At 45.2% G+C, this 50,940-nt stretch overlaps 1 protein-coding gene across 1 annotated transcript; it reads right to left on the minus strand.

The window, feature by feature from the left end:
* Positions 1-696: 696 nt before the first annotated feature.
* Positions 697-30,515, minus strand: LOC122927727 (piRNA biogenesis protein EXD1-like). Its single transcript, XM_044279895.1, has 12 exons — positions 30,491-30,515; positions 26,999-27,150; positions 24,277-24,345; positions 22,529-22,601; positions 21,321-21,421; positions 20,187-20,248; positions 17,431-17,517; positions 14,614-14,718; positions 8,286-8,366; positions 6,614-6,757; positions 3,370-3,552; positions 697-1,487 (listed from the first exon to the last, which is right to left on the minus strand). The coding sequence occupies exons 1-12, from the start codon at positions 30,496-30,498 to the stop codon at positions 987-989; spliced, it is 1,566 nt and encodes a 521-aa protein (XP_044135830.1). The 5' UTR covers positions 30,499-30,515; the 3' UTR covers positions 697-986.
* Between the last annotated feature and the right edge of the window lie 20,425 nt (positions 30,516-50,940).

Consider the following 50,940-nt stretch of genomic DNA (forward strand, 5'->3'; position numbering starts at 1 on the left):
AATGCAGACCAGCTTAAACAATGCGGTCTCATTATGGTCCAGTGTGGCCCGTTCGGCCTTGCGGTCCTTGACCATGCCATGTGGTTGTTCTCTAAGGGATCTCCTTGTATAGAAAGGCATATTTGACTGTACGGCGATCTTGGCCAGTATACCCACCGCAAGAACATAGTAGTGCAGCCATCAAACTGAATGGGCTCTCAGAATAGTTTGCATGTTTTGGTGACCGTGACCCCAGAATTGCAGAAAGATTTAGCACTGCTGGATTTTTAGCGATTCGGGGGTCACAATAATGTGCGAATTGCGCTGCGGCTCCATTCAGTCTAGTGGTTGCACTGCTACATAGCAACCTTTGGTTGTGCAATGCGTGTCATCGGCAAGAATGCAGTGTAGCCCCAGCCTAAAAAGTGCACAATTGTAGCAGTAGTCCTAGCTGGACGGTAAAAGATTTTTATGTGGGTCAGATAAAGATGCTAGGTGTGATCATTTAGACCATTTACATCTCCAGTGACCCTTTAATGGAGTCTGCGTCATCCTTATGTGCTGCGATATGATTATGGAACAGGTTTATTAAAGGATCTAATAAATTCTAACAAAGCACAACGAAAAAAAACACAACATTATAAGAGTAAAACATTGCACAGCTGAATACAAACCAGACATCGTCAATTGTTCTTCATACAACCCGTTAGATACTTTTATACACCCTTATAATCCTACTTTCAGCAGCACCGCAACCTTCTCGCAGCTTTTTCTAGAGATCATGTGACGTCGCGTTCATCAGTCACATGGCCTAGGCGCAGCTCAGCCCCATAGAAGTACGGCACTGTGCTTAGTAAGCAGAGAGAAGGCTGCTGTGCTCACAGGTGTGCCTAGGTCTTCTCAAACATCTGATCAGCGGGAGTCCCGGGTGTTGGACCACCACAGATCAGATACTGATCACCTATCCTGAGGATAGGTCATCAGTTTTAAAATCTTGGAAAAACATTTTAAGAACACCACGTGTAGGTTGTCTTGGCCAAGAGCCGGGCAGCCGACATCCTAACACGAGACTGTGCAGTTGATCCATGTGAAGAAACCGGCACCTGTGCTTGTCTAGACACCTGTGGTCCTGGAAACCGTAGATAAAATGGATTGTGTGCAGCATAGCATACAGGATAATCTGGAGGACTCTGGCTAATGGCTCTGGTTTCACACGGGATAATCTGAGGTTCTTTATTAGGTCCCTCTGACTTGATCTCATTGACAGGCTTCATTCCTGCAGCCCACTGGTCTTTCTTCACGTCTACAGTAGAACGTTGAGGATCTTGGGACATCTGAATCTTCATATCTGATGCTACCTGGTCTTGTCCAGAGATTTTCAGATTGTTTCCAGGCTTTGCCAATAATCCGTTTTCATCTATGACGTAATCCTTTAGAGCCTTTTCTTTACGGATTCTTTGCAAGTCCTTGAGCTGTCTGAACTGTTGTGGGAGCTTGGTACCAGGGATCTGGAATGAAATAGTAACTTGAGATATTCTCATAAAAAAAAAAAAATATGAAAACACTTTCCACAAAATGTATTGAAAGTCTGGAAAGGACTGAAACCTGCAGGTATCCCAGTGCACTTGTGGCCACTTTCAAGGTGAGAGGCTATCCAAAACTTTCTTAAACATGGGAAAAAAATATGTTTATGCTATATGCAAATAGGGGCTTCAGTGCACGGAGGCAAGAGGCCTAGTCCTGCAGTGCTCACGCCCCTTGGTGCACTAAAGACCTTATTTGCTTAAAGAATAAGGGTACTTTCACACTAGCGTTATTCTTTTCCCGCATTGAGTTCCGTCCTAGGGGCTCTATACCGGAAAAGAACTGATCAGTTTTATCCCCATGCATTCTGAATGGAGAGCAATCCGTTCAGGATGCATCAGGATGTCTTCAGTTCAGTCTTTTTGCCTTTTTAGGACGGAGATAATACCGCAGCATGCTGCATTTTTATCTCCGTCCTAAATTCTGGAATACTTGCCGGAATGCCGGATCCGGCATTTTTTCCCATTGAAATGCATTAAATGCCGGATCCGGCCCCAAGTGTTCCGGCAAAACAGATCCGGCATTGCGGTCTGCGCATGCTCAGACCGCCAAAAAATGTGATAAGAAAATAAATGCCGGATTCGTTTTTCCGAATGACACCGGAGAGACGGATCCGGCATTCCAATGCATTTGTCATACGGATCAGGATCCTGATCCGTCTAACAAATGCCATCAGTTTGCATACGTTTTGACGGATCCGTCGCCGGAACTGCCTGCCGGAATCCTCTGCCGCAAGTGTGAAAGTACCCTAAGGGGGTCATTTAATAACCAGAAATACGCCTATATTAGGTTCTTTTGCGCCGCAATCTGCAACTTTTTTCTGCTCATGCCAGGTCTAAATAAGTCGTTGTGGCGTCAGCGGGGAAAAGGACGGACCTGCCGGTTGGTCTCGTTTACCATTTTCTATGTCTGGTTTAGGCGTAGAAAATGGTCTAAATGTAAGACAGCAAGGAAGCTGTCTTACATTTAGAAGTGGTGGTGGATCCGCTGAAGTTATGTAGAGGCCGGCGCCAGCTATAGGGATATTAAGACTGGCGTCTAAAACGCTGGTCTTAATACACTACCCCCTTAAAGTCTTTTTTCTTGTGATCGCCGTGTTCTCACAAGACAGGTATCATTGTAATCAGCAGGATCAACCCTACCATGCAGTATGCTTGGTTTAAGGCTGGGTTCACACTTGAGCGTTGCGCAAACGTGCGTTTTTGACGCGCATTTTTATGCGCGTTTTTGTAATAGTAAACGCGCGTTTGACGCGCGTTTGTGTGATTCACTACAGTGTCCTATGGCCACAAACGCCCCAAAAGTCGCTCATGTACTTTTTGGAGCGTCGGGCGTTTTACAGCGCGATCGTACGCGCTGTAAAACGCCCAAGTGCAAACCATTCCCATAGGGAATCATTGGTTTCTCCTTGTTGAGCGTTTTACAGCGCGTAGGAACGCGCTGTAAAACGCTCAGGTGTGAACCCAGCCTAATAGAGTTGAACCTGCTGCCAGGTGCTTTTTAATATGACCCCTCTGCGGCCTGCACCAACCACTCCATGGTCGCAGCCTAGCTCCACCCAAGACGCGTTCATTACACCTATCAAAATGTAGAAGTGCCGAGCAGGAAAAATAAGGGCAAACACATGATGAATGAAATGGCATCAGAAAAAATAAATCTAATTAATAAAAGGCACCAAACAGACCACAATCCTAACACATGGGGATAATAAATTCCACCCATAAGTCACCATAAAGGAGTGGTCCTCCATGACTTCCAATACAGATATACAGCTCTATATGTAAGTAATGGGACTAGCACTGTTACCTGCAACCAATTTGTGGCATCGTTGTGCTCATAGACTTTTAGATAAGCAGCCACAATGGATGTAAAGTCCGCCATCATTGAATTCGCCATAGTCAGATAAAGAGACAAGACATAGGATGCCTCCAGTGCTAAAGCTTTCTGCAGGGGTGAAGACATGGGGTGCAAAGACCAAAGCAGATTATCCTGTTCAAAGAAACACAAGTGCTGCATTAGTGCACATTAATGGTGGACGGCAGCATCCTTCTAGTCTCCAGGTAGTCCTCCATACCGCTGCATATTACGGTCACAGGTACCGGCCTGCTGCTGCTCTATTGTATTCAGCAGGCATCACCATAGGGCTCTAGTTCGGTTCAGTAGAACGGTGAACAAGCTGTGTCTAACCATCCTTTTCTACAGAAAATGTTGATGGCCTTGGATTAAAATGGTTATCCGACCCCGGAAATGCCCCCCCATATTCTGGGCTCCTCACACACAATGTACTTACCTGGCTCCCAGACACGCATGTCGCTTCTGAAACCCGCGCGACCGAAGCTGCTTCTCCCTGTGCACGGATGAAAACATCCGGCTTCAGGGGAGGGCTGCAGCCAGTGACGGGGACGAGCCTCCCTAGCATCACCCGCGATGCTAGGGAGGCTCTTCCCCGTCTGCTATTGGCTGTCATCCCCCCCCCATGCCGAAAGTTGTCATCCGTGCACAGGGAGTAGCAGCGGCGGCTGTGCAGGCTTCAGAAGCAATGCGGGTGTCAGGGAGCCACGTTAAGTACATTGTGTTTGAGGGGCCAGGACATATATGGGGGAGCATTTCAGGGGTCGGATAACCCCTTTAAATAACAGCATACAATGTCAATCAGCTGCTTCTAAGGCTAGCAGGATATTGTCATGTATTAAACGAGGCATGGACTCGCGGGGCAGGGATGTGATATTACCACTTTACAAAGCTTTGGTGCTGCCTCATCTGGACTATGCAGTTCAGTTCTGAGCACCAGTACATAGAAAGGATGCCCTGCAGCTGGAAAAAGTAGAGTGGAGAGCGACTAAACTGATAAGGGGTATGGAGGGTCTTAGTTATGAGGAAATATTTAAAGAATTAGATTTATTTAGTCTTGAGAAAAGACGTCTAAGGGGGGACATGATTAATCTATACAAATATATAAATGGGCAGTACAAAAAATACAAATAGTGAAAGAATGTTCCATGTAAAATGCCCTCAAAAGACAAGGGGGCACTGCCTCCGACTGGAGAAGAAGAGGTTTAATCTCCAGAGGTATCAAGGGTTCTTTACTGTAAGAACTGTGAAGCTGCGGAATAGACTTTCTCAGGACGTGGTCACAGCAGGAACAGTGGACAGTTTTAAAGAGGCTTCGTCACTGTCCAAAGAGACTCTGTAGTCTTTGGGAGAACTTTTCATAGCGGTCGGGGGCAAATGGGGAAGAGAAAAAAGGTGGGATGTGAATTTTAGAAAAAGGGAGTGAGTTCCAGACTTCTACTATCCATTTACATAAGGCCTCATGCACACGACCGTTGTTTTGGTCAATGCGGACGCGGACACATTCACTTCAATGGGGCCGCAAAAGATGCGGACAGCACTCTGTGTGCTGTCCGCATCCGTTGCTCCGTTCCGTAGCCCCGCAAAAAAAATATAACATGTCCTATTCTTGTCCGTTTTGCAAACAAGAATAGGCATTTCTACAATGGGCCGCCCGTTCCGTTCCGCAAATTGTGGAAGGCACACGGGCAGCTTTCGTTTTTTGCGGACCGCAAAAAACGGAACGGTCGTGTGCATGAGGCCTTAGATGAATAATTATGTAAATGGATAGTAGAAGTCTGGAACTCACTCCCTTTTTCTAAAATTCACATCCCACCATTTTTCTCTTCCCCATTTGCCCCCGACCGCTATGAAAAGTTCTCCCAAGGACTACAGAGTCTCTTTGGCCAGTGACGTAGCTATAGTGGTTAAGTGGTTAAGAGGTAGCAGTCGCATCTGGGTTAAGTGGTTAAGAGGTAGCAGTCGCATCTGGGCCTGTGGGAACAAAGATCCTTCTGGCATATAACAAGACACCAGTATTATAACAGTACCGCGGGTCCTGCTAGAGATTTTACATTGGGGAAAAATCAGCTGCCGCAGAACCTCATATTACACACCTCAGCTGCTGCAGTACCTCATAAGGGCTCCTTCACACTTGCGGCAGGACGGATCCGGCAGGCTGGTCTCCCTGTCGGATCCGTCCTTCCGCTGTTTCGCCGAGCCGCCTCTCCGTCCCCATTGACTATAATGGGGACGGGGACTGAGCTCCGGCGCAGCACGGCGAAGGCCGCCGGACTAAAAAGTCCTGCATGTCCGGAGCTCAGCCCCCGTCCCTATTATAGTCAATGGGGACGGAGCGGCGGTCCGGCGAAACAGCGGAAGGACGGATCCGACAGGGAGACCAGCCTGCCGGATCCGTCCTGCCGCAAGTGTGAAGGAGCCCTTATACACACCTCAGCTGCTGCCCAACCTCTTTGTCGTGCACTTTCTACTTTGCTGGAGTAAGATTGAGACAATTTTTTTGACTTTTCAAAAAGTCACAGTTGATAACGGTACTTTCACACTTGCAGCAGAGTGATTCCGTCGCCGGAACTGCCTGTCGGATCCGTCAAAACGTATGCCAACTGATGGCATTTGTAAGATTGATCAGGATCCTGATCCGTCTTACAAATGCATTGAAATGCCGGATCCGTCTTTCCGGTGTCATCCGGAAAAATGGATCCGGCATTTATTTTTATCTCCATTTTTTCGGTCTGCGCATGCAGCATTCCGGTATTTTGAATACATTTCTATGGAAAAAATGACGGATCCGGCATTCAGGCAAGTGTTCAGTTTTTTGGGCCGGAGATAAAACCGTAGCATGCTGCGGTTTTATCTTTTGCCTGATCAGTCAAAAAGACTGAACTGAAGACATCCTGATCAGATTGCTCTCCATTCAGAATGCATGGGGATAAAACAGATCAGTTCTTTTCCGTTATAGAGCCCCTGTGATGGAACTCTATGCCAGAAAAGAAAAACGCAAGTGTGAAAGTACCCTAACCAGTGCAGTGGACAAAAAAATGCAAAATGGCTCAAATGTTTGGTGCAAATAATTCCAGAAAATCGGAAATCCCTATTCTGAGACTTTTTGAATTCAGGAATGGAGAGCTTGATAAATCCCTCCACTCCAATACATACCCATGGGGACACAGATTTAATATACTGTGAATAGTGTATTTACCTTCATTATCTCTTGTGTCTTTGGCAGGAATGAAGTCTTAGAGGGGTCTAGATTTAGATACTTGGCCAAAGTGTCCACGAAGGAATTTGCACATTGTGGGAGAAAACCACCAGTGGTCATGTGGAACAGGAAGACGTCAGCCACCTAAGACATGGGTATATTCGTGATTAACAATATAACTATGGAGTGACCCTATATCAGGCATATAAGGTAGTTAAAGGCATAAAGAATATGTCATCAATATCTGATCAGTGGTGGTGTGACTGGTACCCCCTCTGATCACACTATGCCAAGCACTGCACCATATACTGCATAGCATTCATGCCAAGAAAGAGATTGAGGTGCTTACGTGAGCTTACGTGAGCGATGTGGAACCTTCAACCATCTGATCGGCAGGGGTGCTGAGGGTTGGATCCACCCGATCAGATATTAATGATCTATCCTGAGGATAGGACCTCAATATTTAAATCAGAAAACCCTTTAAGACAATGGGAGTCTTATCATGAAATTCTCATTGTTAGGTGACTGGCAAGATCCCAAAAGATTACGAAAGGACCATCAAAATTGACTTCAGAAAAGAGTAGTCACTTCCTGTTGATGGTCAACTTAGTGGAGAGTAGGTACTAGAAGCTAGACCCTCATCTTTAGAAATTTATGAGATGTATACCTACCTAACATGAAAGCAATATTTCTGCTCCATCTTAAAAGGGTTTTCTGAGATTTTTTAATTGATGGCCTATCCTCAGGATAGGTCACATCAGTATGAGATTGGCGGGGGTCCGACTCCCGCCACCTCTGCCGATCAGCTGTTTGAGGAAGCTGCAGCTCTCACCGGAGCTCTGGTAAGCGCAGGGGCCTCCTCACTGCTTACCAAGCACAGCTCCATCCATTGTATTGCGGTTGTCCTTGGTATTGTAGATCTGTCCAATTCCCTTGAAGGGGGCAGAGCTATGCCCAGGCCACATGACCGATGAATGTGATGTCACATGGCCTAGGAAGAGGCCTAAGCCCTCATGTAGCACCACGGACTCCTCATACAACTAGTCAGCAGGTGACCCCGCCGATCTGATATTGATGACCTATCCTGAGGATTGGCCAACAGTATCAAAATCCTGGAGAACCCCTTTACAGGGGCAGATTGGCCATAGACCTTACAGGGAAATTTCCTGGTGGGCCGATGCCCAGGGGGCTGCCCAAGCCCTCCTCTCTGCTGCTGGTGTTCCTGACTAGAGAACCGCACATGCCTTCCTGAATTCCACTGCTGTGGCCTCCACCTCACCTCCTATGCCCCCAGCTCCATATCTTAATCGGAGACAACTGGAGGAGGAGGATAATGAAAATGGCAGCTATTGATGGCCACCACAGATGGACAGCTTTTAGGGCAATATATTGTGCTGCACTGTGTTATGTGGTTCTGATGGGGCGGTATTTTGCACTTTGGTATTGCTGACCCCATCTACTTGTGTTACCCACCTTCTGTCAATTTGGACCCCGCTAAAACATGGGCCAATTTTAGTTTTGTTTTTTTCCAGGGCCACTTTAAGTTCCCAGTCCGCCCCTGCCCCTTTTACAGAGAGAACTTAACAATGTAAATGAATACTGAAACATGAAGAATATTATAAAGTTGTAGAACTTTTCACAGCAAAAATGATTTACAGAAAACCCCACTTGCCTGAGTGTCAAATACATTATTGAGTACAGTCCCATACTGGTGAAAGAGACAGTCTGATAATCTGCGGCAGTCATGAACAACCTGTCAGAAGACATTTCAACAAAGGTTCTAAGAAGAACAATGGCCACGTTACACAATAAAATAATCTGTAGCATTGTTATAAATATGCTCAAATCAGTTCATAAGCAATCAGACAGTATGTGCCGGCAGGAGGAGAAGTGCCACAGCACAGGAGGCTAGAAGGATCCCTGTCAGGGGACAGGGGGATCTGATGGGGGCACATTAATGTTCAAAAAGATGCATAAAGTATTTAAAAATATTATAAAAGATGCAACAATTGGGTAACAAGGGAAAATATATAAACAAACTAATAAATAAAGCAAAAAGACAAAAAACAATGAGAAGTCAATAGACTGGATTAAAAACATGAATGAGTTAATGAATGATGGGAAAAGGTGTCTAGATTTTTAATTGAACTAGTAGATGAATATAAAATGGATGAATGGTGATGTATAGAGATGAGTAGTGATGCATATTGATGTGTAGATATGAAATAGATGATAAATAATTATGGAAATCCAAGAATTGGTTGGGTTCTGGATTTTAGTAGTCAATGGACTGGATTAAAAGTATGAATGGGTTAATGAATGATGGGCAAAGGTGTTTAGATTTTTTATTGAACATAGTAGATGAATATAAATGGCTAGATGAATGAATGGTATACAGATCATGACTAGTGATGCATATTGATGTGTAGAAATGAAATAGATGATAAATAAATATGAGAATCCTTGTGACACAAGAATTGGTTGGGTTCTGGATTTTAGTACTGTGAGGTTAACTGTAAAGGGGAGGAATCAGGTGATCGGTTAGGAATAGATGGACGGGATATATAATGATGGATGGGATATATATTGACGCATGAGGATAGGTATGTTGGATAGGTTGTATGTGGATGGAATGGGGGTTTTAAGTGGCATGGGAAATGTATTCTTCTGAGGATAGAGAGCGTTTTTGAGACGGGAGGGGGGGATGTGTGATGGAAAAGTGGACCATCGCATCAGTGATGCAGGAAAAAAATGAGAGATAGGTCACAGGTTAATTTCAAATGCCTTGTTTAGGCCGTGCGGATTTAGACAGTTCAGTTTTTCGAATCCAAAACATTTCTTGTCTTCTTAAGGTCTGAATGATATTGTAACCATTGGTTTTGGCTTGCTCAATTGGGGTTATGGAGAATCCGAAGAAAGAACCTTGATGGTGGGTTGTGGCATGTCTAGATATACTGTGTTGTAGGAACTTCTTTTTGACATTGGATCTATGTTTGTTTAATCTATTGCGGAGGGTTTGGATGCTACGTCCTATATACTTTAGACTGCAGGGGCAGCTGATCAGATAGATGACGTTTGTTGAACCGCAGTCCAGATGGTCCTTAATCGGAAACGACTGGCCACTGTGGCCGTGGAAGGAGGTAGTGATATTGATGGACCTGCAGCAGAGGCATTTCATTTGGTTGCATCTATAACTGCCTGGTGTCCTTGTCTTAACCGGTGTCTTGCCCTGTTCCAAACATCCCTTCCGTTTACTGGGTGCAAGTAGATTTTTGAGGGTTTGGGCCCTCCTGAATGTGAGAGGTGGTGCCTTCGGTAAATTTTTGTTAAAAAAAAATGATAACTTTTCAGTATGTGCCAGTGTTTGGATAAGATATTTCTGATATCATTATGATTACTGTTGTAAGTGGTTATGAAATTCGTATTGAATTGTTTCATGGTATCGTCCTTTGTCGGATCACTGGTAGTTGGTTTTGATAAACAGTCTGCCTGTGTGAGGGTTTGAGCTCTGTTCCGGGCTGCATTGATAATCCTGGGGAGTAGCCCTTTTGCAGGAACCTTGTCTGTATAATTTTACTTTGTAAGATGTAGTCATTGTCACTGGAACAATTGCGTCTTATTCACTTAAATTGGCTGAAGGGAATATTGTTCTTCCACTTTTTGTGATGTTCACTGGAGAAGTCCAAATAGCTGTTGCAGTCGACTTTCTTGAAATAGGTTCTGGTGGTGACTCTACCGCTGTCAGCCATTAGTTCCAGATCCAGATATTCTGCTGTGGACTTGTTGTGTGTGCTTGAAAAGGTAATCCCCCAGTTGGTAGAGTTCAGATGTTCAATGAACTGGTTAATTAATGTTAAATCCCCATCCCATATGAAAATCAGGTCATCGATGTAGCGACGGTAGAATATAATGTTATTTGTCCAATACCTGGATTTGTAGATAAAGATGAACTCGAAAACCCCCATAAAAAATTTGCAAAGCTGAGCGCGAAACGCGTGCCCATAGCGGTACCCTTGGTCTGTAGATACATGGTGTCTTGATATTTGAAAATGTTATGGGTGAAGATGAAATGGATGCTTTTCAGAATAAAAGTTTTTTGATCCTGTGGCATTTGGTCGTCTTTGTCAAGAAACAATTCTGTGCATTTGATGCCCAGGTCGTGTTGAATATTTGAGTATAGAGACGTCACATCCAGGGTTAACCAGTAGTATGAGTCCTTCCAATTGGTGTTTGTAATAGTTGTATCAGGGTTGTGGAATCTTTGAGATGTGACGGTAGCTGGACAACATATTTCTGCAAAAAAATGTCGATGTAGTGGGACAGATTGCACGTGAGTGAGAAGATGCCTGAAATGATCGGCCGACCTGGATGATTAGTGACGTTTTTGTGAATCTTCGGTAAATGATAGAAAGTCGCAATAACTGGATTTGTGATGTAAATATATTAAAATTCCTTCTTGCTAAGGATATGAGATGCTGAGTCAGTAAGGGTTTTAAATGCTCGTTGGTGGTTTATAGGAGGATTTTCTTCCAGCCATTGGTATTATTCGGGAATCTAATAGTATGCGTAGTGCTTCTTCGATTTAATCATTTCTATTCTGAAGTACAATACCGCCTCCTTTGTCCGCATTGCGGATTACCAGGTCCGAATTTTCTTGTAGGTAGTTTGATGGCCATTTTTTCTTTAGCATTGAGATTATGGTTACTAATGGGTTTCTAATGGATGGTCCTAAAATCTTCCATTACGAGATCATAGAAGGTTTCGATAAAGTGGCCCTTATGGTGTAGGGGGTAGAAGCTTGAACGCGGTCTCAGTTCAGTATTGATGTATTGTACTTCATGAGGTGGTCTGGTATCTTTGGAGGGTGTCTCTTTCTTATTATTCGCTATTAGGTGGTTGTAACCATGGAAACGAGCAGTGTGTAATGTGATGGAAAAATGAATCCAGCCAGCAAAGGAGGCAATAGTTTACTTTACTTTTTTGGGCTTGTAGCCGTTTTCCCTCTCCTCACAATCAGGTCCTAGCACATAGGAGATTCTTGCTCCAGTTTGTAGATTCTGTTCTACGTTCTTCTTGACTATTCCTTCGATGGCCCTTTTCTCAAGGTATGGTTATTGTCCCTCCTTAAATTGTCCTTCCTTGATTGAATACTCTCAGTGTCTGTGGTCTGTGACTTGCAATCATTCTTCCTGACACTTCCAGTGGCCAGGGGTTTTAACTTGCCTTACAGTCAACTGCTATATCCAATTCAAGTTCTCCAAGGCTCAATTCTCAGGAATCAAATTTTTTCCAGCCTGCAGCTTCTCTAGCCTCCACTCTGACCCAGATTTCTCATTCATCAGCTTGGATTTCACAGGTTCCTCCCTTACATGCGGGTCATCCGTCATTGTGAGTAGTGTACATTCCTTTTCAGGGACCTTATTCTGGTCTTTATGCCCTTCAGGTGACCAACTGCTTGTTTGAATGCATCTTCCTGTTTTTTGGTTCTCCTCCAAGCCACTGCTATGTACCCCCTTTTCTCCCATGGGTTCTCTCCTCCTAGCCATCGCTATGGACCCCGTTTTCCCCAGGGGTTGTTCCTCCAAGCAGGATAGGATTCCCACTAATTCCAGCTCCTAGGGTGCTTCATCTTCTTCCACTGGGCCTGCAGAGAAGGAAGTCTTGCTCTCTCTTGCTATTCAATATCTCAATATGTCTAGCCCACCAGTGCCTCTTCCGTTTCCCCCTTTGCCCAGACGTCTTCTCCTGGACTCTCTCCTAGGTGTTTGCCATGGTCATAATTCTTTAGTCTGGGACAGTTCGGGGATTTTCTTGCCTGGTTGTTTTCCCAGTAGGGTTCCTTCCCATCCATGCTCTAGGGAATCGTCTTTCTTTTCTCTTGGTGGGTATTCCTCAGGGTCTCCTGTTAGCCCTTTTCCAGTGTGGTTATTCCTTTGGTTCAGGACCAATATTGCCCTTTTCTTGGCATTTTCTCTCCTAATTGGTTCTATGTCTCACCTCAATGGACCATCCTATTTTTCTTTTTTGTTCTGTTGTTTCTAGATCTTTTTTTTTTTTTTTGTTACAGCATACAGTTCTATCCTATCTGACTATACCATCTGCAGTCTGACAGCATTGACCTTCCTGGGAGTTATTGACTGCAGTTTTTCCAGTGGATGCCTTTCAGTAGTGCTCCTCATGGTGTTTCCACCATGGTGGACCCTGGTTCTAGCAGCCTTCTTCCCCCTGTTTCTCCAGTAGGCACTTGTTCTTTGCTGGGTTTGGGTTACCCTTATGTACATTTTCTTCCATCTGTACATCTCCCTCTTGTGTTTCTTCCTGTAGGTTTCCAGGTGGTTTGGACAACTGGCATTTTCTTTGACTAACCCTTTCTCGTTCAATTCAATGGGGACACAGATCCGCCCTCTATTTTTTTTTGTGTTCCTGTCCTGAGACTATTGTTCTATTTTCCTTTCTGGGTACAGGACATTTCGGTTCTTAGTTCTTGTTTTCTCTCTCCTACTAATGGAACAAGTAGACCAGCTTCCTTGTGGCAGCTGGGCGTCTACCCACAGTGCTGTGTCCCCCAATGACTTAAACGAGAAAGGGATTTTACCGTAAGTACAAAAATCTAATTTTAAGCATCGCCATGTTCTGACACCCATTTTTATATTTCCATCTATGGAGCTGTACATAGCCTCTTTTTTGCAGGACGAGTTGTAGTTTTCATTGGTACCATTCTGGAGTATGTATGATTTTTTGATAATTTATAAAAAAAAAAAAAATCGCTCACCACACCCAATAAATTTTTTCTTTTTACAGTTTAGCCATTTTCTGATGTGGCAATGCCAATTACATTTATTTTATTTACTGTTAATATGTAAAATAGGAATAGGGGTGGTGATTAGATTTTATTTTTATAATTTTTTTAAAACTTTTAGGTCTCATGCGCCTGGATGCAAAACAGACAAGAAAAGGACATGTTCTATAATTTTCACAATGGCTGCACGGATGCAGACAGCACACAGATGACGTGTTTGCTGTGCACAATTTTGGCGCTCCCATAGAAGAGAATGGGTGCGTTTGTAATTTGCACGAAATGCGGATTAGACGCAGCCCCAAAATACTGTCGTGTATATGAGGCCTTACTTTTATTTTTAGTCTCCTCTAGCGGGTTTAAACTTTCTATTAGAAAATTGTTAGGTTCCTATTAAACCCTGCCTTCAGAAGCTCCTACGACAATGAGGAAGGGCGGTCGTTTGGTGAGTGAGAACAGTTTGCTCCTGATAAATGATGACCACTCATATGCCATGGTAGCAACAACTGACAGTGGCATCTGAGAGGTTAAAAGCCTGTAATGGGTGTTGTCTCCGCAGGATGTCTGCTGTGCCCTGAACAGGCACCTTCTTTAGGCCCCTTTCACACGGGCGAGTTTTCCGCACGGGTGCAATGCGTGAGTTGAACGCATTGCACCCGCACTGAATCAGGACCCATTCATTTCTATGGGGCTGTTCATATGAGCGGTGATTTTTCCTGCATCACTTGTGCGTTGCGTGAAAATCACAGCATGCTCTATTTTGTGCGTTTTTCACGCAACGCAGGCCCTATAGAAGTGAATGGGGTTGCGTGAAAATCGCAAGCATCCGCAGGCAAGTGCGGATGCGGTGCGATTTTCACGCACGGTTGCCAGGAGTCTCACTGGCCAAACCATGTTATAAGGGAAAATAATACAATCTACAGAACACCGATCCCAAGCCCGAACTTCTGTGAAGAAGTTCGGGTTTGGGTACCAAACATGCCGATTTTTCTCACGCGCGTGCAAAACGCATTACAATGTTTTGCACTCGCGCTGAAAAATCGCGCATGTTTCCGCAACGCACCCGCACCTTTTCCCGCATCGCCCGTGTGAAAGAGGCCCTAAAGACCTCACATATATGGAGGATGTCTGGAAGTGGTTAGAAATGAGTTTAGTACACCTGAAGCCTATACCCAAATAAAAGAATCAATGCCGTCATACTTGCCTTCACAACTGATTTGTCCTCCAGTACAGCCTTCAGTCCCCATTTAAAGACACTTTCTCCAAGCACCGCTATATCAAAAAGGAAAACGTGGCTTTGGGTTGCCACCTAGAAGAGGAATTGGGAAAGAAAAAAGTGACAGGGCAATCTATTACCAAGCTGGTAAGGTATTACAAATCATGGAACGTCACAAGAAAAGTCTTAAAGGGGTTGTCTCCATTCTTTTTTCATGTAGAGAAAGTTAATACAAGGCACTTACTAAAGTATTGTGATTGTCCATGTTGCTTCCTTTGCTGGCTGGAATCATTTTTCCATCCCATTATACACTGCTCGTTTCCATGGTTACAGACCACCCTGCAATCCATCAGTGGTGGTCGTGCTTGCACACTATAGGCAAAAGCGTCAGCCTCTCTGGTGGCCGGGACCATGGGAGCGCACATAGGCTGACGCTTTATCCTATAGTGTGCAAGCATGACCACCACTGCTGATGGATTGCAGGGTGGTTGTAACCATGGAAACGAGCAGTGTGTAATGTGATGGAAAAATGAATCCAGCCAGCAAAGGAGGCAATATGGACGATCGCAATACATTAGTAAGTGCCTTGTATTAACTTCCTCTACACAATAAATGCCACTTACTGAAGTGAAACAACCCCTTTAAGTGAGGATACAGCAAAACACTGATGAGTAAACCAACCGACCACCAGGCACTGAAAGGGGTGTCTAGGATTAGAAAAACATGTCAGCGCCACATCTGTCCGTGGGTTGTTGTCACGGCTGAGGATGGGGAAAACCCTCAGCCGTGCGATGTCAGATGATTTTGGTCGCTGCTCGGCCAGGATGACAGAATTAGGGAGCAGGTCACCTCCTAACGCGTCCCTAACACTGACCCTGACTCCTAGCCGTATGAGCCAACCCTGATGGTGGGAGGGCTCATAGACCGGAACCTAATAGTCCCTGCTAGCCCTCAGGGTGGCCCTGAACTAGGAGCAGGGTAAGACGACCTGTTCCTCCTAGGCACGGAGGAACAGGAGTCTCACTGGCCAAGCTGCAAGGAAAAGGGGTACAAAAACAGACCTATGGATATGGCAGGTGAACTGCACTAGTTCCACCTACCTGCCACAGCCTTGCTGACTGGATCCCTGTGCTTACACGCTGATGTCCACACCATACTTAAATGGACACAGCCAACACACATACACACACAGGAACCCAGATCCATAGCTGCATTAAATAACTAAAGGAATACAACATCAACTTACGTATAAACATCTATGACCACAAGGGTGGCCCTCACTGGCAGATGGTATAAAGTAGGAGGATGACTCCAGCAGACCATGGCTGAAGTACCCCTCTGACTACTGCTCTCAGCAGAGGCTATATAGGCCCAAGTAGCCACACCCACACAGACACACCCAGTGTTCACACACACAGAAGGGATTTAACCCTTCCTACACCAGGCGTGAACAAACACCTATCACACAGCAGCTGTTACCGCCGGCAACAACATGCGTGGCAACTATGTCCTGGGAGCCAGCCAAAAGGCCGAGACACTGCCACCACATGTACACAAAGAACACGTTGCCGCAGACAACCGCAAGTGACGGAACAACACAGTGCACACACACATATAACACCCCATGCACACCAAACGGAAAAAAGGCACACCTATAAAGAGAGGTTGCCATGTGCAACCGCATGCACATAGCAGCAAGCAGCCTAGCACCAGCTCAGGCTGCTATACTGACAATAACAACATGTTGCCAGCGGCAACCACAAGTGAGGCAACATACTAGCGGCACTCACCTGTGGTTGAACAACAAAACCAGACCTCAGGCAACAGCATGCGGTACAGGAGTCACGACCATGACCATGGTCGTGACAGTTGTGTGTGGCATTGCAACCCCGCTCCATCATACACCTGTCTGACATTTTTTGGAAGAAAGCAGCCATGTTTTCTAAGCCTGGACAACTCCTTTAACTCCTTATTGTTCCCAAAATCACCAACAAATAACCCCTAGACCTTCGGGGATATTTACCCTCTTCTACGCTAAACCACCAGGTTTTAACCCTTTTTGTACTCTGAACCACTAGAGCTAGTGACATTAAAGGAATCATTGTCCAGGACTTATCTATTGATAGGATAGGTCCCCAATATGAGATTGTCGGGGCCCGACTTCCATCACTCCCGCCATTCAGGTGTCTTCACAAGCTCGGGCCCCAGAATCAGGCATTGTGTAGTGGCCATGACTGGTTACTCCAGCGATGCTCCCATTCACTATAGCTACATGTAAATCCAGTCTAAATGGCACATATCAATTTACATATATCATATAATCGGGGGTCCAAGTGCTGAGCCCCCCACAGATCACTAAAACAAGGAGATAGAAGCACTCACACAGCCATAAGGAGAGACAGCGCTCTGCCCCTCGTTTTAGGGATCAACAGGGGACTGAGCGTTTAACCCTCTCTGATCATAACCTTTAATATGTCACTATGACACGTCAAAAGATTTTTGAAAGTACAGCAACCATCCTGTGAGACACCAGCATAGGCCTCATGGACACAGCACAGGGGCTCCGCGCGCCACCACATGGCTAAATGTGGCCCTTTACTATGGAGTTTAGTTCCGTAAAATGGCATCTATGGCACGGCTTTTTTTTCTCTGTTGGATTCAAAAGGAATGTATAAAGTTAGAGGCATGCAGAGGTATAGCAAAAAAGTCTATGGGCGCCACTGTACTGCAGACCCTATCTCCGTCATTAAATAGGGGGTGGGCAAAACCCTTTAAATTAGAGACCCTCCATATAACTGGCTTTACCTGAAGAGAATACAGACTCCCCTGACGGCACACGTTGGATCCAGCAGAGGCCAAACCAATGACAGGCTGGCACTGAATATCCTCAATCTAATATGGGGGAAAAGAGAAGGGTTTTCAAGTGTTTATGTCATTACACAGTATATTATTACATCCCCTTCCAACTCTAAATTAGACAAAAATTTCCACCACGAAAAATAATTTCTGAATTGTTAATAGCTGCATAATACTAAATCCAGTTTTCTTTCATAAACTATGGAAAAAAAATGGGCTTAAAATAAATCCACAAATAGACAGAGAATCCCTATGCATACTTGGGTCGAGGAGAAATGTATTAAACAGGCGTCGCTGGAATATTCGTTTTATATCTCATACTAAAAACAGCCATAAGCAAAATAAACGCAGACCGGGTATGACGGCCTAAAACTTTATTACGCTTTCAGAAAATGTTTTGTCGCAAACAACCATTTTTATAACAGGGGGTGCCAATGACTGGTTTCCGAAATTGACAAAGACATTAAAGGGAATGTGTCAACAACTTTCATTTTCTGAGATTTAAAACCAGCTGGTAACACAGATCCTTTTTTCGAAACAGTTTTTATTTTCTGATTGCAGATTTTTTTTATTCTATGTCTTGAACAGGATTTTGGGGGCGGCCATCTTGCCGGAGCTGTTCTTAAAGGGATTCTGTCACCTCGTTTTCGGTTATAGAGCTGCGGACATGCACGGCTAGATCGCCGCATCTAGCTGCAATATACCTGTCCTATAGGGCTGTGTGCTTTTATTTAGTTTAAAAAATGATTTTAGAGATATGTAAATGAGCTTTGTAAGGTGCCCAAGGGGCTGTACGAACCTTCCTGGTGCCCAGCCACGCCGCCTGTGAAGGAGCCCAGCACCGCCTGTGAAGGAGCCCAGCACCGCCTGCGTCCTCCGAATCTCCTCCTTTCTTCACAGTTAGATTGCCGTAATCTCGCAATGCGCAGTTCCTTCCCTGAGGCTGATGCCAGCACAGGGAAGGAACACTATGCCGGCGCTGCGCATGCGCGAGCTCGCACATCACGAGATTACGGCAATCTAACTGTGAAGAAAGGAGGAGATTCGGAGGACGCAGGCGGTGCTGGGCTCCTTCACAGGGGGCATGGCTGGACACCAGGAAGGTTCGTACAGCCCCTTGGGCTCCTTACAAAGCTCATTTACATATCTCTAAAATCATTTTTTAAACACAATAAAAGCACACAGCCCTATAGGACAGGTATATTGCAGACATGCTAGTGGTGATCTAGCTATGCATGTCCGCAGCTCTATAGGCTAAAAAGAGGTGACAGAATCCCTTTAACAGCATTTATAAATAACCACCAACAATTTTAAAAAATTTGTATAACACAAAAACATGATTTAAAGGGACACTGTCACCTGGATTTCACTTACTGAGCTATTAACATCACCACACCAGTCTCCACGATTTATAATAAAATATACGAGTATCACTGCCCCGTGTCTTGTAATTTTTCTCTAAAATTGCTTTTATTAATATGCTCATTACCTCAATAAGGAGCCCAAGGGGCTGTCCCTCCGGCCGTTGGAGTCCAGCCGCGCCCATTATCTCGGAGCCCAGCACCGCCCCACTGCTAATTTATTCACTGCTCATCGCCGACGTAATGTGTTTGTTGCACCCGAAATCTTGCGCATTTCCGGGTCGAGCGAAGCTGGCGCACTTCGTTCTGTAAGGCCGATGCCAGGACACCGCGCGGGCGCTGACGTGAGTATCCACGACGTATGCGCGAGATTTCGGGTGCAACAAACACATTACGTCTGCGATGAGCAGTGAATAAATTAGCAGTGGGGCAGGGCTGGGCTCCGAGATAATGGGCGTGGCTGGGTTCCAACGGCCGGAGGGACAGCCCCTTGGGCTCCTTATTGAGGTAATTAGCATATTAATAAAAGCAATTTTATAGACAAATTACAAGACACAGGGCAGTAATACTAGTATATTTTAATGTAAATCGTGGAGACTGATGTGGTGAAATCCAGGTGACAGTGTCCCTTTAAACAATAGGTAATTTTCTGATACATTCCCTTTAAAGGGGTTACCCAAAAACATGCCTCTCCCAATGCCTGGGCCCCTCATATAGGTTATGCTTATCCCGCTCCCCGGGATCCGCGTCGCTCCTGATCCCCGCACAGGCGCCACTGCATCTCGGGTGACACCTAGGAGGCTCATCCCTATCACGGCCTGCTATTGGCTGCCCCCCCCCCCCCATTGCTGGATGTTTTGATCCGAGCGACAGGGAGAAGCAGCAGCAGCCATGCGGGGATCAGGAGCGATGCGGGGTAAGTATAACCTATATGAGGGGCCCTTGGGGGAATGTTTTATAGTTTGCATAACCCCTTTAAGTAGAGTCTAGTCCATGAACTGATGCTGGGCACACCATCTGCGGAGATCCAAAGACCGCCGCTGAGATTCCCTCCTGCAGATCTGTTTACTGGCAAGAAAGACATTCAACAAAGACAAGTACTGACTGAGGTTATATAAAGTTCCAGAATAATTTAGTACTTGCTTGGTTGGGTCCAGATGACGATTGGTAAGATTACGTGTGGTTATTACAGGCGTGCCACCTGGAAATTATGTTCGTGCTGGGAGAAGAACAAGTGGCTGCTAACAGACTGTAAATTATAATATTATTATAGGTAGGTCCAAACCAAATGGGACTGGGCGGAAGGTAGTGCTCGGCGGTTTCTATGTCTGGGTGGTTACTTACAGCGTTGCCAAACTTTGTCCGGAGCTGGTCAATGACTGTGAAATTAACCTCCAGTTTACTAACTGTAACAAAGAGAACGGATATGCAGCAGATCAAACACAATATGGCACCAGGAGACATAAATAAGTAGAAAAATCTACTCCTTTGAGGGGTCACACTGAAGCTGGGAAATGGGAATCCCCCTACCACAATATACTGGTCAATGTATACCAATATGATTCACTGGATTGGTGATGCATAGTCTATACATCCAAATACATGACTTTAAAGGGGTTTTCTACAATTTAAATATTGATGACCCTCAGGATAGGTTATCAACATCTGATCGGTGGGGGTCTGACTTCCGGCACCTCTGTCGAGCAGAATTTTACAGAGTCCACAACACTTGGGCGCTGACATCATGTCTGTTGGTCACATGGGCATGGTGAAGCTCAGTCCCATTCAAATGAATGGGACTGAGGTGCAATACCAAGCACAGCCACTATACTATGTACGGCGCTGTGCTTGGTATATTATGAAGACTCTGAGAGCTGTGGCCCCTTCAAATAACTGATAGATGGGGGTGCCAAGCGTCAAATCCCCACTGGTCAGATAAGCAGTGTGCTAAGTCTTCTTAAAGAGACCCATCCCTGTATGGAGACTTTTGGGCAATGATCTTTGGGAAAATAACATGCAAAGAGATATCTCCCAAGGAAGAGAACCATCTTGCTAGCGCCATTTTGTAGAAGTGGCTCCCTATGAGTCAAAATCCACTTTCTTAACAAGCCTTGGTATACAAAAACTGAAAATGTCCAAGCCAAATATCCATCTGTAGACGAGGGGCACGCAGCCCAAAATGAATATATTACAGAGTTTCTTGTGGTCACTTATACTATTGATTTATGCAAAGTTGTGTGAAATGTTAGTAAATCCTGGACAACCCATTAAAGGGGCTGTCTCACTTCAGCAAGTGGCATTTATCATGTACAAGGCCCTTACTAATGTATTGTGATTGTCCATATTGCTTTTTTTGTTGGCTGGATTCATTTATATCACTCTGCTCGGCTCCTTCCGCTCTATAACTTGCTGCCTGTAGCTATTTTTGCATTTTCATTGTGACAAGTTCCCTTGATTCCACCGGTATCTTCAAAATACCTGCAGCCTCTATAGCTTGGATATTATCAGTGTGAGAGACTGTCAGTCTTCGTTCTACATCCCGGGCCTCATCGACCATCTGCAATGGGGCAGCCTTGTCCCTAGAAGAACACGACACATATAACAACCATTGGAAGGAGTCAATGTCCTCCCCCCAGGACATACACTTAGCAGGAGGCAAAATGAAAATGTTATTTCTAGTCAATCCTACTGCAGGAGGACATTTGTTCCAGTTTTAGGTGCAGTTTCCAATAAAGGAGGCAACGCCAGTTTTCACTGGTAAATAGGCCTAATGTAAGCCTACCGCAGTAGACTCGAAAGTTTAATCCTAAACTTTCCTAGGTAGAAACAAAATGTAATAAAATTTCAGTAGCATACATTCATATAATGGTACAATTCCAACCAAATCCCACGAAAAGTCAGAAGATATCATCGCTGATGGCCTGTAAGCTTGAAGTCCAATCAAACACTAAAATGATGGGGCCTATGATCCCAAAAGCACATACAGGCCTCCTGCCCCTTCAGCTTAGAGATCTCCACACTGCCGCGCAATGGGACTGTCTGAGACAGCCGAGCGCCGTGCTCGCACTCACAACTCCTTGTAAAGGTCATCGATCTCAGAAAAGCTCTGCCGTTGGCTGTCTTTTAGATATCTCTAGGGGCCCAAGCTTCTGGGCCTCCACCGATGATATCCTTTGACATTTCTGAAGTTCGTCCTCAAGACCCCTATCAGTTCCCCCTGTGACAGACACAGCAAGACAGTGTATCACATGATCTCCCATTCATTTGGAGACCCATGTAATGCTACATCTTCCTTACAGCCACTGTTACAAGAGTAATCGGTACCCGCCCGCAGCTGATTAGTTACCCCATGGAAAGAGAACTGGAAGCCGTCTAAGTTAACCCTATAAGATACCTGCATTTCACGGATGACCCACTTAATTTAACTATATTACCTGAGGGCAGACACAGAATCCTCTCTAGTGAACGTCTGGTCAGTGCATACAGACTGTCACCTGATTTTGGAGTGTTTAGGAAGGGCTGCTGGCTGTGTCTTAACCAAATTCTCTATGCAAAATACACAGGCTTATTGTATGTGTTCAAAATATTATAAACAGTATATCTCTAAGATGAAACACAAAGAGGACAGATAAAATCAGACCAGCATTATGTGACGGCATGCACCACAGCTTCTTGACGCTCCTCACCTTTCTCTTGTGATGGGTTGGTCGCCTGACTCCAATTCGGGACAAACCTCCTCGTCCTTATTCTGCAAATCCACTGAAGCAGTGAAACAATGGCTGCTATATAAAATACTATCATAATGCAATACATACAGGGTTTATACTAATGGCTTTGGATCTGACGATAGCTCAGTGCTCATGAACTGGGACAATGCGTTATTCACTGAAGCCCCATTCACTTCTATGGGGCCAGGGCTGCGTGAAAAACGCTGAATATAGAACATGCTGTGATTTTCACGGAACGCAGAACTAATGCGTGAAAAAAATTGGAAATGAATGGGTCAGAATTCAGTGCGGGTCACGCATTGCACCCACGTGGAGAACTCACTTGTGTGAAAGGGGCCTTACTATTTCACCTGCTCATCCACTAAAGACATTTTATGGTAGTCTGTAGTCAGAGGTCTGTACGCCAACGACAAGTTGGGGCAATACACAGATAGCTGTCTGAAGCTTAGACTTCAGCTCCAAGGTGAATGTGAGCACTCTGCTCCATTTCTGAAACTGAACACGTGGCTTGTGGCCTCTTTCTTATGGGTCCTGGCTACACAACCCCACGGCACACAAGTGTCCACAATTCAGAAATCCTTGGGACTGCTCAGTCAGCAACACCTCTCAGACTGGCCTAATTGGGGTTATCAGCGGGGTACCACATAAATATGTTTATGAGTGGCCTTGTAGAGGACATAAAGTGGAATTTCATTATTGGCAGACGATACCGAGCTCTGTAAAGTAATAAACACAGAGGGGGATTATATAATATTACAGGGGGATTTTGGGACGTTTTAAGCTCGGGCAGGGAAATGAAAAATGAAGATTAATGTGGATAAATGTAAAGTTATACACTGGAGCTGAAACATAATGTAATGGCAAAACACTGGGAAAGACTTTGGTCATTGGTGGACAGTAAATTCAACTTTAGTGACCAATGCCAGTCAGCTCCTGCCAAAGCAAATAACATCATGGCATGCACCGAAAGAGGCTTAAATGCTCATGACAAAAACATAGTATTGCCTCTGTACAAATCATTGGTCTGACCACAAGTGGAATATCGTGTACGAGAAGAACAAAGTTGAACTAGAGTGGGTGCAGGGGAGGGCGACTAAGGCAATTAACGGGGTATTCCAGGATAGGTCAATATCTGATTACAGGGGTCTGACACCCCGCCGATCAGCTCTGACAAAGCAGCTCCAACATTGGAAGTTGTAATCGGAACTACACAGCTCGGTCCTCTGTGCTGTTCCCATTGAAATGAATGGAAGCAACACTGCTACATAGCTATTATGTGGCCCTACTTTAGGAACTGTCTGCCAAGAGCAATTCCATAGATCACTTGTGTAAGGCTGAGAACACAGGATTTTCTTGAGGTTATGTCCATGCTTTGTGGCTAGGACAGGGATAAGCAACCTCCGGCACTCCAGCTGCCTAGAAACTACAACTCCCAGAATGCTTCATTCACTTCTGTGGGAGTTAGAAGAACAGCTGAGCATGTTTGCATGCTGGGAGTTGTAGTTTTACAGCAGCTGGAGTGCCGAAGATGTTTGATCCCTGGGCTTGGATGTAAGAAGTTATAGCGTTCATGTAAAATCATTGTCCTAGTAGGTGCCAACCTTCCATGACTGGGGTAAATGGCAGCTGGACATGACTGAGGGTCCCGACAGTCTCTCTTGATGTATACCAATAATATCCCCCCCCCCCTGAATACAGAAAATTACCACTTAAGAGTTCAGACGCAAAAAACAGTTGAACTCCAGGCTTTGTAATATTCGTTGTCAAATCCGTAACTGCAAAACAGAGAAATACACATTAATGAATACATCAAAATCAGCAGGAAATATTCCTATATGTATTGGGGTTGTCCGGCTCAGATCAATGACAAATTATAAGATAAGTCATACTCACCTAACTGATCGCTCACTGTTCCTGCGCCAGCCTTTAAATGGCTATGTGCACAGAAAATTTAAAAAGTTAAAGGGGTTCTCTCACTTCAGCAAATACAATCATGTATCATGTAGAGAAAGTTAATACAAGGCACTTACTAATGTACTGTGATTGTCCATATTGCCTCCTTTGCTGGCTGGATTCATCTTTCATCATCACATTATACACTGCTCGTTTTCATGGTTACGAGTTACGACCACCCTGCAATCCATCAGCAGTGGTGGCCGTGCTTGCACACTACAGAAAAAAGCGCCAACCTTCCAGCCTATGTGAGCTGCCACGGTCCCGGCCACCAGAGAGGCCGACGCTTTTTCCTATAATGTGCAAGCGCGGCCACTGCTGCTAGATTGGAGGGTGGTCGTGACCATGGAACAATGGTAAAATGTGATGGAAAAATGGATCCAGCCAGCAAAGGAGGCAATATGGACAATCACAATACAATAGTAAGTGGCTTGTATTAACTTTCTCTACATGATAAATGCCACTTGCTGAAGTGACACAACCCCTTTAAGGCTCTCGGAAAGCGGTGAGTAAAAAACAAAAATTGCCTGGTCCCAGAGGGGTTTTCCTTTGTAGTCGGAACCGAGTGGCGGGGAGAAGGCTAAGTATGCTTCCCTCCACAGGTCCAGCTAGGACCCAAACTTTGCTCAAAAGGTGGAGCACCCCTTTAAGTGATGACTATAAGTTATGAACCTAGCCCTAACAAGGGTCCAGAAAGGAAGGAAACCCACTTTAAAAGAGAACAGTGAAGTAATCCTGGTAATAACACAAGTTACACAATGTGCTCCTCATGGGAACAAGGAATGGAAACGAAAGGCTTCCAAAGTAAATGTGGGCTGGGATTAGTGGAGGACGCTCACCAGCATCACATAATACACAGCGGAGAGTAGTCATCGGCCACACTAAAATAATCATCGCCTCCAAAAATGCCAAATTTAGCAGAAAAGTATTGCCAGGCAAAAGAGACAGAAAAAACCCAAAAGGATGTCCAAGTAGCCAAAGGAAGGGGATGGGAAATATTGGAAGCGGATGCGGTCTGGAGGAGTTCGTGTCATGGCAAGGACTTTGATTTACTGGGGATTTTCCTTTTCTCTTGATTTCTGTTTAGTCGTTACAGAAGAGCATGAATAACAATCCCCCAACACAATGTTACTGTCAGAACGACCTGATTATGTCCTCTTAGGCTTAACTACTGTCACCTTGAACAACCCCTTTAAGGCTGCTTTCACATATGCGCTTTGTATTCCTGTTATTCTGCTCCGTTATAGGACCGGAATAACGAAAATAACGGAAGTGCCGGATTCAGCAAATAGCTGAAGCAAACAGAGTCTAACAGACCCCATTGACTATAATGGGACCGGTTAGATTTCCGTTCAGGAGAATGTTTTGGAAGCGGAGAGAAAAGTCATGCATGCGAATCCGGCACTTCCGTTATTTTCCTTCTTCTGCTCCTATAACGGAAATACTAATTGCATATTTGAAAGTAGCCGGAAACAGTCATGCTGCCTCGTAGGGTTCATCATGGAGAATAAAATGAGCCCTCTACTGCTGCAATCTGATGTTTCGCTGCAGCAAATTGTTTACTTTAATATGCAAATGAGGTGATTGGAGCACTGAGGGGTTGGCCTAGCCACTTGGAGCACTGCTCCTCCTATCTGCCATGGCACTCTACCCTGATTGACAGGGCAGGCATCCCGGCTGTTCAGTGAGACTTAATTGGCGCATGTCCAGTTGATTTCAGGAGGCTCTACCCGCTGAGTGCTGCACTGCGCAAGCGCCGATGACATCAGCCTCCTCCTGGAACAGAAGACGCTCGGCTTCGCTGATCTAGAAGTGAAGCTGAAAGTCTTCTGTTCTGGGAGGAGACTAATATGATCGGTGCTTGCGCAGTGCAGATCTCAGCGGGTAGAGCCTCCTATATAAACTGTGCATGCACCAATGAAGTCTCCGGCGGAGGCGATATTTCTGTATCGCCGTTGAATAGTAATTTTACTGGAATTTTATTATACCCCGACAAAGGTCTTTGGAAGACCCCCAGCTGCCAAAGCTACTGACTAGCACCTTTACGATTGCACCGCATCTCAGGGGTGCTGATCCGAGAACAGAGGGAGTGCTTTCCCTTTGTCTAACCTTTTAGATGCCGCAGTCACTATGACCATGAAAATTGAGGAGTTAAAGGGTCGGGATCAGAGTCATCTCCAATCTGGGCCTCTGTGGTTGTCCGCTGTGTAACACTGTACGGAGCAAGCTCAGCTCCTGAGCCCACTCTATACACTTAGCTACCAATGATATAGATGTATGATCATTGGACACCAAGAGGTTAAAGACCCATAAAAGGCCACCCACATATTTCTATGGGGCCCTATTGTTCCTCCATATGCCTCTTATTGCCCCTTACATCTCCAACATACGGTGCCCCACTGAGCACTACATGGCGGCAGACGAAGTCCAGCCTCCTGCACGAGGCCATATTACAGCTACATTTTACCGACCTACCTTTACTCAGCATGACGGTCTGATCATGGTCAACAAGCACCAAGCTTCCTTCAAACCGGCCATATGTCATTGTCACGGTCACCCTCCTGCCAATGATCCTGCTCAAGAATCTGTAGTCCATCTGGCCCGCGTCGTGTGCACTCATCCACTTCCTGAAAATTAAGGAAAATTCTGAGCAGTTTCTTAAAGGATTACGGAAACATGGCTGCTTTCTGCATAAAACAGCGCCACACAACAAAACCGAACGGAACGCATCCTGATCAGTTTTGAACTGGGACAAAATGGAACAGTTTTGGCCCGGTTTTGATATACTCTGCCGGATCTCAAGACTGGAAACCAAAACCAAAAAAGCGTGAAACCGGCCTTAGAAGAAAAAAGCCCATCATTCCTCCATGTGTTTTTTCCTCTAACCTATGCATTGCTGACCTACTGTATATGAAACGTCTATATTTAAAAGGGTTTTCCAAAATGTTATAACTCATGACCTATCGTCTGGATCGTGGGGGTCCGACAACCGGGACCCCCACCGATCAGCTGTTTGAGAAGGCACCGATGCTCCTGTGAGCGCTGCAGACGTCTCCCTGCTCACCAAGCACAGCGCCATACATTGTATAGCGGATGTGCTTGGTATCGCGCTCAGTCCTATTCACTTCTATGGGGCTGAGCTGCACATAGGCCACGGAACACATGAGCGTGATGTCACTGTCCTAGGGAAAGCTGTGAGAAGGCTACGGCGCTCAAAAGAGATGATCGGCAGGGGTCCTGGATGTTGGACACCCACCGATCAGACACTGATGACCTATCCAGAGGATAGGTGATCAATTATAAAGTCTCGGAAAACCCCTTTAATCCCTTAAAGGGGTTGTCTCACTACAGAAAATGGAATTTATCATGTAGAGAAAGTTAACACAAGGCACTTACTAATGTATTGTGATTGTCCATATTGCTTTTCCATCACATTACACACTGATCATTTCTATGGTTACGACCACTCTGTAATCCAGCAGTGGTGGTCGTGCTTGCACACTATAGGAAAAAGCTCCAGCCTCTCTGGCTGCCGGGACTGTGGAAGTGAGCATAGGCACACGTGTGCAGCAGATACCATCCCGTCCACCTCATATCTGCGCTGCAGCGGAGGTCGTAACCCCTGGAAGCGAGCAGTGTAGAATGCGATGGAAAAATGGATCCAGCCAGCGAAGGAGGCAATATGGACAATCACATTACATTAGTGAGTGCCTTGTATTAACTGTCTCTACATAATAAATGGCACTTGCTGAAGTGACACAACCCCTTTAAGGACTGCACCAATCTGCGTTTTCGTTTTTAACTCCCCGCCTTCCAAGAGCCACAATGTTTTTAATTTACCTTTCACTTAGTCATGCGAGAGCTTGTTTTTTACGGGACAAGTGGTATTTTTTATGGCACCATTTAAATTACCATCATATTGTATCTTTGTTGGGTGAATTTGGAAAAAAAAGGAACACACAATCCTGCCAGGGTTTTGTTACTGCAGCTGAGAAAGACACGATGACCTTATTCTGCGAGTCGGTGCGATTACTGCGATACCAAATTTATATCATTTTTATGTTTTACTACTTTAAGAACAAGGGCTTGTTTTTAACAGGGGTTGCTGTAGTGTATTTTGGTACCATTTTGGGGCACATATGACTTTTTGATACCTTTTGTATTCAATTTATTTAGGGGAACAGGGAACCAAAAAATGTCGAATTGCGCATTTTATTAAATTTTTTCTGTTATGGCTCACACTCCACAGGAAAAATATTTTTAGATTTTAATAGTTCAGACATTTTTGGATGTAACAATACCAATTATGGTTATTTTTTTTACAATTTTTATGTGTTTTTTTAAAACTTTTTTATACGTTAAGTTATTTTACTTTTACACCTGCGGCTTCAATTCCGACAGGCTGTTCTGGCAGAGACCAGCCTGCCGGAATTCTCCAGATCCGACACTGTCGGAGCCCTTCGACCCCATTAAGTATAATGGGTCCGGCAGAGATCTGACAGCATTCCCGCAAAATTGCCGAGAATTGGCCGGACACAAACCGCTGCATGCTGTGGTCTGTGTCCGTCTGATTCCTGGCACTGGCGGCCAGATCGTAGTGCTGCCAGTGTGAAAGTAGCCTTACTATGACAGTCTGTGAGTCTTCACGAAAACTCACACTGTCATAGCAATCAATCAGAGCCTGGCAAATTCCCTACGGGGTCTCCGACTGGAGGACAGCAGGAGGCCCCTACCTTGTCTAACCGCTTAGTGTGCAGAACCGCTGCGCCAACCAACTGGTTTGACTTAGGGCTATTCCTAAGAGTATTATTTGTGCAGTCCCCTGGTTTTCACTCTTTAAGCCCGGTACAGGGATCTGGACTTTGCTGCAGAGAGCCACCAGGCCGCTACCTCTTGGAGTAGGCCCAGTTTAGTTGTGAAGCACACAGGGATAAATCTGTAAAAAAGGCCAAGGTTGGGGCAAGCAGAGTTCGTGCGAATCCAAAAATCAGTCCAAAGGTCAGGGCAGGGCAGACAGCTCCGGGTAAGTACGGAAATCAAGTTCATGTCAGGTAGCAGAGGGTCAGAATCCTGGAATCAGGCATAAGTCAGTACACAGGCAGACGGTTATATTACAGCAACTTAGGAACAGACTGCCGGAGTTCACCGTTATGGAGCATAGCGCTGCGCACCGCCGGATCCCTATTGACTACAATGGGATCTGAGGGGATCCAGCTGCTTTCTGGCATAAATATCTTAGCCTTAGGCTTCATGCACATGACCGTCTTTTTTCATCCGTGTGCTATTGACATTTGTTAGTGGATAACACACTGACCCATACATTTCTATGGGAACATGCACACATCTGTGTGGCCCTTCTGGAAATTACAGAACATGTCCTACTCTGGTCCATGCTGTGGTCCTTTCCATTGATGGCAATGAGATAAATGCAGTGTGCACATTAAAGAGGTTTTCTGACTCTTTCTGATGATCTATGTTCATCGCCCCAGTGACTCCAGACTGGTAATTGTACATAATGGTATACCAACCGACTGCCACGCATGGCGTACATTTTTGTCACTGGTCAGCAAGTGGTTAAACTGATCTGCTCTGGGACTGGTTGCTATGGGCAACAAGGCTAGTTTTTCTGCTAGTCAGCTTTGATAAATAAGGTCCATCATACCCATAACTAGTAAAACTGTGATATCATCGAAGTGTTCAGCTTCTTCCCTATGACGTCATCTACATCATGGTCATGTGACCTCACTGTTCCTGGGCTTATGAAATACGGCCATGTGGCTGCATAGCGTGCCGTACAGTGTACGGTGTACATGCGGCCAGGGTACGTATAGGAAGCGTGGGGGGGGGGGGGGGAGGGGACAGTTAGATTAGCAGTTGGGAAGTTGGTCTTGCCCTGAATCAATGGGAACGCAATCATGTGACATAAGAGGATGGCGCAATACATGGCTATGACGTCATCGTACTTACGAGTCCATGCTCAAGCAGCGCAGCAGTTCAGCCGCCCCCTCCAGTCACGTGGTACGTCGCGCTCTTATTCCCTCTTGATTTACATGCGGCCGATGATTGGTTCATAGTGTAAGTGACAAGGCTCCTGAGCCAATAGCGTTGTGAGTGGTTACTCTGCGGTACGTCGCCTCTGTACAGTGCCGAGCGCCCCCTGGTGGTAAGTGACTGGTAGTCCGGATAATGGTGGTCGGTGAAGAGTTCTCAGCTCTTTACCATAGAGAATATAGCAGTAAATATAGCGATAGCGATAGATAGATAGATAGATAGATAGATAGATAGATAGATAGATAGATAGATATTAATTAGATAGATAGATGGATAGATAGATGGAGAGCTATATAGATAGATGAGAATTAATTAGATAGATAATTAGATAGATCAATAGATATTAATTAGATAATAAGATATATACAGGGCCGGTGCAAGGATTTTTGCCAACACAAGCGAAGCTACATTTTGGCGCCCCCCCCCCCCCCCATGGCACATCGCCCCCCCCCGTCCGGACCTGGCCCCATCCAATGAGCACCCCCTATTGTGTCACATATTGGGGGGGGGGGGCCAATATTAATGATTGTTGTTTTGTAATTACTTTTTTAAAACACATAATTGAATGCCGTGCTAAAAGCCTGAGCGCCTCTGCTCTGGCACTAGACTAGCACTTATGGCCTCATTTTATGATTTTGAAATAATTTTAAATGATCATATTAATTATTATATACAATACATTCAATTCGGAACAGTTCAAACTTCAAGTGACCTACCTTAAGTCCTGAGTCCACTCCTGACCTGCCTGACTCCTGCTGCTGCTGGCTGCCAGTGCGTCTGGTGGTCTAATCTGGCTGACGGCTGTGTGTGTCTGTGTGAGTCAGACACAACACAATCAGTCAGCTCGAGCCTCGCCTATTAGTCCCTGCCATACCCGCCGGCGGCGCAGCTTACTACCAGTCAGGCCCCCATGGCAGGCTGAGCACATGTGACCGGTGTGTTGCCGTGACTCTGAGCGGCCGACACACGCAGGCTGGGGGCGGGCGCAAGGCGGCGGCGCTGCGGCACAAATTCAAGAAAGTTATAAAAAAAAAAAAAAAAAGAAGGGCATTCATTTTTCCGCCCTGCGCAGGGCGCGCCCTAAGGCAGCCGCTTGGTCTGCCTTATGGTAGCGCCGGCCCTGGATATATAGACATTTTAGACAGACAGAAAGATAGATATTTGATAGATAAATAATATATATATACACACACACACACATACATATATATATATATAGATTTTTCAAAGAAGAGGCAGCACTCCAAGATACGGTGAAAAAACGACCCTCTTTATTTCCCCTGTGCGACGTTTCAACTGCTCTTTGCAGTCTTTCTCAAGCATAACAGTGGTGTCACAGCATTTACATTTATACCCACAATGCTTAGTGGGTCAATTAACAGTAATTGACAATAATATAATCATATCAGATATAAAAACGTGAATTACAATAAAATATTATCATGATCGTAGATATAGCATGTGTACCGGTTACAATCTTTACATACATCGTGCCATTTCATCAAAATCACAAATCAATAGACAATACCAAGTGCATAAAGTGCCTTGTGCTTTGTGCCCAATTATAGTGATCACCTGTGTAACTTAATTACGCGGTACAAAACCGCATGGTTAAAAACTTACATAGTGGAGGAGTATAATGATGGCAGGCATCTCGGCGTCCCTGTAGCCTCACCGCGCATGCCCGGTATCCTGGACACCGACGTACACAAGGGAGAGACGCAACCGGAAGTGACGTCAAACCCAATGCGCACATCCGCATCCCGGCGCCAACCCCACAGCCGACGGAATGGAGGGCAACATCTCCCTGTCCAGCCTCCCGATCACATGATTTTGTCACGTGAGTCGTTGCCTGGCAATAAGGAAATGCTTACCCTCAACACTACGCCGCCCCCGGAGCTGATCCGGGCACGGTCGTGAAAGCTATATTAGGGACAAATTAGCTGGAGAATGACAAAGTCACGCACACCATTCCCATGGTTATAGTAAAAAACCGAAAATGTAGAGATATATAAAAAAAGGGATGTCAAATCGTGAATATCGGAGGAATGTACTCCTTAAAGGGGACACCACATATATTGTTTTGTACTGTTTTTATGGAGAAAGGGGGGTATGGTCCATAAGGGTGATATATATGAATAAATAAATCAGGGAGCACCGCTGTAAAAGAAGCAAATGCTGGAGTGCCAGCGGCTGAAGGGCGATCCCTCAAGCCCCAAAATACAAACAATAAAGAAACTCTGCGGCACTTCCGTGAATGTGCGTTTATTCACCCGGTATCATGCGACGTTTCAGTCCTCTCAGTGGGACTATTCTCAAGCAGTGGTCACCAGTGGTTTTATATATATATATACAGACGTGGACAAAATTGTTGGTACCCTTTGGTCAATGAAAGAAAAAGTCACAATGGTCACAGAAATAACTTTAATCTGACAAAAGTAATAATAAATTAAAATTCTATAAATGTTAACCAATGAAAGTCAGACATTGTTTTTCAACCATGCTTCAACAGAATTATGTAAAAAAATAAACTCATGAAACAGGCATGGACAAAAATGATGGTACCCCTAACTTAATATTTTGTTGCGCAACCTTTTGAGGCAATCACTGCAATCAAACGCTTCCTGTAACTGTCAATGAGACATCTGCACCTCTCAGCAGGTATTTTGGCCCACTCCTCATGAGCAAACTGCTCCAGTTGTGTCCGGTTTGAAGGGTGCCTTTTCCAGACTGCATGTTTCAGCTCCTTCCAAAGATGCTCAATAGGATTGAGGTCAGGGCTCATAGAAGGCCACTTTAGAATAGTCCAATTTTTTCCTCTTAGCCATTCTTGGGTGTTTTTAGCGGTGTGTTTTGGGTCATTGTCCTGTTGCAAGACCCATGACCTGCGACTGAGACCAAGCTTTCTGACACTGGCTAGTACATTTCTCTCTAGAATTCCTTGATAGTCTTGAGATTTCATTGTACCCTGCACAGATTCAAGACACCCTGTGCCAGACGCAGCAAAGCAGCCCCAGAACATAACAGAGCCTCCTCCATGTTTCACAGTAGGGACAGTGTTCTTTTCTTGATATGCTTCATTTTTTCGTCTGTGAACATACAGCTGATGTGCCTTGGCAAAAACTTCGATTTTTGTCTCATCTGTCCACAGGACATTCTCCCAGAAGCTTTGTGGCTTGTCAACATGTAGTTTGGCATATTCCAGTCTTGCTTTTTTATGATTCGTTTTCAACAATGGTGTCCTCCTTGGTCGTCTCCCATGTAGTCCACTTTGGCTCAAACAACGACGGATGGTGCGATCTGACACTGATGTTCCTTGAGCATGAAGTTCACCTTGAATCTCTTTAGAAGTCTTTCTAGGCTCTTTTGTTACCATTCGGATTATCCGTCTCTTAGATTTGTCATCAATTTTCCTCCTGCGGCCACGTCCAGGGAGGTTGGCTACAGTCCCATGGATCTTAAACTTATGAATAATATGTGCAACTGTACTCACAGGAACATCTAGTTGCTTGGAGATGGTCTTATAGCCTTTACCTTTAACATGCTTGTCTATAATTTTCTTTCTGATCTCTTGAGACAGCTCTTTCCTTTGCTTCCTCTGGTCCATGTCGAGTGTGGTACACACCATATCACCAAACAACACAGTGATTACCTGGAGCCATATATATAGGCCCAATGGCTGATTACAAGGTTGTAGACACCTGTGATGCTAATTAGTGGACACACCTTGAATTAACATGTCCCTTTGGTCACATTATGTTCTGTGTTTTCTAGGGGTACCATCATTTTTGTCCATGCCTGTTTCATGAGTTTATTTTTTTACATAATTCTGTTGAAGCATGGTTGAAAAACAATGTCTGACTTTCATTGGTTAACATTTATAGAATTTTAATTTATTATTACTTTTGTCAGATTAAAGTTATTTCTGTGACCATTGTGACTTTTTCTTTCATTGACCAAAGGGTACCAACAATTTTGTCCACGTCTGTATATAGCCTCCAGCCAGTAGATTCTAGGTACCGTGGATAATTCCTGGCACATAAACCTAGCACCCTGGATCTAATGTCTCCATAGTCACCCACATGGTGTGCGCACCTCCCAACTTTTGAAAGTCCAAAAAATAAAAGTTAATCGATAAGTTATTATATATACTAAAAAATACAATTCCTCCTACCAAAAAATAAGCTCTCCTATAGCTGCACCGGCAGAAGAGTAAAAAAAAGTTATGGCCAGAAAAAAAAATAATCAAGAAAAATCGATAATTGTCCTTGAAAATAATCTAAATTATTATTTTTTTCCTAAATCACTCAGCCTTAGTTCAGACGTCTTTGGACGCAGCGATACCTGTTATGTTTATTTTCTTATTGTTTATTTTTATATGTAAAATTGTTTTGATTTCAATTTGTAATATTTTTGTGCTTTTAAAAAATATATATATTGAAGGCACTCACTAATATATTGTGATTATCCATTTTGCCTCCTTTGCTGGCTGGATTCATTTCTCCATCACATTATACACGGCTCATATCCAGGGGTTATGACCGCACTGCAATCCAGCAGCAGCGGTTGTGCTTGCAGACTATAGGAAAAGGCGCCGGTCTCCTTGGTGGCCCGTACCGTGGGAGCGCCCATACGCACAGATTGCCCGTGCCCATTCCGATCCGCAAATTGCGGAAGGCAACACGGGCACCTTCCGTTTTTTGCAGATCCGCGGTTTGCGGACCGCAAAAAATTGCACGGTTGTGTGCATGAGGCCTAAGGGGAATAAAAAATTCCTTCCCGACTCCAATCAGGCATCAGAATAACTCCCTGGATCAACGACCCCTCTCTAGTAGCTATAGCCTGTAATATTATTACACTCCAGAAATACATCCAGGCCCCTCTTGAATTCCTGTATTGTACTCACCATCACCACCTCCTCAGGCAGAGAGCTCCATAGTCTCACTGCTCTTACCGTAAAGAATCCTCTTCTATGTTTGTGTACAAACCTTCTTTCCTCCAGACGCAGAGGATGTCCCCTCGTCACAGTCACCGTCCTGGGGATAAATAGATGATGGGAGAGATCTCTGTACTGACCCCTGATATATTTATACATAGTAATTAGATCTCCCCTCAGTCTTTTTTCTAAAGTGAATAGCCCTAAGGGCTCATTCAGATGGACGTAAGAGTCCGCATCCGGTCCGCAATTTTGTGGAACGGGTGCGGAGCCATTAATTTCAATGGGGCTGCAAAAGATGTCCGCATCCTTGGTTCCGTTCTGTGGCCCCCCTAAAAAAGATAGAGCATGTCCTATTTTTGTCTCCAATCGCAGACAAGAATAGACATTTTCTATTATAGTTGCAGCCATGTGCGGTCCGCAAATTGCTGAACGCACACGGGCCAGTATCTGTGTTTTGCAGATCTGCAAAACACTACGGTAGTGTGAATGAGCCCCAATTTTGATAATCTTTCAGGGTACTGTAGTCCCCCCATTCCAGTTATTACTTTAGTTGCCCTCCTCTGGACCCTCTCCAGCTCTGCTATGTCTGCCTTGTTTACAGGAGCCCAGAACTGTACACAGTACTCCATGTGTGGTCTGACTAGTGATGTGTAAAGTGGTAGGACTATGTTCTCATCACGGGCATCTATGCCCCTTTTGACGCAACCCATTATCTTATTGGCCTTGGCAGCAGCTGCCTGACACTGGTTTTTGCAGCTTAGTTTGCTGTTCACAAAAATTCCTAGATCCTAATCCATGTCAGTGTTAGGGCTTGTTCACACGGCCATTGTGTTCACTTGAATGGGTCCGCAATCACAGAACGAAAGCAAGGATCGGAACCCCACGGAAGCACTACGGAGTGCTTCCGTGGTGTTTCTGTCCGTGCCTCCGCACCGCAAAAAAATAGAACATGTTCTATTTTTTTTTGCGGTGCGGACGGATCACGGACCCATTCAAGTTAAATGGGTCTGGATCCTTCCCGGCCGCTGCACGGATGTTGCCCGTGCATTGGGGACCGCAAATTGAGGTCCCCAATGCACGGAACGGCCGGATAACGGCTGTGTGAACAAGCCCTTACCCAGTGTTTTACCATTTAGTATGTACGGGTGACTTGCATTATTCCTTCCCATGTGCATAACCTTACATTTGTCAGTGTTAAACCTCATCTGCCACTTCTCTGCCCAAGCCTCCAGTCTATCCAGATCCATCTGTAGCTGTATAGTGTCCTATACTGTTATAGGGGTTGTGGAAAACACTGCGATACTGTAGAGGTGCGCATGCGTTTTTTTTAAAACCACAAACTAATACCACTTTTTTATGGAAAAGATGGTTTTATTAAGTTTTTTCTTTTAAATACATTTTATTAAACATTTTTTTAGTCCCACTAGGAGACATGGCTATTATAATGGACTGGTAGACCATGTACGCAAATGCATTATAGACTATCACTGTACCGGTGACAGGCTGTCTATTAAGCTCTGTCTGTGGCACAGTCTAATAGACACACTGTAGAACAGGAGTCGGGAACCTATGGCTCGCAAGCCAGATGTGGCCCTTTTGATGGCTGCATCTGGCTCGCAGACAAATCTTTAATAAAAAAAAAATATTATTGTTAAAAATATAAAACATTTTCATGTATTTCAATCCATTCATTTCCCACCAGAAGACTGAGTTGGTTGCAGCTTGGGTACAGATACAGTGGGATGCGAAAGTTTGGGCAACCTTGTTAATCGCCATGATTTTCCTGTATAAATCGTTGGTTGTTACGATAAAAAATGTCAGGTAAGTATATCATATAGGAGACACACACAGTGATATCTGAGAAGTGAAATGAAGTTTATTGGATTTACAGAAAGTGTGCTATAATTGTTTAAACAAAATTAGGCAGGTGCATACATTTGGGCACTGTTGTTGTCATTTTATTGATTCCAAAACCTTTAGAACTAATTATTGGAACTCAAATTGGCTTGGTAAGCTCAGTGACCCCTGACCTACATACACAGGTGAATCCAATGATGAGAAAGAGTATTTAAGGGGGTCAATTGTAAGTTTCCCTCCTCTTTTCATTTTCTCTGAAGAGTAGCAACATGGGGGTCTCAAAACAACTCTCAAATGACCTGAAGACAAAGATTGTTCACCACCATGGTTTAGGGGAAGGATACAGAAAGCCGTCTCTGAGATTTCAGCCGTCTGTTTCCACAGTTAGGAACATATTGAGGAAATGGAAGACCACAGGCTCAGTTCAAGTTAAGGCTCGAAGTGGCCGACCAAGAAAAATCTCGGATAGACAGAAGCGACGAATGGTGAGAACAGTCAGAGTCAACCCACAGACCAGCACCAAAGACCTACAACATCATCTTGCTGCAGATGGAGTCACTGTGCATCGTTCAACCATTCGGCGCACTTTACACAAGGAGATGCTGTATGCGAGAGGGATGCAGAGGAAGCCTTTTCTCCGCCCACAGCACAAAAAGTGCCGCTTGAGGTGGGCTAAAGCACATTGGGACAAGCCAGCTTCATTTTGGAATAAGGTGCTGTGGACTGATGAAACTAAAATTGAGTTATTTGGAGGAAAAAGAACACAGCATTCCAAGAAAAACACCTGCTACCTGCAGTAAAATATGGTGGTGGTTCCATCATTCTGTGGGGCTGTGTGGCCAGTGCAGGGACTGGGAATCTTGTCAAGGTTGAGGGACGCATGGATTCCACTCAGTATCAGCAGATTCTGGAGACCAATGTCCAGGAATCAGTGACAAAGCTGAAGCTGCACCGGGGCTGGATCTTTCAACAAGACAACGACCCTAAACACTGCTCAAAATCCACTAAGGCGTTTATGCAGAGGAACAAGTACAACGTTCTGGAATGGCCATCTCAGTCCCCAGACCTGAATATAATTGAAAATCTGTGGTGTCACTTAAAGCGAACCTTTCACCAGGATTTCACATAGTAAACTATTACCAGTACCTTACAGATTATCCTCATTGTGTTTCAATGCATTCTTGTGCCGCTTTCCTGGGATGAATATTCATGAAAAAAACGAGTTATAAAGTCCTCATCTCCAGCTCCTGAAGTCACGCTATGAGTCAAGGGGGTAGCCCTTCCCTCACTCAGGGCTGTACCTCCCCTGCCCTAGCCCCGCCTCTAAGTAGTGTAACTGACACCCGGCTCAGTCGCCGGGACCGCGCTTGTACAGGCGGCGCATGCGCCGTCGGACTCGAGCGCGGTCCTGTAACTGAATCGCGCATGAGGAAGAGAAGACAGGCAGGCATCGGGGACGGCACATGCGCGATTCAGTTACAGGATCGCGCTTGAGTCCAACGGCGCATGCGCCGCCTGTACAAGCGCGATCCCGGCGACTGAGCCGGGTTTCAGTTACACTACATAGAGGCGAGGTTAGGGCAGGGGAGTTACAGCCCGGAGTGAGGGAAGGGCTACCCCCTTGACTTCTAGCGTGACTTCAGGAGCTGGAGACGAGGACTTTATAACTTGTTTTTTTCATGAATATCCATCCCAGGAAAGCGGCACAAGAATGCATTGAAACACAATGAGGATAATCTGTAAGGTACTGGTAATAGTTTATTAAGTGAAATCCTGGTGAAAGGTTTGCTTTAAAGAGAGCTGTCCATGCTCGGAAGCCATCAAACCTGAATGAACTAAAGATGTTTTGTAAAGAGGAATGGTCCAAAATACCTTCAACCAGAATCCAGACTCTCATTGGAACCTACAGGAAGCGTTTAGAGCAGCGGTGCACAACCTGCGGCCCGGGGGCCACATGCGGCCCTCGATACCATTCTGTGTGGCCCCCAACCATCTGGTAACAGACATGTATGCCTATGTCTTGTGGCTGCTCACATGTATTTTTCATGTATTTCTCCCATTAGATGGGAGTCCTGGAAGTGTAACTAGACATTAATGGTATATAATGTGTGTTCAATATGCCATAAGTACAATATTTAAGTTGTTAATACACCTTTAAATTTTAATTTCGGCCCTCGTCATTGGTTCAGTCTGGCAATGTGGCCCCCAACCAGGAAACGTTGTGCACCCCTGGTTTAGAGGCTGTAATTTCTGAAAAAGGAGGATCTACTAAATATTGATTTAATTTATTTTTTGTGGTGCCCAAATTTATGCACCTGCCTAATTGTGTTTAAACAATTATAGCACACTTTCTGTAAATCCAATAAACTTCATTTCACTTCTCAGATATCACTGTGTGTGTCTCCTATATGATATATTTAACTGACATTTTTTATCGTAACAACCAACGATTTATACAGGAAAATCATGACTATTAACAAGGTTGCCCAAACTTTTGCATCCCACTGTATATACGTCTCTTATGTAGCAAATTTTTAAAACACATCTTAGACTCCCTAATGCTTCTCTGACCAGGATCATCACCACCTCCAGCGCTCCCAGAGAAAACTGCTTCCACTTGGGTCTTTCAAGTTTGATCACGTGATCTGAAATCCATTATACGATCTTCTGTAATGAAACAGGCAAAATTTGTAAAACACCAAAAAATTCATACCATAAGTATCTCACATGGAATCATCCGTACACCTCCTATAACGCTAAAAAAGCTACCACGCAAGTAAATATTGTAAATCTAATACTTTATTGGAAATCCACATAAAAAACACAATAATTATATTCTAAAATACATAAAGCAGCAAACATGAGAACACTGGAGTGTGTCAATAAAAGTAGGCTCCAGACGTCAAGGGACTAGTATAATATCAAGTAGCAGAATCATCGCATGGGGCTCATTATAGCAAACATGCGTCCATATATTGCAATTCGCCGCACAACACTGAAGCGTGAGGGGCGGTGATATACCTATGTGCACCCAAAGTGTAATGCTGCTAATAGAAATCACAAAGAGAATCAATATTACTGACCCAGTCTGGAGCTGTCCGCCCCGACGATCATTTCGCTATGCGCTTCCTCACGGGGCATAACAAGATGGCCAATCATTCTCTCCTATATACCCCTCTAACACACAATCAACCAATGGGTGAGCCTAATGTTCGCAGCCTATAAGCTATCGGGTCACCTATTCCGGCTTCCAGATACATCCGGGATCTCGTCATAGATCAATGATGCAGTCGGCCGCGTCACTATACCCCGTGAGCCGTCACATGGAATCACAAAGTCACGTGACGGGTCACATGATCGGACCGCAATTCACCGGTAAAGGGGCAACTCCTAATCTACATTTGCTCAGAGCCCTCCTACGTCTATCGTTTCAGTTGGTGAGTGTTATAGTGTATGTTATATATATACCAATGGAACAAGATTTCATAATTAACAGTACACAGTGTATAAATACAATAAAATTAGAGCAATTCATCAGAAAAATCAGAAAATATCAGAAAATATAAAGTGCTAACTAGTGCAGTAGATACCAATCTTGGCTATACTTAAGCACTACAATCCAATGACGTGGTAAGTACAAATAAACAAGTGAACATGCATTACAAATATATCTAAAAATATGTCTAGAAATTACAACTCAAACACGTGATAAGTGAGCAATCCTAATAATGATTAATTAATCATTGATGGAAGGTATGTGTCACCGAGATTCCTGGCCTCGGTGAGGTAAGAGTCGGTAGTTTTAAGTGTCAAGGCAGCTAGTGCTGACTGACACTGTTAGTTTGTAATATGGCTGTAAAGCTGATCCGGGCCGGCTCTTACTGGGAGTAGCCAGAGTGCTGGGTGGGTGGCCTCTCCCCACGCTCCAGGCCGGGTCTTTTTTGGCCTATATAAAACCCAGCCAGAAGTCTCAGCTGTTAGTGTGGTTTTTCCTCCATCTGACAGAGAAGCTGAGGAGTCTCTGTGTTTTGGGACCTGTGAATTTGCGCCGTGCTAAAGGTCTGAGAGCCGCATGCCGGGAAACAGGCCCCTAAAGCCTGCTGTGGACTGCGGGTGGAAAACTGCTAGCCAGGTGAAGATTTTGTTCTATGGACATTGCCTGGTGTGAACAAACACCAAGACTGTGAACGGTCATTTTGTTTTTCCTTATGTGTGAATAAACACCGAACTGTTTAAGTTAAAGACTTTGTGATTGCCTCTGTACTGCGTCCTCTAGCCTGTCTGCCAGAGCAAAACCCCACAGTATGTATTTATGCTTATGTAATCCTAAATGCGGCCAGAATATCCCCCATTTCGGGTGCCCCCTTCTCTGGAATGCGCCTGCAGGAAGGGAGGCCGACAACTGGACAATTATGTCCAGTTTCGGCCACTTCAAAGGACAGAGAATCAATTTAATTCCTCTGGCCTTTGATAACATCTCCGGCAATGCCGGCACTACAAAGGTGGGGTAACAAATAGCTCCCCCGCCCCTGTAGGTGGCATACTGTACCCCGATAGTGTAATTACATCACTAGGAGGTATGCGGGCGCTTCACAGGCGGGAGATTCGAATCATCCCCTGCCTGGAAGTGCGCTCCAGGAAGCGCGGACTGGTGCGGTGACGTCATATCACCGCGCCGGCCCATGTGGACTTCGCTGCAGGCGTGCAGGCGGGAGCAAGCGCTGCTGGCAGCGCTGCTCTACAGGTAATTAACTCCTGCAGCCCCCCTGAGATGCAAGAATCATCCCCTGGACGATGAGAATCCAAGTGAGGATCATCCCTGGACAACGAGCATTTAAGTATCATTTAATACCAGCTCTGCCACCCTATACCACCAACGATACCCCACCTGCATTAGCCCCTGCTATACCACCAACGCTTCTACCCCTGCATTCCCTGTCCCATACCCCTGCTGCATTAACCCCTGCAGACCCCAGTCTTGCTCCCCTGCCCTGATTAACCCCTTGCTGGACTGATCCTGATACCCCAGGAATTAACCCCCTCACCTCTGCTGTCACCCTGCAGTAGTCAGCATTATATTGTGGTTAACCCTTTGTCTCCCATAGGGATAGTGTATTGGCAGGGTGGGTGGGCTGCTGCTAAATATACGTGTGTAAGTAAGTGTAATGCTTAGGTAGTGTTTGGGGTGGAATTGTGTATTATATTGTACTGTGTAGTGTAGTTAGGTGATTGCCGTGTTGTAGTGTGTTTTATATATTACTGTACTGTGGTGTGTGCGTCTATATGTATATATATTTATAACCATTGATATATAAATATATATAGATATAGCGTAATAGACTGTATTTGTATTGTGTAATAAATCTTTCTTTATTCATAACATACAGTGTATACTCATTTATCGTAGTAGTAAGTGGCAGTAGTTTAGTTCAGTGTAGAGTAAGGCAACAGAGGTAGCTAGTTAGCTAGTCCCAGGGTCATCTGATCAGGGAGAATGTTACAGGGCCCAATATGGACTCTAACCCAACTATTTCATCTACACCTTTTTTAGGGGGAGATCCTGCAACGGCAGGACACACCGAGGGGGCAAGCGACAACACAAACAGGGGAAAAATATGCAGCCCCAGCGGGGCAGGACTTCTGTCACCGCCAGACATCTGAGAAGCTCTGACAGACGTTCTTCAGAACCTCCTGCTTGAGGTTCTTTTGTTTTGCTTTCGTTTTGTCATCTCGTTTCCCTCTCTCAGCTGTCATCTAGTTGCACTGATTGCATCACTTTAAATCCCCTCCCATACTGCATCACTTTGCGGTTTATACAACTTCCTGGAGTGTGTACATGCTGGATGCTACAACTGAGGCTTCTACAGATAGGTCTGTTCATTTATTTGTGTTTTCCTGTTTGCTTGATCCTAGGTGACCCTGACTCCCTCCGTATTAAGTGTAGGGAGCCGGTGGTCGTGTCCCCTCACTATTATAGGGTGTTCAGGTGTCATACAGTCGAGGCATGAGGGCATGAAATGTTCTATCATAGAGATCTTTGCATGGGCTGAGAAGACAGGGAGAGTTTCAGGGCTTAAATAGGGGTCACCCTTTTGTTCCTTAGTTTCGGATCAAGCCAGTCGGATCCTTATTTGTAACTTCTTGTTTTCTGTTACACCATCCGTGACATTTTTGAGATGCAAGATATAGTGGTAAATATATCTTCTGTTGATCTTAATGCCGCACAGTTATCTACATTGAACAAAGGTCTGTCCTATTGTCCCGTGAGCACAACTAAGTGGTTTGATCTAGAAATGGATCTCCAGAGGTTTTTACGTGCAATTAAATTGAAAGTGTGGTTCGCGGACCAAAGGGACAGACTGCCAACTGTGAGTTGAATTTGAAAAGCATGGGTTTATTCGTAAAGAGTGAGTTCTCTCCAGTTATTTATCATCCTGCTATTGAAGCTTTCGGTATCGCAGTCAAACGCGACATCGAGAGACTCAAACAGGAATCCTCCCAGCAACCACTTAAGTTTGCTAATATGACTACAGCAGAGATGGCGGCACTTAGAGATCTGGCTTCGGACCGCAACCTCACCATCAAGTCGGCTGACAAAGGTGGTGGGGTTGTGGTCATGGACACCAGATCCTATGTGGCCGAAATCAGGCTGCAGCTCGCAGATACTAACGTATATGAAAGGATTTATAATGACCCCAAGTTTGTGTTACTCAGAGAGCTGAAAGAGCTATTGATTTGGAAGGATTATTGATGACAAGATTTTTACCTTTTTATATTGTGATAAACCAGTTACACCTATACTGTACACCCTACCAAAGATTCACAAGTCATTGACCTCCCCTCCAGGGTGCCCAATTGTCTCAGGTAGGGATTCCTTGTTTTGTAAAGCGGCTATCTTTTTAGACAAAATTTTGCGTCCTTTTGCCATGTCAGCTAGATCCTACATTAGAGACACTAATGATTTTTTGACTAAGATTGACATTTTATGTATTCCTAGAGGGTCGTTACTGGCTTCCTTCGATGTGGTAAGCTTATATACTTCCATAGAACATGAATTGGGAATACGGGTCATTCAAGAAATTTTACAGAAGACACAATACAGTACTGATTGTCAACAATTTTTGATTGTTTTGTTGAGGTTTATCCTCACTCGCAATTATTTTCTGTTCCAAGATGATTTCTTTCTGCAATCGCGGGGGACCGCGATGGGGTCCAAGGTGGCGCCGACCTATGCAAATCTTTACATGACATATCTTGAGGAGTCTGTCGTCTATGTGAGCCACCACTTCAGCCATGTGCTGGGGTGGTGGCGGTACATCGACGTCATTTTCCTGATTTGGGTCGGCGCCACTGAGGACCTCATGGCGTTTCACCGTTTTTTAAATACCATTGACCCCAGTGTCAAATTTACTTTGACGCATTCTGAGGGAACCATACAGTTTGTGGACACTCAGGTCAGCATTTGCAATGATAGGCTAGTCACTGATTTATATGTGAAACCTACAGACAAAAATACTCTATTACGCTTTGAGAGTCATCACCCTAGACCCATGATCAGGTCACTTCCATTTAGCCAACTGCTCAGGGTCAAGAAAATTGTTCAAGATCCCACTTCAGTAGATACTAGGCTGCAAGAAATGGGGTCCAAAATCCGGACACGTGGATACCCCAAAAAACTGATCCGAGAACATTTAGGCAGAATTAAGCCCCTCACTAAAGAGGCCATTAGGGAGGGATTAGGTGACACTACACGCTCTAAGGCCCGGATTCCCTTTGTGTCAGAGTTTAGTACCAATAGTGACAACATTTCAGCTATTTTAAAATGCACTGGAAAATACTGACAAGTAATTTTGAGAATGTTTAAGAATTCAAATCTTTGCCTTTATGATCATACCGGAGAAGTCGAAATCTGGGTGACAGACTGGTCAAGTCTGATATAGGCTCATCTAGGGAAACTTGTGAGACATACTTTGGATCTACCCGCAAGGGGTGTTTTCCATGTTATAACTGTGTAAATTGTAACCTTATGTTACGGGTGATTCATTTGTTCACCCTGTTTCCGGTCAAATGATCAAAATCAAACAATATGTAACATGTGACTCGTCCCATGCTATTTATTTGTTGACTTGCCCTTGTCATCTCCTATATATAGGTGAAACTACTTGGGACTTAAAAACCCGACTTAACCAACATAGGTAATCCATTAGGAAGCAAAAAATGGATCTTCCTGTATCAAAACATTTCACTGAGGCTAAACACTCTGAAAGGGACTTACGGTTTAGAATTTTGGAACAGATACCTCTTCTGAGACAAGGTGGTGACAGGACCTAAACACTCTGAAAGGGACTTACGGTGACGAGGTGGTGACAGGACCAAATTATTGAAGAGAAGAGAACTTTTGGGGATTCACACTCTAGGGACTCTGAAGCCACAGGGTCTAAATGTAGAATTTAGGGTAATTTAGTCACCAGTTATGTATGTGCTCTTTACTTGCATCCTTTGTATGGAAAACAACATGTGCTATATGTTTAACTGTGTTTCCTTTTTTGTAGGACAACAATTTTTACTCTATTGTCAGGAATGGTCACGTTTGGTGAAGACTGGAGGAATTATGCAGGCGATCCATTATTACGCGTCATAAAATAAAAATTTTTTGCTTTGGGATACCACTTTATTGGAATTTATGAATAGTGACACCCCTGTCTTTGACTCGGTGCCTCTCCAGCCCCCAATGGGACTTGAGTGACACTGACTCGTGACGGCTTGGTTTGTCTACTAGTTATATATCATATTATATCATGTATAGTGTTGAGCGCGAATATTCGAATTACAAATCGCAACTTCGAGATTTCGCAAATATTTCGAATATAGTTCTATATATTCGCGAAATCGATTTCTATGGGAGCCCAGCGCTGTACTCTATCTCTAGAATTCCTATAGAAATGAATGGAGCAGTGACACGCTTTTCTGACCATCTTTTAGGTTCTTCCTGGTCACTGATGCTGGTGAAGTCCTTCGGCTAATTTAGCTCCAACCTGCACTAGACTTTCTCAATATCCAGACGTAGACTCTCTGGTCCGTGCTGTGCTGCTGTAATACTGTTCTCTATACTCCCTTAGCTTGATCAGGGCCAAGGGGCTAAAATGGCAGCTACTGTACATTGTGGACTAGGCTTGTTCTGCTCCTCCATTAACTTCCTACCTTCTCCTCTGTTCTCCTCTCAACAACCAACAACTTTATTATCAAACCCCAGGCTATATATATACAGTACAGACTAGAAGTTTGGACACACCTTCTCATTCAAAGAGTTTTCTTTATTTTCATGGCTATGAAAATTGTAGATTCACACTGAAGGCATCACAACTATGAATTAACACATGTGGAATTACATACATAACAAAAAAGTGTGAAACAACTGAAAATATGTTATATTCTAGGTTCTTCAAAGTAGCCACCTTTTGCTTTGATTACTGCTTTGCACACTCTTGGCATTCTCTTGATGAGCTTCAAGAGGTAGTCACCTGAAATGGTTTTCACTTCACAGGTGTGCCCTGTCAGGTTTAATAAGTGGGATTTATTGTCTTATAAATAAGGTTGGGACCATCAGTTGCGTTGTGGAGAAGTCAGGTGGATACATCCACCCACTGTTCGTGGGTGGATATAACAGTAGCCCTGTGAGTAGGATATATTGAATGTTATACTACAGAGGGGGCAGCATGAATCATTATTAATTGAATTACACATTTTATAACTGTACTGGAGCGGCAATGGGGGGTCTGTGGATGACACTGTTATGGGGTGGAGGGTCTGTGGATGACACTATTAAGGGGTGGGGGGTCTGTGGATGGCACTGTTATGGGGTGGTGGGGTCTGTGGATGACACTGTTAAGGGGTGGGGGGTCTGTGGATGACACTATTAAGGAGTGGGGGGTCTGTGGATGGCACTGTTAAGGGGGGGTCTGTGGATGGCACTGTTATGGGGTGGGGGGGTCTGTGGATGGCACTGTTATGGGGTGGGGGGTCTGTGGATGACACTGTTAAGGGGTGGGGGGGTCTGTGGATGGCACTGTTAAGGGGGGTCTGTGGATGGCACTGTTATGGGGTGGGGGGGTCTGTGGATGGCACTGTTATGGGGTAGGGGGTCTGTGGATGGCACTGTTAAGGGGGGTCTGTGGATGGCACTGTTATGGGGTGGGGGGTCTGTGGATGGCACTGTTATAGGATGGGGGATCTGTGGATGCCATCCACAGATCCCCCATAACAGTGCCATCCCCAGATCCCCCAATAACAGTGTCATCCCCATCTGGGGGGTTTCTTTGCTGGGCTGGACTTTTATAGCGCCCCCAAATTTTACTTGCATCCCTGTTCTCTAAAGGGGCGGTCCTAGGGGTGAGTAGGGGCGTGGCCAGGGGAGGGGGGGGTGAGTTCCACCACCTTTTTTCTGAGAAAAAAAGCCCTGGTAAACTGTAAATTGATGCAAAAAGGGAAGGAGTTTATACATCCAACAACAGGAGAAAAATGCGTAATTAGACATTATCTTACCTGTGATTCTTCGTGGGTGGTGTACGTCTTGTGGTGCCCCTGCAAGCTGCTGTATGTGGGGGAGACAACCACAGACGTGAAGACACGTTTGAACAATCACAGGTTTAGTATTAGAAATGAGAGGAAAGACCTCCCGGTATCTAAACACTTCAGTGGCTACAAACATAAAGAACAGGAACTTAGGTTTATGATACTTGATCATGTGGCCATGCCAAAGAGGGGGGGAGACAGGGTGTCCCTCCTAAAAAAAATGTGAATTGAGGTAGATCCATCGCTTGGATACACTCAAACTTAAAGGGTTAAACATAGAATTTAGAGTGACCTCAGGAATAATCAATTATTAGTTCTCGGCCTCCTATAAGCAATGTGAGGGCCAGATAGCGCGCATCTGGGTCGGCAGTACACCCCAGCACTTGATGGGGTAGAGACTTGTGGATCGCTATGGTGACTCCTTTAGTCTTATTCACCGCATTATTTGCAAAGTGCCAGGTTGTGTAGTGTCGATGTCGTATGTTCGGGGCGCTCCCTTCCTTAAAGTGCGTTTCTTGGAAACAAACAACATGTACCTTTTGGCGATGAAAGTGGTGGAGTACCTGGGCTCTTTTTTCTGGAGTGTTGAGACCCTTCGCATTGAATGATGCAATCTTCAGTGACCCCATTGCTGTGGGGGAAGGGGGTAAGAGAGGAGAAGCACAAGGGAGGAACGGGAAAACGACCGACAAAAAAAAACTAAGAGAAAAAAAAAACAGTTAAAAGTGAACAGAGTGAACAGACAGGAAGAAAACCCTGAAAAGGGAAGATAGAGGCGACCCTAAGGTCCAAAGAGGCTGTCACTTGGGGCAAGCACCCCAAGGGAAAGTCCCTGTGTATTTGGGGGAAAAAGTGTCAGCCAGACAAGAGCTAACCCCCCACAACACCGGAAGATGCATATAGTAACTTATAAGCACCAGCAAGTTAGGAGCGTTAAAGACACATAAAAAGGATGGGAAAAACAACCGTGAGCCAGTAAGCAACATTTAACAAGCTAAAGCTTCGGTAGACCAGACCAGGTCAAGGAGGAAGTCCCTCAGGTAACAGGGCGAGGCGGGGATCTGCGGCTAGAGTAGCTTAGTCCCTTCTGGCGTCTTCCTCTTGAGGTCGGAGTAGCAAATCTGGCCGCTTTTTCGGCAGGCGGTGGACGTTGACGTCCCGTCAACTCAGAGGCAGGCGGGAGAGGAGAAGGCCATGGCCCCAGATCAACCGGCGGTAAGTCCAGCTGCTGCAGGAAATGGGGTAGATCTGTAGGGTCACGCAGGGTGACAACTTGATCTTTGGGACCCGCAAGTAGTGCAAAAGGAAAGCCCCAACGATAGGGGATACTGTGCTCCTTGAGGAGGTGCAAAAGCAGGCGCAGAGCAGCGCGCTGGGCTAGGGTATAGCGGGATAAGTCCTGTAGCAAGATAAAGGGGACACCGTCATAGGACAGAGACGACATCTGTCGGGCCTTGAGCAGAATCTGATCTTTGATTGCATAAAAGTGGACTCTGCAGATGACGTCCCTTGGCTTTGAAGGGTCAGGATTAGGAGGTCTCAGTGCCCTGTGGGCTCTATCGATTTCAATGTTGGAACTTGGCGGACGTCCCAGGAGGTCATTGAAGATTTTCACAATGGTAGGGAGAAGCATCGCCTGTGTGATTGACTCAGGGAGACCTCTGATCCGAATGTTGTTGTGACGGCTCCTATTTTCGACGTCGTCCAGATAATATTGCAATGCGTGCAGTTGCGCATCATGAGATTGTAGTTTATCTTTCAATACCTGCACATCTGCAGATAGGGAGTCATGCTCCTGCTGAACAATGTCCACCTTTGTATCAATCAAGGCCATCTCAGAGCGTACCTGTGTGAATTCTCTCTTACATTCTTGTAAAATGTTGGCTGCAAAACTAGAGAGATCTGCTTTGGTGGGCAGCGAGCGCATCAGGTCACGCAAGTCTGCCATGGTAGGTGGCCGAGAGTCCTCATCGGATATAGGAGCACGAGACACAGATCTCTGCGGCAATGGTGGTGAGCCCCAAGAGGCCAGTACTGCAGGGGCACCCAAAAAATGTGTGCCTGACGTAGCAGTGCCATCACAACGTGGATGGGACCCGTCCCAGGACGAGCCTGTGGACCAGCGTGGGGAGTTCGCTAAGGACGGCTCAGGAGACCGAGGTGAGGGAGGCTCCCGCTGCGTGCACGGGGGAGAGGCCACAGCCTGTGGTGATTTTGGGGCCGTTTTAGTAGCCATTCCTGGCTGCCCCCAGTGAGAAATGTTCCCTTGTGGTAAAGAATGTCCCATAAAGCTGGAAGGGGTGCCCGACCAGGGGGACCCAGAGGGAGATCCCACCCCTGGGGGTAATAAGGTTGCAGGTTGGGTGAGGGTTCCATGACCCCGGGCGGCTGGGTGAGGAGCTGACTGAGGAGCCCTCTGTAGCGGGGGGAACTCCTCCTCACTGACCTGAATCGCCGGGCAGCAGGGAGACATCATGACGACTGTCAGGCCTCCTCCCTGGGCCGGAGATGGGGATCCATGTACGGCCCCGGTTCGTCTTCTTCTGCCGGGGCATGAGACTCCTGGGTCTGGTCGGGGCTGTTACTCAGCGACGTCACAGATGCGGATCGGGCTCTCCGCCGATCCGGCAAGCGCTCCCCCGATCCATTCTCCTGCTGCTACAGTGGTGAGCGGGATTTCCTCAGGGCCGTCGGCGCCATCTTGAAAGCTCTCGGTGCGCTCAGACATGTCGGGACCTGGCGTTGCAGGCTGCCTGGCAAAGAGCCTGGGTATATCCCCCTGTGAAGATGTCAGGGGGGCCATAGAACGGGTCCTGGTCTTTTTGGCAATCTTTCCCATCATTAAAGGGTCGCTGGCGATGGATTAGCTTCGGTGCTGTGGAGGAGCTCGCAGCGCACACGTCCTCACTCCTGCATAGCTACCTGAATTTATTTTTAAAGGCTTCTTTAAGCTTCTGTCATAGTAATGTCTCACTCTTTGGTAGTTATAAAATTCCCT

Source organism: Bufo gargarizans, chromosome 1 (assembly GCF_014858855.1).
Source record: "Bufo gargarizans isolate SCDJY-AF-19 chromosome 1, ASM1485885v1, whole genome shotgun sequence".
Taxonomy (NCBI): Eukaryota; Metazoa; Chordata; class Amphibia; order Anura; family Bufonidae; genus Bufo; species Bufo gargarizans.

What these genes read in the sequence shown, in the direction of transcription:
- LOC122927727 (XM_044279895.1), bottom strand. An exon ending in TGCGTCTGAACTCTTAAGTG is followed by an intron (nt 22,602 to 24,276) that starts GTAATTTTCTGT and finishes TCACTGCTTCAG; the next exon opens with TGGATTTGCAGAATAAGGAC. An exon ending in GGAGTCTGTATTCTCTTCAG is followed by an intron (nt 14,719 to 17,430) that starts GTAAAGCCAGTT and finishes TTCCTCTTCTAG; the next exon opens with GTGGCAACCCAAAGCCACGT.